Source organism: Salvelinus namaycush, unplaced genomic scaffold, assembly GCF_016432855.1.
Source record: "Salvelinus namaycush isolate Seneca unplaced genomic scaffold, SaNama_1.0 Scaffold5, whole genome shotgun sequence".
Taxonomy (NCBI): Eukaryota; Metazoa; Chordata; class Actinopteri; order Salmoniformes; family Salmonidae; genus Salvelinus; species Salvelinus namaycush.
The window spans coordinates 297,625-358,572 of NW_024061197.1; the positions used below are offsets into that span (position 1 = coordinate 297,625).

The 60,948-nt window shown below is 43.8% G+C and overlaps 4 protein-coding genes and 1 non-coding gene across 7 annotated transcripts in view; 1 reads left to right on the forward strand and 4 right to left on the reverse strand.

The window, feature by feature from the left end:
- Positions 1-3,309, reverse strand: part of LOC120041656 (N-alpha-acetyltransferase 60) — a 19,439-nt gene extending 16,130 nt beyond the window's left edge. Inside the window, exons 1-3 of the mRNA XM_038986522.1 lie at positions 3,116-3,309; positions 1,855-1,970; positions 1,102-1,231 (exon numbers count right to left, since the gene is read on the reverse strand). Coding sequence (XP_038842450.1) covers positions 1,102-1,231; positions 1,855-1,964 — 240 coding nt within the window. The 5' untranslated portion in view covers positions 1,965-1,970; positions 3,116-3,309. The remainder of the gene's footprint in view (positions 1-1,101; positions 1,232-1,854; positions 1,971-3,115) is intronic.
- A 13,388-nt stretch (positions 3,310-16,697) lies between these two features.
- LOC120041658 (deoxyribonuclease-1-like) lies at positions 16,698-33,295 on the forward strand. Its single transcript, XM_038986527.1, has 8 exons — positions 16,698-16,844; positions 19,331-19,419; positions 19,663-19,749; positions 22,661-22,776; positions 24,511-24,623; positions 28,579-28,733; positions 29,151-29,244; positions 33,090-33,295. The coding sequence occupies exons 1-8, from the start codon at positions 16,704-16,706 to the stop codon at positions 33,153-33,155; spliced, it is 861 nt and encodes a 286-aa protein (XP_038842455.1). The 5' UTR covers positions 16,698-16,703; the 3' UTR covers positions 33,156-33,295.
- Positions 33,296-33,569: 274 nt separating this feature from the next.
- Positions 33,570-43,024, reverse strand: LOC120041657 (enoyl-CoA delta isomerase 1, mitochondrial-like). 3 transcript variants are annotated; one of them, XM_038986525.1, is made up of 8 exons: positions 42,932-42,974; positions 39,865-39,990; positions 39,326-39,453; positions 38,423-38,569; positions 37,125-37,246; positions 35,401-35,579; positions 34,439-34,639; positions 33,570-34,408 (listed from the first exon to the last, which is right to left on the reverse strand). In XM_038986525.1, exons 1-7 carry the CDS (start codon positions 42,972-42,974, stop codon positions 34,473-34,475), a joined length of 912 nt encoding a protein of 303 aa, XP_038842453.1. In that variant the 3' UTR covers positions 33,570-34,408; positions 34,439-34,472. The 3 variants fall into 3 exon arrangements, with proteins under 3 accessions (XP_038842453.1, XP_038842452.1, XP_038842454.1); XM_038986524.1 differs by having other exon boundaries at positions 33,570-34,639; positions 42,932-43,024; XM_038986526.1 differs by lacking the exons at positions 33,570-34,408; positions 34,439-34,639 and adding an exon at positions 34,648-34,782 and having other exon boundaries at positions 42,932-43,024.
- A 4,567-nt stretch (positions 43,025-47,591) lies between these two features.
- LOC120041669 (UPF0472 protein C16orf72 homolog) lies at positions 47,592-60,204 on the reverse strand. Its single transcript, XM_038986535.1, has 4 exons — positions 59,836-60,204; positions 58,446-58,529; positions 56,587-56,877; positions 47,592-50,053 (listed from the first exon to the last, which is right to left on the reverse strand). The coding sequence occupies exons 1-4, from the start codon at positions 60,029-60,031 to the stop codon at positions 49,791-49,793; spliced, it is 834 nt and encodes a 277-aa protein (XP_038842463.1). The 5' UTR covers positions 60,032-60,204; the 3' UTR covers positions 47,592-49,790.
- Positions 60,205-60,341: 137 nt separating this feature from the next.
- LOC120041671 lies at positions 60,342-60,502 on the reverse strand. Its single transcript, XR_005475917.1, has one exon. It is a non-coding gene; the product is annotated as a small nucleolar RNA SNORA14 (small nucleolar RNA).
- Between the last annotated feature and the right edge of the window lie 446 nt (positions 60,503-60,948).

Consider the following 60,948-nt stretch of genomic DNA (forward strand, 5'->3'; position numbering starts at 1 on the left):
CACCAGTACCTCTCTGTGTACTGTCAGTCAGTCAGGACCATCTCTACCCCAGAACCAGTACCTCTCTGTGTACTGTCAGTCAGTCAGTCAGTCAGGACCATCTCTACCCCAGCACCCGTACCACTCTGTGTACTGTCAGTCAGGACCATCTCTACCCCAGAACCAGTACCTCTCTGTGTACTGTCAGTCAGTCAGTCAGTCAGGACCATCTCTACCCCAGCACCCGTACCTCTCTGTGTACAGTCAGTCAGTCAGTCAGTCAGTCAGTCAGTCAGTCAGTCAGTCAGTCAGTCAGTCAGTCAGTCAGTCAGTCAGGACCATCTCTACCCCAGAACCAGTACCTCTCTGTGTACAGTCAGTAAGTCAGGACCATCTCTACCCCAGAACCAGTACCTCTCTGTGTACTGTCAGTCAGTCAGTCAGTCAGGACCATCTCTACCCCAGCACCCGTACCTCTCTGTGTACTGTCAGTCAGTCAGGACCATCTCTACCCCAGCACCCGAACCACTCTGTGTACAGTCAGTCAGTCAGGACCATCTCTACCCCAGCACCCGTACCTCTCTGTGTACTGTCAGTCAGTCAGGACCATCTCTACCCCAGCACCCGTACCACTCTGTGTACTGTCAGTCAGTCAGTCAGTCAGGACCATCTCTACCCCAGCAGCCGTAACACTCTGTGTACTGTCAGTCAGTCAGTCAGGACCATCTCTACCCCAGCACCCGTACCACTCTGTGTACAGTCAGTCAGTCAGTCAGTCAGGACCATCTCTACCCCAGAACCAGTACCTCTCTGTGTACAGTCAGTCAGTCAGGACCATCTCTACCCCAGCACCCGTACCACTCTGTGTACTGTCAGTCAGTCAGTCAGGACCATCTCTACCCCAGCACCCGTACCACTCTGTGTACTGTCAGTCAGTCAGGACCATCTCTACCCCAGAACCAGTACCTCTCTGTGTACAGTCAGTCAGTCAGGACCATCTCTACCCCAGCACCCGTACCACTCTGTGTACTGTCAGTCAGTCAGGACCATCTCTACCCCAGCACCCGTACCACTCTGTGTACTGTCAGTCAGTCAGGATCATCTCTACCCCAGCAACCGTACCTCTCTGTGTACTTTGGTCCGGCCCTTGATCTCAGCTACGATCATTCCCACGATGCCTCCCTTGAAGATGGCGGCGAGGGAGAAGAACTTCTTGTTGGATGTGATGTCATTATACCATGAGTCTGGGTACCTGTTGGGGGACAGGTGAGGCTCAGAGGTTAGATTCCTGCTGGGGCCACTCATATGGAAAATGCATGTCTAAGTCACTTGGGACAAAAGCGTTCGCTAAATGGCTTATAGGTCTAATAAGCCTTAAGGTAGGTACAGGTGGCAGATAGAATGAGTAGACTTTCAGCTGTATTAAGGTGACAGGGGACAGGTGGTAAATATAATGAGTAGACTTCAGCTGTTTTAAGGTGACAGGGGACAGGTAGCAAACAGAATGAGTAGACTTCAGCTGTATTAAGGTGACAGGGGATAGGTGAGGACAGGTGATGTAGACTTCAGCTGTATTAAGGTGACAGGGTACAGGTGAGGACAGGTTATGTAGACTTCAGCTGTATTAAGGTGACAGGGGACAGGTGAGGACAGGTGATGTAGACTTCAACTGTATTAAGGTGACAGGGTACAGGTGAGGACAGGTGCCCTGGGTTGTGTTCAGTGGGGCTCAACATAGCAAAGCGTTTTGAAACGGAAAGCGAAAATCTGTTCTTATTAGACAAGTTAAAGTACCACTACAGTTTCCCTCAGCTCTCTCTCTAGTGAACACGATACGATCCTGTGTTGCTATTGGCCGCGTGGCGCAGTACTCACTCGATGGGGAACCAATCACCACACAGCAGCTTGACGCTGTCTATGTCATCGTGGCAGAGGAGGCGGAGCTGGACTTCGCTGAGCGCAGTGGGGGACACCACGTCGGTCATTCACACCTAGAAAACGACCAATGCCAGGAGAGATACAGTTATTAACTCCTACAACCCACCAATCACAGATCACACACACCAATCACACTGATCAATCTTCTATAACATTATCTGACATATTTTGTTTATATATTTATACACAACTTTTAAAATGGTTAGTCAGCTGGTTAATAAACTGCCAGGTCAACTGTCCTTGGTCCTTTTAAAATGGTTAGTCAGCTGGTTAATAAACTGCCAGGTCAACTGTCCTTGGTCCTTTTAAAATGGTTAGTCAGCTGGTTAATAAACTGCCAGGTCAACTGTCCTTGGTCCTTTTAAAATGGTTAGTCAGCTGGTTAATACACTGCCAGGTGGACTGTCCTTGGTCCTGGATATGAGAGTTCATCCCAAATGGCACCCTAATACCTTTATAATTCACTACTTTCGACCTGTGCTCTATGGGCCTGGTCAAAAGTAGTGCACTATAAAGGGAATAGGGGGCATTTGGGAGGCACAGGTGGATGGAGAGGGACAGGGAATGATAGCTCGACAGGCAAACAAACTTCTGAAACCTCTCTACTCTGCCCCTGGTGGCAGTAGCAACTGTCATCGGTGAGGACAAAACCAGAGCTTTAAAATGTGGACAGAACTGCTGTGCTCTATGAAGAGAACATGCTTTATGATGCTAACTAGTTAGTTGTTTGACGTTAACTAGCTAGCTAAGTTAAATGCCTAAACAACCTAAACAGCAGCCCCAGTAAGGTGCTATGTTATCAAGCTAGCTAACACTGCTAGCAAACTGACTGTTTGGTTGACATTCCACAGTAAATTCAGCTAAACAAGATGCATTATTAGCCAATTCCTTCCCCCTTTAGCTAGCGTTAGATAGACTTTAGACTTGACTGGTTGTCAAAACAAGAAAGTTAGCTAACCTAGCTAGCTAGCTTTCTAGTTCTGAGGGAGTTCGCTAGCTGACGTAGCGACCTACTTAGCTACGATTCCAGGCAAAATAAGTAAATGAAATATAAGCATAACTGGACAACACTTCGCTAACTATGTCAGCTCAAAAGTTAGTAGAGGATAATGGCTACATTTAGCTGGGTAGCTAGCAAGGTGTCTTGTTAGCTGACCGACAAGCTAGCTAGCTCAAATATTTTGTAACCTAACGTTACCTTGTTTATGCGCTCGAACAAGAGGAACGTGCGGGGGAAAATTCCTTGGGTGTCGTTTGAAGTGTTTCCTACAGTGGAAACACCATGATAAAACCCAAATTTGCTCTCTATTCAGAAAACCACGGACACTGGTCTCCCACCAATACATTAGCTGGCTAGTCAGCTTTGCTAATTTGACAACTAGCCGAGTTGGCTTCTTCCTGTGTATGTCACATTCCGGAAGTCATTCAGCTTTGTGTGCGGAAATGTAGTTTCTCGGGGATATGGTTTTGTAGTTTAATACATTCAGACATAGGCAGTATTTCTGTAACATGTATTTTAAATACGTATTTAACTACTCTTGAGTATGTTTTTTTTACACTGTCCCGAACTACAATCCAATGTATTTTGTAACAAGATACATACAGACCTTTAATTTATATATACAAAATACTTTTCTATACAATTTTTCTATATATACATGTATATATTTATTTTTTTATAGCGGTTCACAATTTTGTCGCCCCCTTTCACACTGCAATGGGATCAGAAGTCTGATGGCACTATGGTGTGATAAGAGTGTCTGCTAAATGACAAAAATGTAAATGAACACTGGGTATTATTCTAATGAGCTCCGCACCCAAAACAAGGCCAATAATAATACCCAGTGTGCTTTGTAATTGATCATTTTTACATTTACATTTTGGTCATTTAGAAGACTTACAGTCAGTGCATTTAACAAAGGTAGATGAACAACCACATATCACAGTCATAGCAACTAAACTGTTTTTTGTTACCATTACTGAGAATGTTGTTGAAGTGAAGGCATGAACTGGCAAATGTATTTAGAATTTTGAAAAGGATGAAAATACAAAATACTTGTATTTTATCTACATACAATACTTTGCAAAAGTATTTTGTATTTTAGTTTGATACCTTGTTTTTTAGAATATCTTGTACTTGTAACAAGATAGATTTGCATGCATCTTTTGCCCATCTCTGTATACATTGATAGCCTATAGTAAAATATGCTCCTTTTGGCTGAGGAAGAAACCCCTAGTAAAGTTGTTTATGCACCCAGGGCTGACTGACTTCCCAACGTCAAATCCCTCGGTATCATTGTTGATACAGTTGACACAACAGTAATAGATGAAAGTCTGACGATCTGCCACTGTCTGTGGCCAAAGCAGGCCAGTACTACCTGTGAGGAGGCACAGGACAATAACATCAGGCCGGTATTACCTTTGAGGAGGTACAGCCCTTGGTGGACAATAACATCAGACCAGTATTACCTGTGAGGAGGTACAGCCCTGGGTGGACAATAACATCAGGCCAGTATTACCTGTGAGGAGGTACAGCCCTGGGTGGACAATAACATCAGACCAGTATTACCTGTGAGGAGGTACAGCCCTGGTGGACAATAACATCAGGCCTGTATTACCTGTGAGGAGGTACAGCCCTGGGTGGACAATAACATCAGACCAGTATTACCTGTGAGGAGGTACAGCCCTGTATTACCTGTGAGGAGGTACAGCCCTGGGTGGACAATAACATCAGACCAGTATTACCTGTGAGGAGGTACAGCCCTGTATTACCTGTGAGGAGGTACAGCCCTGGGTGGACAATAACATCAGACCAGTATTACCTGTGAGGAGGTACAGGACAATAACATCAGACCAGTATTACCTGTGAGGAGGTACAGCCCTGGGTGGACAATAACATCAGGCCAGTATTACCTGTGAGGAGGTACAGCCCTGGGTGGACAATAACATCAGACCAGTATTACCTGTGAGGAGGTACAGCCCTGGGTGGACAATAACATCAGACCAGTATTACCTGTGAGGAGGTACAGCCCTGGGTGGACAATAACATCAGACCAGTATTACCTGTGAGGAGGTACAGCCCTGGGTGGACAATAACATCAGACCAGTATTACCTGTGAGGAGGTACAGCCCTGGGTGGACAATAACATCAGACCAGTATTACCTGTGAGGAGGTACAGCCCTGGGTGGACAATAACATCAGACCAGTATTACCTGTGAGGAGGTACAGCCCTGGGTGGACAATAACATCAGACCAGTATTACCTGTGAGGAGGTACAGCCCAGTATTACCTGTGAGGAGGTACAGCCCTGGGTGGACAATAACATCACAATTTATTACATAATTTATTAATTAACATGTATTATTTATTTTATTTTTTATGAGTTATTACCACTATTTATTAGTATACATAACTAGAATAATAACAATATCCGGTCTGATGCTCTCGCTATCAACACACTATCAACTGCAAGTGCAACTAACTTGCCTCTCAGACAGACAATCAAATGGTGCACCACTTTTGATCAGGGCCCTTACAGGACACCGTACAGTGCCTTCAGAAAGTAATCAGACCCCTTTACTTTTTCCAACATTTTATTGTGTTACAGCCTGAATTCAAAATGGATTAAATGGAGATTTTGTGTCACTGACCTAAACACAATACTCTATAATGTGAGTTAAATAATGTTTTTAGAAATGTTAACAAATGTATTTAAAATGAAAAGCTGAAATGTCTTAAGTCAATAATTATTCAACCCTGTTGTTATGGAAACGCCTAAATAAGTTCAGGAAGTAAACATTTGCTTAACAAGTCACATAATAAGTTGCATGGACTCACTGTGTGCAAATATAGTGTTTAACATGATTTTTGAATGACTACCTCATCTCTGTACCCCACACATACCATTATCTGTAAGGACCCTCAGTCGAGCAGTGAATTTCAAACACAGATTTGTGACAGAAAAGAAGGAAGCCTGTACAGAATACAAATATTCCAAAAACATGCATCCTGTTTGTAAACAAGGCACTAAAGTCAAATGTAGCAAAGCAATTCCCTTTTTTGTGCTGAATACAAAGTGTTATGCTTCGGGCAAATCCAATACAACAGCACCCGATGTCACAGGAAGGCCAACAAAATCATCAAGGACACCATCCACCCGAGTCACTGCCTGTTCCCCCCACTACCATACAGCAGGCGAGGTCAGTACAGGTGTATCAAAGCTGGGACCGAGAGACTGAAAAACAGCTTCTATCTCAAGGCCATCAGACTGTTAAACAGCCATCACTAACACAGAGAGACTGCTGCCTACATACAGACTTGAAATCACTGGCTACTTCAATAAATGGAACACTAGTGACTTTAATAATGGCACATTAATAATGCATTACTCATCTCATATGTATATACTGTATTCTATAATATCTATTGCATCTTAGCCTATGCCGCTCTGTCATTTCTCCTCCATATATATATATTTATATATTCTTATTCCATTCCTTTACTTACATCTGTGTGTACTAGGTTTTTGTTGTGGAATTGTTAGATATTACTTGTTAGATGCACAAGCATTTCGCTACACTCACGAATAACATCTCCTAACCATGTGTATGTGACCAATAACATCTGCTAACCATGTGTATGTGACCAATAACATCTGCTAACCATGTGTATGTGACCAATAACATCTGCTAACCATGTGTATGTGACCAATAACATCTGCTAACCATGTGTATGTGACCAATAACATCTGCTAACCATGTGTATGTGACCAATAACATCTGCTAACCCTGTGTATGTGACCAGTAACATCTGCTAACCATGTGTATGTGAACAATAACATCTGCTAACCATGTGTATGAGACCAATAACATCTGCTAACCATGTGAATGAGACCAATAACATCTGCTAACCATGTGTATGTGAACAATAACATCTGCTAACCATGTGTATGTGACCAATAACATCTGCTAACCATGTGTATGTGACCAATAACATCTGTTAACCATGTGTATGTGACCAATAACATCTGCTAACCATGTGTATGTGAACAATAACATCTGCTAACCATGTGTATGTGACCAATAAAATTTGATTTGAGTTGATTTGACCTTTCAGCCTTGACATAAAATAGCAATTTATTCCCACTTTGTAACACAATAAAATGTGAAAAAAGTCAAGGTGTAACTGATTTCCTCTTCTTCGTCTGAGGAGGAGTAGCAAGGATCGGACCAATGTGCAGCGTGGTAAGTGTCCATAATGAGATATTTAATAAATCCACAGAACACTGAACAAAATAACAAAAAGTACATACAAACAACCGAAACAGTCCCGTATGGTACTAACACAGGAAACAACCACCCACAAAACACAATAGAAAACAGGCTACCTAAATATGGCTCCCAATCAGAGACAACGACTGACACCTGCCTCTGATTGAGAACCATACTAGGCCAAACACATAGAAATAGAACAACAGCACAAAACATAGAAAAACAACATAGAATGCCCACCCCAACTCACGCCCTGACCAACTAAAATAAAGACATAAAAAAGGAACTAAGGTCAGAACGTGACACAAGGGGTGTGAATACTTTCTGAAGGCACTGCACATACCTTAAGCCCAATTCCCATAGCAGGGGTGCCGAGGGTGCTACAGCACCCCCTGATAAATTACATTAAAACTATATATATAATAATAAAAATCACTTTTTCTGGTCAAAAGTAGTGCCAAATCAAATCAAATCAAATTTTATTTTCCATATGCCCCGAATACAACAGGTGTAGACCTTACAGTCAAATGCTTAGTTATAAGCTCTTAACCAACAATGCAGTTTTCAGAAAATAAAAGTAAAAAATAAATGTAAAAAAACACTATGTATGGAATAGGGTCCCAGGTGCCATTTGATAATGTAGATACAGATATGCTGTGTCATCCCTGACACTCACATGGAAAGTTACCCCCCTTCCCCATAATGAAGTTACTGTATATACAGTAGAAGCACCAGTCAAACACGCAGCTCCTTCACTCTACCTAGTTCAGGGTTAATCTTATCACCTCACTGAAGACACCTGGTCCCTTCTCACACACAGGACAAACAATAACACTACAGGACTGCTGAGCTGGGCTGTGAAGCACCTCCCCAACGCTTTATATTTGATAGGCTGCAGCAGAAGTGAACTCCTTTGTCGGTATGTGCACCTGCGTGTGCACGAAATCGTCTGGGAAACAATTTGTGTGCTCGACTTATCTCATCTATAGTATAGCATTAGGCTCTCGAGTGGTGCAGCGGTCTAAGGCACTGCATCTCAGTGCAAGAGGCATCACTACAGTCCCTGGTTTGAATCCAGGCTGTATCACATCTGGCCGTGATTGGGAATCCCGTAGGGTGGTGCACAATTGACCCAGCGTCATCTGGGTTTGGCTGGGGTAGGCTGTCATTGTAAATAAGATTTTGTTCTTAGTTGACTTGCCTAGTTAAATAAAGGTCCAATAAAATAGCAGTCTATATGTGTCCTGTACAGTTCAACTGATCTCACTAGCCTTGGGCCGGGATTCAATCCCATCAACACGTTATCTTCATCTGAACTAGCCTTGGGCCGAGATTCAATCCCATCACCACTCTATCTTCATCTGAACTAGCCTTGGGCCGGGATTCAATCCCATCACCACTCTATCTTCATCTGAACTAGCCTTGGGCCGGGATTCAATCCCATCACCACGTTATCTTCATCTGAACTAGCCTTGGGCCGGGATTCAATCCCATCACCACTCTATCTTCATCTGAACTAGCCTTGGGCCGAGATTCAATCCCATCACCACTTTATCTTCATCTGAACTAGCCTTGGGCCGGGATTCAATCCCATCATCACTCAATCTTCATCTGAACTAGCCTTGGGCCGAGATTCAATCCCATCACCACTTTATCTTCATCTGAACTAGCCTTGGGCCGGGATTCAATCCCATCACCACTCTATCTTCATCTGAACTAGCCTTGGGCCGAGATTCAATCCCATCACCACGTTATCTTCATCTGAACTAGCCTTGGGCCGGGATTCAATCCCATCATCACTTTATCTTCATCTGAACTAGCCTTTGGCCGGGATTCAATCCCATCACGACTCTATCTTCATCTGAACTAGCCTTGGGCCGAGATTCAATCCCATCACCACTTTATCTTCATCTGAACTAGCCTTGGGCCGGGATTCAATCCCATCACCACTTTTCAGCTATGCACCTTTTAAAGGCAATGTTCCTTCCTTACCACCGTCACTCTACATAGTTCAGCCTTGATGCTTTCACTCCCCCCCCCCCGCTACCCTCACCCTCCTCACTCCCCCCTCCTCCTCCTCCCTCCGTGGACCTAACTGGTACAACGTGATGTTTTCCCACAGTCCCAGCCTCCAGCCCAGGTGAATGTAGGCCAGTTGGGGGGGGGGGGGGGGGGGGGGGGGGGCTTCTGTGTCAAAGGTACTACAGTAGACTGTTAGAACGGACACACAGAGAGCTCTGTCCTCTCTATATAATAGCAGGCTTCCTCTCCCTTCAGACCCCACTGAGGCAGCGGACCCACACTATATTGAACCAACCAACACAAGCAGGTAAGTTACTCTTCTTCATGTTTCGTTTACACTATGGTTATGTCCCACATTTGTATTTGTATTTATTAGGGACCAGCATTAGTTCCTGCCAAGGCAGCAGCTACTCTTCCTGGGGTTTATTATGGATCCCCATTAGTACCTGCCAAGACAGCAGCTACTCTTCCTGGGATTTATTATGGATCCCCAATAGTACCTGCCAAGACAGCAGCTACTCTTCTTGGGGTTTATTATGGATCCCCATTAGTTCCTGCCAAGGCAGCAGCTACTCTTCCTGGGGTTTATTATGGATCCCCATTAGTACCTGCCAAGACAGCAGCTACTCTTCCTGGTGTTTATTATGGATCCCCATTAGTACCTGCCAAGACAGCAGCTACTCTTCCTGGGGTTTATTATGGATCCCCATTAGTTCCTGCCAAGGCAGCAGCTACTCTTCCTGGGGTTTATTATGGATCCCCATTAGTTCCTGCCAAGGCAGCAGCTACTCTTCCTGGGGTTTATTATGGATCCCCATTAGTTCCTGCCAAGGCAGCAGCTACTCTTCCTGGGGTTTATTATGGATCCCCATTAGTACCTGCCAAGACAGCAGCTACTCTTCCTGGGGTTTATTATGGATCCCCATTAGTTCCTGCCAAGGCAGCAGCTACTCTTCCTGGGGTTTATTATGGATCCCCATTAGTACCTGCCAAGACAGCAGCTACTCTTCCTGGTGTTTATTATGGATCCCCATTAGTACCTGCCAAGACAGCAGCTACTCTTCCTGGGGTTTATTATGGATCCCCATTAGTTCCTGCCAAGGCAGCAGCTACTCTTCCTGGGGTTTATTATGGATCCCCATTAGTTCCTGCCAAGGCAGCAGCTACTCTTCCTGGGGTTTATTATGGATCCCCATTAGTACCTGCCAAGACAGCAGCTACTCTTCCTGGTGTTTATTATGGATCCCCATTAGTTCCTGCCAAGGCAGCAGCTACTCTTCCTGTTTTTTTTTTTATAGATCCCATTAGTTCCTGTCAAGGCAGCAGTTACTCTTCCTGGGGTTTATTATGGATCCCCATTAGTTCCTGTCAAGACAGCAGCTACTCTTCCTGGGGTTTATTATGGATCCCCATTAGTTCCTGCCAAGGCAGCAGCTACTCTTCCTGGGGTTTATTATGGATCCCCATTAGTTCCTGCCAAGGCAGCAGCTACTCTTCCTGGGGTTTATTATGGATCCCCATTAGTTCCTGTCAAGGCAGCAGCTACTCTTCCTGGGGTTTATTATGGATCCCCATTAGTTCCTGCCAAGGCAGCAGCTACTCTTCCTGGGGTTTATTATGGATCCCCATTAGTTCCTGCCAAGACAGCAGCTACTCTTCCTGGTGTTTATTATGGATCCCCATTAGTTCCTGCCAAGGCAGCAGCTACTCTTCCTGGGGTTTATTATGGATCCCCATTAGTTCCTGCCAAGGCAGCAGCTACTCTTCCTGGGGTTTATTATGGATCCCCATTAGTTCCTGCCAAGGCAGCAGCTACTCTTCCTGGGGTTTTTTATAGATCCCATTAGTTCCTGTCAAGGCAGCAGTTACTCTTCCTGGGGTTTATTATGGATCCCCATTAGTTCCTGCCAAGGCAGCAGCTACTCTTCCTGGGGTTTATTATGGATCCCCATTAGTTCCTGCCAAGGCAGCAGCTACTCTTCCTGGGGTTAATTATGGATCCCCATTAGTTCCTGCCAAGGCAGCAGTTACTCTTCCTGGGGTTTATTATGGATCCCCATTAGTTCCTGTCAAGGCAGCAGTTACTCTTCCTGGGGTTTATTATGGATCCCCATTAGTACCTGCCAAGACAGCAGCTACTCTTCCTGGTGTTTATTATGGATCCCCATTAGTTCCTGCCAAGGCAGCAGCTACTCTTCCTGGGGTTTATTATGGATCCCCATTAGTTCCTGCCAAGGCAGCAGTTACTCTTCCTGGGGTTTATTATGGATCCCCATTAGTTCCTGTCAAGGCAGCAGCTACTCTTCCTGGGGTTTATTATAGATCCCATTAGTTCCAGTCAAGGCAGCAGTTACTCTTCCTGGGGTTTATTATGGATCCCCATTAGTTCCTGCCAAGGCAGCAGCTACTCTTCATGGGGTTTATTATGGATCCCCATTAGTTCCTGCCAAGGCAGCTGCTACTCTTCCTGGGGTTAATTATGGATCCCCATTAGTTCCTGCCAAGGCAGCAGTTACTCTTCCTGGGGTTTATTATGGATCCCCATTAGTTCCTGTCAAGGCAGCAGCTACTCTTCCTGGGGTTTATTATGGATCCCCATTAGTTCCTGCCAAGGCAGCAGCTACTCTTCCTGGGGTTTATTATAGATCCCATTAGTTCCTGTCAAGGCAGCAGCTACTCTTCCTGGAGTTTATTATGGATCCCCATTAGTTCCTGCCAAGGCAGCAGCTACTCTTCCTGGGGTTAATTATGGATCCCCATTAGTTCCTGCCAAGGCAGCAGTTACTCTTCCTGGGGTTTATTATGGATCCCCATTAGTTCCTGTCAAGGCAGCAGCTACTCTTCCTGGGGTTTATTATGGATCCCCATTAGTTCCTGCCAAGGCAGCAGCTACTCTTCCTGGGGTTTATTATAGATCCCATTAGTTCCTGTCAAGGCAGCAGCTACACTTCCTGACGTTAAAACACATTAAGACACTTACATTACATAAAAAACAACAGATAAAACAGTACATTATATAACATTATTACACCACTACATATCTACAATACAACATGTATAATACCACCATACAACAATATTACAATGAACGTGTGTCTTCGGACAAAAACGAGTAGCGAGGAAGTCAATCTCTTCTCCACTTTGAGCCATTTGCAATTTTCTTAAGTCCCTCATTGTGGCACCTGACCACACGACTGAACAGGAGTCCAGGTGCAACCAAACTAGGGCCTGTAGGACCTGCTTTGTTGATAGTGTTGTTAAAAATGCAGAGCAGCGCTTAATTATGGACATACTTCTCCCCATCTTAGCTAATGTCGTATCAACATGTTTTGATCATGACAGTTTACAGTCCAGGGTTACTCCAAGCAGTTTAGTTACCTCAACTTGCTCAATTTCCACATTATTTATTACAAGATTTAGTTTAGGGTTTAGTGAATTATTTGTCCATAATACAAAGGCACCCTATTCCCTATATAGTTCACTACTTTTGACCAGTGCCATCTATTTTCCTAGCAGGCTTCTCTAACACCACTATCTATTTTACTAGCAGGCTTCTCTAACACCACTATCTATTTTACTAGCAGGCTTCTCTAACACCACTATCTATTTTACTAGCAGGCTTCTCTAACACCATGTTACGCATGCCTCTAAAAAGAGGGAACGCAACTCCCTGCTGCAACTCAACTCTCCGTGAAGCGAAAGAGGTATGGACTGTAGGTGCGAGTAAGGATGACAAAGGCAGAATTTACCGTTTACTAGGATTTATTTCCTACACGGTAATATGGGGAAAAGGGGCTGGACGGAACCAAAGGAAAGAAAGTAAATATCAAAGCTCCCCCTCTCCTATCTAACCTGCCTACACACTTAACTTACCTAACTTAGCACCACCTGGTGCCCTAACCAAAATACAGGGGGTGGTCCGCCCAGGTCTTACCTAGTGTGCCTAGACAGTGAATATACTACGGGTATATGTATGCCCTCGGGCCTCTTGCCTGAGCACTCCCTAAGTGCCTTCCCCTTTCCCCCTGGGAACAAATGAAACAGAATAATTATTAACAATTTCAAACACTTTACAACAAAACTGAGTAAACTAACTCAGGCCACTAAAGAAGCTTTGAACAAGCAACAAACACAGAACATAGCCAAGCTGCTACCAACAACAACTAACACAGTGCATACTCACAACCAACATGCTATAACCCCTCAGCCATAAACCTCTCTCTCAGCAATGATCTATCCAACATTCAATCTCAGCCTATAATGATATATATCTCTCTCTATCTCTCTCAGGATCTCTCTTCTGAACAGAACACTGGCATTTATCTTCAGGTGGCAATAGTAATTAGAGTCAGCTGCTTCTTGACGAGGGGGCGGGGTCAGCTCTCCAATCATCAATCAGCCATTGAGTCGACCAATCAGCTGGTTGGGGAGAACTCAGGAAGCCATCTCCTGAAACACACAAACACACAAAAGCTAATACAAAAGCTACAACACAGAAACTGGGGAACGTAACACACCACTATCTATTTTACTAGCAGGCTTCTCTAACACCACTATCTATTTTACTAGCAGGCTTCTCTAACACCACTATCTATTTTACTAGCAGGCTTCTCTTACACCACCATCTATTTAACTAGCAGGCTTCTTTAAAAAATCTGGCATGCTAACTGTCAGTGATCAAACTGCTAAAGCAGGGTTGTCCAAGTGTGATGACCTGCAGTACATGGGCAAAGTCTTCTTGAATAGCGAGTTGGTCCCAATCACACACTCGCTGTGCGGTAAATGAACAACCGTTTCTTTTTGAAGGGATAGACTTTATTATTTAACTTAATTATTAACGGTATAATCAAATAGATCTATTATGTTATACCGTTAATAATAATAATAATAAATAATAATAATCATAATAATAAATAATAAAAAGTTGACCAATGTTGAGTCTGTTGATAGCGGAAATATGCTCCATTGCTGGTGTCAAATCACTTACCACCCTCATGGTAATCCTGTTGAGCGATGCAATAGGACTTTATTGGACATGTTAGGCACACGAGACAAGAGAAAAGAAGAGCGGAGGCATTATGTGACCGTGTTTGTGACCGTGTTCGGAGCTACTGTTTTAGTCATATGGAACTATGTTACAAAGGCGAATTGTGGCATTTTATTTGGGGGGGTTCCTTTCCTATGGCCATAGGTTAATTAATGAATGGTTGTATTTAATTGTTTACTTGAGATTACTGTTTATCTGAATTCTTTAAAAAATAATAACAATTTAGCAGTAATACATTTGTCTCTGAAAATACTGTTGCATATTCATTTCTGGATAAGCACCCAGCTATATTTGATTATATACATAAATCTACATTTACAATGGCATGGTATGCTTCTAATCCTTTATACTATAGCCTCCATGTTCTAGGGTTCTATGTTGTTATGTGTCTAGTATGCACCATTCATCACCACACATCAAGTTCCCTCCCAGGAAATAAGAAGTTATTTAAATTCACCCTGAGTGTTTGTGTTACCCAGGGTCATAGTTCATAAAAGAGTGGGCGTGGTTGTAGACAGCAGGTATTCTGTTTATCAGCAGGTCCCAAATCACTCTCTACCCCTACCCCTTGGCCATAACCCCTCAATGTTAACAAATCTGTATGGTCTGGATAAGTAGAGTATAAGCAATGTACTTGTGGAACTTTCACCATACAGATCTACAGGAACAGCTCTAGCCCTCAAAATTCACATTTTCTGCAGTTCTACATATTTTGCTATGGGGCGGAGAGAATATTTTTCAATTTTATTAAAATGTTCATGCAATTCTACTCATTTAGCCATGGGGCAGAGAGGGGGCAGAGTTTTACAGCTAATTTCCTGCAATTCTACCCATTTTGCCTTGACTTATGCCATGTTAATGATATCTGAGTGAGAGTAACTAACAAAATCAATGTGGGCCCCTAGAGGTCAGGGCCCCTGGAGGTCAGGGCCTCCTGGAGGTCAGGGCCCCCTGGAGGTCAGGGCCTCTGGAGGTCAGGGCCTCTGGAGGTCAGGGCCCCCTGGAGGTCAGGGCCTCCTGGAGGTCAGGGCCCCCTGGAGGTCAGGGCCCCTGGGCACTGCCCTACGTGCTCGGTCGGTATTCGGCCATGATTACTACAAGTTTAGATAACTGGTTAGAGTAACTTACAACTAGTTAGCTGACAGGGCAAATTGAGGGATTGTCAGTGACTGACATTACAAGAGAAAAACAGTTTGTGTAGAACCACATGGTGAACTGGCACCTTGTGTGTTCTACTATTCTAACTCTCAACAGTACTGTCAGTTGAGACCCAGACTGAGTTCCTGTAGAGAACTGGGTTCATTTGTTGTTGGTAGGGGGCCCCTTAGTGTCCAGAGGAGGTCAGATATTGACCTCTACAGAGGTCAGATATTGACCTCTGACCTCTATATCTCATAGCATCATAGTCTATAACATATCTCCTAACATCAGAGTCTATAACATATCTCATAACATCATAGTCTATATTTGGGACCTTAGTGTCCGGGGACCCTAAGGGACCGCTTATGGCGCGTATGCCTGGAGCCAGGCCTGAACCAAGGGCTAGGGACAAGGGTGAAGGGTAGGGAGTGACTTGGCACCAGCTAGAATCTCCTTGAATTGTGACATGGAGAGATGTTACTGGGTTAATTTGTCAGTAGCGGGAGAGTAGAAAACTAAAGTTCTCTCCACAGACAGACGAGGAGAACACAGCTGCCTGGATATCAGTCTGTGCTGTTTCAATGTATCTTTAAATTGTTCCTATAACCTCTGACCTCCAGGATGCGTGTGGTCAGTGCATTATGGCTGTTCCTATTGGCCCTGGTGAAGTTTACCTCTGATCTCTAACCCCTGATCTCTAACCTCTAATCCCTGACCTCCAGGATGCGTGTGGCCTGTAATAGCTGACCTCTAACCCCTGACCTCTAACCCTGGACCTCCTGGATGTGTGTGGCCTGTAATATCTGACCTCTAACCCCTGTACTTCAGGATGCGTGTGGCCTGTAATATCTGACCTCTAACCTCTGACATCTAACCCCTGAACTCCAGAATGTGTGTGGCCTGTAATATCTGACCTCTAACCTCTGACCTCTAACCCCTGACATCCAGAATGCTTGTGGCCTGTAATATCTGACCTCTAACCTCAAATCCTGGACCTCCAGGATGTGTGTGGCCTGTAATATCTGACCTCTAATCCCTGACCTCCAGGATGTGTGTGGCCTGTAATATCTGACCTCTAACCTCTGACCTCTAATCCCTGACCTCCAGGATGTGTGTGGCCTGTAATATCTGACCTCTAACCTCTGACCTCCAGGATGTGTGTGGCCTGTAATATCTGACCTCTAATCCCTGACCTCCAGGATGTGTGTGGCCTGTAATATCTGACCTCTAACCTCTGACCTCTAATCCCTGACCTCCAGGATGTGTGTGGCCTGTAATATCTGACCTCTAACCCCTGACCTCCAGAATGCGTGTGGCCTGTCTGTCAGTGCTGTTCCTATTGACCCTGGTGCAGCTGGGAGGCTGTCTGCTGCTAGGAGCCTTCAACATCAAGACATTCGGAGACAAGAAGTCCTCCAACTCAACCCTCATGGACATCATCACTCAGGTAGAGCTTTATCTCATAACATCATAATGTAACGCTTTATCACTGCACCTATCCGGTGTGTGACAATAAAACATACATATATTTTTAAAGCTTTATCTCATAACATGAAATGGTCTTTGAAACTATGTCTCATAACATCATAGTCTATAACATATGTCATAGCATCATAGTCTATAACATATCTCATAGCATCATAGTTGTCGTGTCTTTGCTATCGTTAAATTGAAGACTTATAGTTTTTATCAAAGATTCCTGTAATTAGGGATTACGCGATCACTTGAGTAATAACGTAACTAATTAACTATGAATTCGAGGGCACCAGGGAAAGTTATTAGATTACAAAGTTATAATTTCCCAATATAACCTTTCAGATATTTTCATATCTGATCAATAGTCCTCTAATTAATTAATTATTTACTTTACCTCACGTTAGTCTCATTCCAAACGTCGTAAATTGTTGATTATCTGCACGAACCCAGTCTTCACTATGAGTCATCCATACATCAATTGTCTTAAATCATTTATTTATTACTAACTAATTAATTCACAGAAATGCATAAACAAACAAACAAACTTAAAAATAGTTACATGAAATGATGGGAGAAATATGCCCTAGTGGGCTGAACCGGCATTGCGGCTTGTTAGACAAAGGGAAAGTTGCGTTCGACTAAGAATTCACTACAGAGTCCATAATTATAACAATTGACATGCTAATCCTTACACATGAACGCTCACTCATTCGGGAACAATTGCAATCAATATATATATAGTTACGCTCGGTGTGTGTCGTCTTGATCGTTGGAGAGAAGTTCGTTTTGGTTGGAGTTCCTTCTGTCTCGGTTATTGTGGATAGTTCAGAGTGACATTCGTTATAGAATGGATGTTTCGGCGGTTGTCTTTCTTCGCGTTCAGTGATACCGAATTCCTAGCTGCAGACTAGTAGTCAATATCAAAACTTGTTATTATTCGTATAAGAGTTTAACCATGTGGTATGGTTAAAGATTCAGCAATGTTACCTTAACCTTCGTTCTCCCCATGGAGAGAAAACATGGTCTAATGGTAATTTCTCAGAGTCGACTTTTATTCAGATAGCAGGAAGGGGCTGTCCTTGGACGTCTGACCCAACTGGCTCAGGGGCGGGTCCTCGGGTTTAGTTCAAATCAAAAATTAATTAAACAGTCCAAAATCATATTACACAATTATACAAACAGTATCATACTCACTCATTCATTTTATACAACAAACAGATGTAAACCTCATATCTGAGGTTATTATATAAACAGCGGTATTGTAATGTAGTCCCACAGTCTCACATGAGTTTCCCACGTGGTGACAAATGGACCGGTTCATAACTGGACTCTCCACCGATCTTTTATACTTTTGCAGGAACATGAAATATGTTCGTACCTCAAGTTCTGTGAGGTGGGAGAAAATTCCTTTGTCCTGAAAGTTTACCCTCTCTCTTAATACTGTTTGGCCATGAGGAGATTCTCAGGAATTTACGACGTCTCTGTGATCACCGCATGGGTTGTGGTGGAAAGGGAGAGGCAGGGAGAGGGGGATGGGGTTTGCAATACCCAAGCAGGCAACATCATGACATAGTCTATAACATATCTCATAACATCATAGTCTATAACATATCTCATAACATCATAGTCTATAACATATCTCATAACATCATAGTCTATAACATATCTCATAGCATCATAGTCTATAACATATCTCATAGCATCATAGTCTATAACATATCTCATAGCATCATAGTCTATAACATATCTCATAGCATCATAGTCTATAACATATCTCATAACATCATAGTCTATAACATATCTCATAACATCATAGTCTATAACATATCTCATAACATCATAGTCTATAACATATCTCATAGCATCATAGTCTATAACATATCTCATAGCATCATAGTCTATAACATATCTCATAGCATCATAGTCTATAACATATCTCATAGCATCATAGTCTATAACATATCTCATAACATCATAGTCTATAACATATCTCATAACATCATAGTCTATAACATATCTCATAACATCATAGTCTATAACATATCTCATAGCATCATACTCTATAACTCATAACATCAGATGGTCTTATTAAACACCAGTCCTGGGTCTCATCCTGGGTCTCGTCCTGGGCCTCGTCCTGGGCCTCGTCCTGAGCCTCGTCCTGGGCCTCGTCCTGGGCCTCGTCCTGAGCCTCGTCCTGGGCCTCGTCCTGGGCCTCGTCCTTGGCCTCGTCCTGGGCCTCGTCCTTGGCCTCGTCCTGGGCCTCGTCCTGAGCCTCGTCCTGGGCCTCGTCCTGGGCCTCGTCCTTGGCCTCGTTCTGGGCCTCGTCCTGGGCCTAGTCCTGGGACTAAAAGTGTTTGTAGATTCTCCATTGGAAAGTACTTCTTAGTTCAAGACCAGGCTGTGTCCGGGAACCTTAGTTGTTATTCATTTATATTATGATTTTTTATGTATTAGATAGTGCATCGTTATGATATCGTGTTGATCCAGGAAGTGAGAGACACTGACCTATCAGCAACCAACAAACTGATGCAGCACGTCAACAAGTAAGACCAATCACAGCCCTGAAACAATATTACATCCACTGACCAATGACAGCCCCTCTGATATAAAGACTTTGTAATGTGTGTTGTCTAATAACTATATAATGATATTGTAATGTGTGTTGTCTAATAACTATATAATGATATGGTAATGTGTGTTGTCTAATAACTATATAATGATATTGTAATGTGTGTTGTCTAATAACTATATAATGATATTGTAATGTGTGTTTTGTTTGTTGTCAGAGGTTTGTCTCCCTATAGGTACCGTCACATTGTCAGTGAGGAACTGGGCCGCAGTACCTACACAGAGAGATACCTCTACCTGTACAGGTAATATACAGAGAGATACCTCTACCTGTACAGGTAATATACAGAGAAAAAACCCTACCTATACAGGTAATATACAGAGAGATACCTCTACCTGTACAGGTAATATACAGAGAGAAACCCCTACCTACACAGGTAATATACAGAGAGATACTTCTACCTGTACAGGTAATATACAGAGAGATACATCCACCTGTACAGGTAATATACAGAGAGATACCTCTACCTATACAGGTAATATACAGAGAGATACCTCTACCTATACAGGTAATATACAGAGAGATACCTCTACCTATACAGGTAATATACAGAGAGATACCTCTACCTATACAGGTAATATACAGAGAGATACCTCTACCTATACAGGTAATATACAGAGAGATACCTCTACCTATACAGGTAATATACAGAGAGATACCTCTACCTATACAGGTAATATACAGAGAGATACCTCCACCTATACAGGTAATATACAGAGAGATACCTCCACCTGTACAGGTAATATACAGAGAGATACCTCCACCTGTACAGGTAATATACAGAGAGATACCTCTACCTATACAGGTAATATACAGAGAGATACCTCCACCTATACAGGTAATATACAGAGAGATACCTCCACCTATACAGGTAATATACAGAGAGATACCTCTACCTATACAGGTAATATACAGAGAGATACCTCTACCTATACAGGTAATATACAGAGAGATACCTCTACCTATACAGGTAATATACAGAGAGATACCTCCACCTGTACAGGTTCTGTTCTGCTCTGTTCTGCTCGGTACTGTGCCGTTCTGTGCTGCACTAAACACTGAACCCATCTCCTAAAGCGTGTGTTTGTCCTGTTATATGATAGAGAGGAGACGGTCTCTGTGCTCCACTAAACACTGAACCCATCTCCTAAAGCGTGTGTTTGTCCTGTTATATGATAGAGAGGAGACGGTCTCTGTGCTGCACTAAACACTGAACCCGTCTCCTAAAGCGTGTGTTTGTCCTGCTATATGATAGAGAGGAGACGGTCTCTGTGCTGCACTAAACACTGAACCCATCTCCTAAAGCGTGTGTTTGTCCTGTTATATGATAGAGAGGAGACGGTCTCTGTGCTGCACTAAACACTGAACCCGTCTCCTAAAGCGTGTGTTTGTCCTGCTATATGATAGAGAGGAGACGGTCTCTGTGCTGCACTAAACACTGAACCCGTCTCCTAAAGCGTGTGTTTGTCCTGCTATATGATAGAGAGGAGACGGTCTCTGTGCTGCACTAAACACTGAACCCATCTCCTAAAGCGTGTGTTTGTCCTGTTATATGATAGAGAGGAGACGGTCTCTGTGCTCCACTAAACACTAAACCCGTCTCCTAAAGCGTGTGTTTGTCCTGCTATATGATAGAGAGGAGACGGTCTCTGTGCTGCACTAAACACTGAACCCGTCTCCTAAAGCGTGTGTTTGTCCTGCTATATGATAGAGAGGAGACGGTCTCTGTGCTGCACTAAACACTGAACCCATCTCCTAAAGCGTGTGTTTGTCCTGCTATATGATAGAGAGGAGACGGTCTCTGTGCTGCACTAAACACTGAACCCGTCTCCTAAAGCGTGTGTTTGTCCTGCTATATGATAGAGAGGAGACGGTCTCTGTGCTGCACTAAACACTGAACCCATCTCCTAAAGCGTGTGTTTGTCCTGTTATATGATAGAGAGGAGACGGTCTCTGTGCTGCACTAAACACTGAACCCATCTCCTAAAGCGTGTGTTTGTCCTGCTGTATGATAGAGAGGAGACGGTCTCTGTGCTCCACTAAACACTGAACCCATCTCCTAAAGCGTGTGTTTGTCCTGTTATATGATAGAGAGGAGACGGTCTCTGTGCTGCACTAAACACTGAACCCGTCTCCTAAAGCGTGTGTTTGTCCTGCTATATGATAGAGAGGAGACGGTCTCTGTGCTGCACTAAACACTGAACCCATCTCCTAAAGCGTGTGTTTGTCCTGTTATATGATAGAGAGGAGACGGTCTCTGTGCTGCACTAAACACTGAACCCGTCTCCTAAAGCGTGTGTTTGTCCTGTTATATGATAGAGAGGAGACGGTCTCTGTGCTCCACTAAACACTGAACCCGTCTCCTAAAGCGTGTGTTTGTCCTGTTATATGATAGAGAGGAGACGGTCTCTGTGCTGCACTAAACACTGAACCCGTCTCCTAAAGCGTGTGTTTGTCCTGCTATATGATAGAGAGGAGACGGTCTCTGTGCTGCACTAAACACTGAACCCGTCTCCTAAAGCGAGTGTTTGTCCTGTTATATGATAGAGAGGAGACGGTCTCTGTGCTGCACTAAACACTGAACCCATCTCCTAAAGCGTGTGTTTGTCCTGCTATATGATAGAGAGGAGACGGTCTCTGTGCTGCACTAAACACTGAACCCATCTCCTAAAGCGTGTGTTTGTCCTGTTATATGATAGAGAGGAGACGGTCTCTGTGCTGCACTAAACACTGAACCCATCTCCTAAAGCGTGTGTTTGTCCTGCTATATGATAGAGAGGAGACGGTCTCTGTGCTGCACTAAACACTGAACCCATCTCCTAAAGCGTGTGTTTGTCCTGTTATATGATAGAGAGGAGACGGTCTCTGTGCTGCACTAAACACTGAACCCGTCTCCTAAAGCGTGTGTTTGTCCTGTTATATGATAGAGAGGAGACGGTCTCTGTGCTGCACTAAACACTGAACCCATCTCCTAAAGCGTGTGTTTGTCCTGCTATATGATAGAGAGGAGACGGTCTCTGTGCTGCACTAAACACTGAACCCATCTCCTAAAGCGTGTGTTTGTCCTGCTATATGATAGAGAGGAGACGGTCTCTGTGCTGCACTAAACACTGAACCCGTCTCCTAAAGCGTCTGTTTGTCCTGTTATATGATAGAGAGGAGACGGTCTCTGTGGCTAAGAACTACACGTACGATGACGGCTGTGAGCCCTGCGGTACAGATACCTTCATCAGAGAACCCTTCATTGTCATGTTCTCCTCGAACTACACAGGTAGAAAGGGGGGGGGGGGGGGGGTGATGGGGAGTGGTGGGAGGGGGAGGGAGATGGTGATGGGGGAGAGATCAGGCAAGTTTTCAAGATATTAGACTTTCAAGAAGCAAAGTGTCATGAAGCATTTTGCATCATACAGCTGCACCATCGAGAGCATCCTGACCGGTTGCATCACCGCCTGGTATGGCAACTGTTCGGCATCCGATCGTAAGGCGCTACAGAGGGTAGTGCGTACGGCCCAGGACATCACTGGGGCCAAGCTTCCTGCCATCCAGGACCTATATACTAGGCAGTGACAGAGGAATGCCCAAAAAATTGTCAAAGACTCCAGTCACCCAAGTCATAGACTGTTTTCTCTGCTACCGCATGGCAAGCTGTACCGGAGTGCCAAGTCTAGGACCAAAAGGCTCCCTAACAGCTTCTATCCCCAAGCCATAAGACCGCTGAACAATTAATCAAATGGCCACCAGACTATTTACATTCGTTTTTTTTAGGTGCCTTTTGGTAAACTCCAAGTGGGCTGTCATGTGCTTTTTACTGAGGAGTGGCTTTCATCTGGCTACTCTACCATAAAGGCCTGATTGGTGGAGTGCTGTCAGAGTGACCATCAGGTTGTTGGTCACCACGCTGACCTAGGTTCTTCTCCCCCGGATGCTCGGCTTGGCTGGGTGGCCAGCTCTAGGAAGTGTTTTGGTGGATCCAAACTTCTTCCAATTGAATGATGGAGGCCACTATGTTCTTGGATACCTTCAATGCTGCAGAAATGTTTTGGTACCCTTCTCTAGATCTGTGCCTTGACACAATCCTGTCTCAGAGCTCTACGGACAATTCCTTCAACCTCATGGCTTGGTTTTTGCTCTGACATGCACTACCAACTGTGGGACCTTATATAGACAGGTGTGTGCCTTTACAAATCATGTCCATCAATTATATTTACCACAGGTGGACTCCAATCAAGTTGTAGAAACATCTCAAGGATGATCAATGGAAACAGGATGCACCTGAGCTCAATTTCGAGTCTCATAGCAAAGGATCTGAATACTTATGTAAATACATTTTTTTTGTCAATTTATTTTTAAATGGCCAAAAATGTATACAAACCTGTTTTTGCTTAGTCAGTATGGGGTGCTGTGTGTAGATTGATGATGATTTCAATTTTTTTTTGAATAAGGCTGTAATGTAACAAAATGTGGAAAAAGTCAAGGGGTCTTAATACTTTCCAAATGCACTGTATGTTACAAATTACAATTTGTATTATATGTTACGAATTTGCTAAATGTACAATATGTTGCTCATTTGCAAAACATACAATATGTTACGAATCTGCAAAATGTATGATATGTTACGAATTCTAGCTAGGTGGCTAACGTTACACCTGCCTCCATCGTTATGCACACCTGCCACCATCGTTACGCACATCTGCCACTATCGTTACGCGCACTTGCGCTTCATGAGACACACCTGGACTTCATCAATTTCCTGTATACCTTCCCTATATACAGTTGAAGTCGGAAGTTTACATACACCTTAGCCAAATACAATTCCTGACATTTAATCCTAGTAAAAATTCCCTGTCTTAGGTCAGTTAGGATCACCACTTTATTTTAAGAATGTGAAATGTCAGAATAATAGTAGAGAGAATTCCTCCCTCTCTCCCCACCTCCCTGCCTCCCCCCTCCCTCCCTCTCTCCCTCCCTGCCCACCTCCCTGCCTCCCTCCCACCCTCTCTTCTAGCTGTGAGGAACTTTGTTTTGATACCACAACACACGTCTCCAGACTCGGCAGTGAAGGAGGTTGACGCTCTGTACGATGTGGCCACTGACGTCAGAGCTCGCTGGAACACCAATGTGACTATACAGCACACACACACAGGCACACAGGCACACAGACACACACAGGCACAAACACACACAGACACACACACACTCCTCCTCTGTAGTAGTTCTGCTAGGGGACTTCAATACTGGCTTTTATTTTATTTTCTCTCTATGGACTCTACACACACACACTGACACACACTGACACACACACACTGACACACACACACACTGACACACACTGACACACACACTGACACACACACACACACACACACACACACACTGACACATGTATACTGACTCCACACACGGACATATAATCATCATTTACACTGAGTGTACAAAACATTAAGAACACCTTCCTACTATTGAATTGGAGTTTAAATGTGTTCCGTGTTGAGTTATGGAGTTTAAATGTGTTCCATGTTGAATTATGGAGTTTAAATGTATTCCATGTTGAGTTATGGAGTTTAAATGTGTTCCATGTTGAGTTATGGAGTTTAAATGTGTTCCATGTTGAGTTATGGAGTTTAAATGTGTTCCATGTTGAGTTATGGAGTTTAAATGTATTCCATGTTGAGTTGTGGAGTTTAACTGTGTTCCATGTTGAGTTATGGAGTTTAAATGTGTTCCATGTTGAGTTATGGAGTTTAAATGTGTTCCATGTTGAGTTATGGAGTTTAAATGTGTTCCATGTTGAGTTATGGAGTTTAAATGTGTTCCATGTTGAGTTATGGAGTTTAAATGTGTTCCATGTTGAGTTATGGAGTTTAAATGTATTCCATGTTGAGTTATGGAGTTTAAATGTATTCCATGTTGAGTTATGGAGTTTAAATGTGTTCCATGTTGAGTTGTGGAGTTTAAATGTGTTCCATGTTGAGTTGTGGAGTTTAAATGTGTTCCATGTTGAGTTGTGGAGTTTAAATGTATTCCATGTTGAGTTATGGAGTTTAAATGTATTCCATGTTGAGTTATGGAGTTTAAATATTATCCATGTTGAGTTATGGAGTTTAAATATATTCCATGTTGAGTTATGGAGTTTAAATGTGTTCCATGTTGAGTTATGGAGTTTAAATGTGTTCCATGTTGAGTTATGGAGTTTAAATGTGTTCCATGTTGAGTTATGGAGTTTAAATGTATTCCATGTTGAGTTATGGAGTTTAAATGTGTTCCATGTTGAGTTATGGAGTTTAAATGTGTTCCATGTTGAGTTATGGAGTTTAAATGTATTCCATGTTGAGTTATGGAGTTTAAATGTATTCCATGTTGAGTTATGGAGTTTAAATGTGTTCCATGTTGAGTTATGGAGTTTAAATGTGTTCCATGTTGAGTTATGGAGTTTAAATGTATTCCATGTTGAGTTATGGAGTTTAAATGTATTCCATGTTGAGTTATGGAGTTAAATGTATTCCATGTTGAGTTATGGAGTTTAAATGTGTTCCATGTTGAGTTATGGAGTTTAAATGTATTCCATGTTGAGTTATGGAGTTTAAATGTGTTCCATGTTGAGTTATGGAGTTTAAATGTGTTCCATGTTGAGTTATGGAGTTTAAATGTATTCCATGTTGAGTTATGGAGTTTAAATGTGTTCCATGTTGAGTTATGGAGTTTAAATGTATTCCATGTTGAGTTATGGAGTTTAAATGTATTCCATGTTGAGTTTGAATCCCAATATTACACTTTATATTCATCACAGAAGACTGAAATAAGACCAGATTTCCATCATTAAAAATTATGCATCTTTATTCATTATGAAAAAATATGAATAAATAAATAAAATATGACTGTATTTAATCATATTAATATTAATATTACTACCCATGAGGCCAAATAGGGAGATGTTGGTCTTTGACTACAGGAAAGGGCTTTCCCTGTCTCCACCTCTTCATCGACACTGATTGAAGTAGATTTAACTAAGTGACATCAATAAGGGATCATAGCTTTAACCCGGATTCACCTGGTCAGTCTGTCGTGGAAATGTATCGTACAATCACTGCTGCTACTCTTGTTTATCCTATATCCTGATGTCACCTCACTCCCTTTACATACAGTATCTAACTCTATCACTCCAGTATCCCTGCTACTGTTGTTTATCATATATCCTGATGTCACCTCACCCCCTTTACATACAGTATCTAACTTTATCACTCCAGTATCCCTGCTACTCTTGTTTATGATATGTCCTGATGCCTAGTCACCTCACCCCCTTTACATACAGTATCTAACTCTATCACTCCAGTATCCCTGCACATTGTAAATATGGTATTGGAACTGACCCTGTATATATACTGTACACTGAACAAAAATATAAACACAAAATGGAACAATTTCAACGATTTTAAAGAGTTAGAGTTCATTTAAGGAAATCAGACTGAACAAAAATAGGAACGTAACATGTAAAGTGTTGGTTCTGTGTTTCATGAGCTGAAATAAAAGATCCCCTGAAATGTTCCATTCGCACAAAAAGCTTATTTCTCTCAAATGCACAAATGTGTTTCCATCCCTGTCAGTGAGCATTTCTCCTTTGTCAAGATAATCCATCCGCCTGACAGGTGTGGCATATCAAGAACCTGATTAAACAGCATGATCATTACACCTTGTGCTGGGAACATTAAAAGGCCACTCTAAAATGTGCAGTTTTGTCACACAATTCCACAGATGTCTCAAGTTTTGAGAGACCGTGCAATTGGCATGCTGGCTGCAGGAATGTCCACCAGAAATGTTGCCAGATAATTCAATTTGAATTTCTCTACCAAAAGCCCCCTCCAACGTTGTTTTAGACATTGGAGTAGTACGTCCAACCGGCCGCAAAAAAACGCAGACCACGTGTAACCACACCAGCCAAGGACCTCCACATCCGGCTTCTTCACCTGCAGGATCGTCTGAGAGCAGCCACCCGGACAGCTGATGAAACTGTGGGTTTGCACAACAGAAGAATTTCTGCACCAACTGTCAGAAACCGTCTCAGAGAAGCTCAGGGAATCCTCACCAGGGTCTTGACCTGACTGCAGTTTGCCGTCGTAACAGACTTCAGTGGGCAAATGCTCACCTTCGATGGCCACTGGCACTCTGGAGAAGTGTGCTCTTCATGGATGAATCCAGATTTCAACTGTACCGGGCAGATGGCAGACATTGTGTGGGTGAGCGGTTTGCTGATGTCAACGTTGTGAACAGAGTGCCCCATGGTGGTGGTGGGGTTATGGTATGGGCAGCCATAAGATACAGACAATGAACACAATTGCATTTTATCGATGGCAATTTGAATGCACAGAGATACAGTAATGAGATCCTGAGGCCCATTATCGTACCATTCATTCACCTCATGTTTCTGCATGATAATGCACGGCCCCATGTCACAAGGATCTGGACACAATTCCTGGAAGCTGTAAATGTCCCAGTTCCTCCATGGCCTGAGTACTCACTAGACATGTCACCTATTGAGCATGTTTGGGATGCTCTGGATAGACCTGTACGACAGCGTGTTCCAGTTCCCACCAATATCCAACAACTTTGAACAGCCATTGAAGAGGAGTGGGACAACATTCCACACCACAATCAACAGCCTGATCAACTCTATGTGAAGGAGATGTGTCGCCCTGCATGAGGCAAATGATGGTCACACCAGATACTGACTGGTTTTCTGATCCACGCCTCTACCTTTTTTTTAAGGTATCTGACAAACAGATGCATATCTGTATTCCCAGTCATGTGAAATTCATAGTTGAGGGCCTAATGAATTTATTTAAATTGACTAATTTCCTTATACGAAATGAAACTCAGTAAAATCTTTGAAATTGTTGCATGTTGGGTTTATATTTTTGTTCAGTGTTGTACTACATTGATATTGATTATTGCATTGTTGGGTTTTAGAGTTTACAAGAGAAAGGCATTTCACTGTTCTTGTGCACATAACATTAAAACATGAAACTTGACTTGCACACAAAGGTTTGATCGATTGATTAATTGATGAATTGATTGTCAGGACATAGTGCTGCTGGGGGACTTGAACGCAGGCTGTCGCTACGTGAGTGGACCAGACTGGCAGCGGATACGCCTCTTCACAGACCACAGATACCACTGGCTGATACCTGACCACGCTGACACCACCGTCTCTAACACCGACTGTCCCTACGACAGGTCAGAGACACCCACACACACACATGCACATTTACACACACAATTACAAACACACACATTTACACACACACATTTACACACACATTTTCAACACACACACACCAACTGCCCCCACGACAGGTCAAACCTAGCACACACAGTCACTCAGTCACAGTCACACACAGTCACTCACTCACTCAGTCACACAGTCACTCAGTCACACACACTCACACACACACACACACACACACACACACACACACACACACACACACACACACACACACACACACACACACACTCACACACACACAAACACACTCACACACACACACACACACACACACACACACACACACACACACACACACACACACACACACACACAAACTCACACACACACTCACTCACAGACTAACTGTTGGTCTGGTTGTGAAGGGTGGTGGCCACCACTGAGATGATGAGAGGAGTGGTCCCTGGGTCGGCTGAGGTGTTCGACTACATGACACAACTGAAGCTCAGCCACAGCATGGTAACAACTCTTAACCCTTAAAGGTGGACTCAGCCACAGCATGGTAACAACTCTTACCCCTTAAAGGTGGACTCAGCCATATGATGTTGCATGAACGAAGTAAACACAATATCGGGTCAATTTCCACAACTGATAGCATTGAAGCGCGAGGCTAAACTTTCAATATGTATATTTTATTGTCACATACACCGGATAGGTGCAGTGAAATGTGTTGTTTTACATGGTCAGTCATAGTAGTATGATAGGTGCAGTGAAATGTGTTGTTTTACAGGGTCAGTCATAGTAGTATGATAGGTGCAGTGTAATGTGTTGTTTTACAGGGTCAGCCATAGTAGTATGATAGGTGCAGTGTAATGTGTTGTTGTACAGGGTCAGTCATAGTAGTATGATAGGTGCAGTGTAATGTGTTGTTGTACAGGGTCAGTCATAGTAGTATGATAGGTGTTGTTTTACAGGGTCAGTCATAGTAGTATGATAGGTGTTGTTTTACAGGGTCAGTCATAGTAGTATGATAGGTGCAGTGAAATGTGTTGTTTTACAGGGTCAGTCATAGTACTATTATAGGTGCAGTGAAATGTGTTGTTTTACAGGGTCAGTCATAGTACTATTATAGGTGCAGTGAAATGTGTTGTTTTACAGGGTCAGTCATAGTAGTATGATAGGTGCAGTGAAATGTGTTGTTTTACAGGGTCAGTCATAGTACTATTATAGGTGCAGTGAAATGTGTTGTTTTACAGGGTCAGCCATAGTAGTACTTCACCCCTGGAGCAAATTAGGGTGAAGTGCCTTGCTCAAGGCCACATGGACAGGTTTTTCAACTTGTCGGCTCGGGTATTCGAACCGGCAACATTTGGGTTACTGACACCAACACTCTAACCCAGTGGTCACCAACTTTTGGTCGTGGAAGCTGTAGGAACGGTGATTTGAGATATCTGATTGGCCAGCGCAGTATTCGAACTCGGTTAAGCCACAGATCTCCCGGTTCGCCGGGTTGGCGGAGTTTGTCTTTTCAGACAAATGATTTGGTTCAAAATGGGAACCCTTTGCCTACCCGGTGCGCAGGGCTTCTGAATCAAGTGCACCAACCACCAACAGGGCTTCTGAATCAAGTGCACCAACCACCAACAGGTCTTCTGAATCAAGTGCACCTATCGCCAACAGGTCTTCTGAATCAAGTGCACCAACCACCAACAGGGCTTCTGAATCAAGTGCACCTATCGCCAACAGGGCTTCTGAATCAAGTGCACCAACCACCAACAGGGCTTCTGAATCAAGTGCACCAACCATCAACAGGGCAACACGAATACATAAAAAAAGTAAAGCAAGCCTTTATCATTGGCTTTCCTACAGAAATGTTTGGTGATCGACTAGGAATGTCTTGAAGATCGACCAATAGGCTACCTGCCCTAAACTTCTCCTCTGCTTTGTTCCCGTAGCTACCACGTTGTAGCAGCGTGAAGCACACCTGTGCACATGTGCAGATACTTTTTGGGACTCAGAGCAAAGTCTCAGCAAGGGCTCATTTCAAAATATGTGGTGATGCTCATTGCAACGTCATCTCACTGAGTCTACCTTAAACCTTTAAGTGTGAAATTTTGGGTTGTTGAAGATTTATTTCTTAGCAGTTTATATAGTACAAGGATTCTCTACACTTGCTTGTTTTGTCACATACAATGAAATTAGGGGAACTATTAGAATTTTAGCAACCAGGAAATGTAGGAGCCATTTCTGCATATTGCACCTTAAACTCAAGCCAGGCTTCCCCTCAACAGTAAATACACTCTTAACTCTAGTCTGAGTGTGCATTTCTACACAATTTAAAAACTCTCAGCAATAGGGGACTGAACATTCACCTCAGTCAATAGGAGACTGAACATTCACCTCAGTCAATAGGAGACTTAACATTCACCTCAGTCAATAGAGGACTTAACATTCACCTCAGTCAATAGGAGACTGAACATTCACCTCAGTCAATAGGAGACTGAACATTTACCTCAGTCAATAGGAGACTGAACATTCACCTCAGTCAATAGGAGACTTAACATTCACCTCAGTCAATAGGAGACTTAACATTCACCTCAGTCAATAGAGGACTTAACATTCACCTCAGTCAATAGGAGACTTAACATTCACCTCAGTCAATAAGAGGACTGAACATTCACCTCAGTCAATAGGAGACTTAACATTCACCTCAGTCAATAGGAGACTTAACATTCACCTCAGTCAATAGAGGACTTAACATTCACCTCAGTCAATAGAGGACTTAACATTCACCTCAGTCAATAGAATACTTAACATTCACCTCAGTCAATAGGAGGACTGAACATTCACCTCAGTCAATAGGAGACTTAACATTCACCTCAGTCAGTAGGAGACTGAACATTCACCTCAGTCAATAGGAGACTTAACATTCACCTCAGTCAATAGGAGACTTAACATTCACCTCAGTCAATAGGAGGACTGAACATTCACCTCAGTCAATAGAGGACTGAACATTCACCTCAGTCAATAGGAGACGTAACATTCACCTCAGTCAATAGGAGACGTAACATTCACCTCAGTCAATAGGAGACTTAACATTCACCTCAGTCAATAGGAGACTGAACATTCACCTCAGTCAATAGGAGACTTAACATTCACCTCAGTCAATAGAGGACGTAACATTCACCTCAGTCAATAGGAGGACTGAACATTCACCTCAGTCAATAGGAGACTTAACATTCACCTCAGTCAATAGGAGACTGAACATTCACCTCAGTCAATAGGAGACTTAACATTCACCTCAGTCAATAGGAGACTTAACATTCACCTCAGTCAATAGAGGACTTAACATTCACCTCAGTCAATAGGAGACTGAACATTCACCTTAGTCAATAGGAGACTTAACATTCACCTCAGTCAATAGGAGACTTAACATTCACCTCTGTCAATAGGAGACTGAACATTCACCTCAGTCAATAGGAGACTTAACATTCACCTCAGTCAATAGGAGACTGAACATTCACCTCAGTCAATAGGAGACTGAACATTCACCTCAGTCAATAGGAGACTGAACATTCACCTCAGTCAATAGGAGACTGAACATTCACCTCAGTCAATAGGAGACTTAACATTCACCTCAGTCAATAGGAGACTTAACATTCACCTCAGTCAGTAGGAGACTGAACATTCACCTCAGTCAATAGGAGACTTAACATTCACCTCAGTCAATAGGAGACTTAACATTCACCTCAGTCAATAGGAGACTTAACATTCACCTCAGTCAATAGGAGACTTAACATTCACCTCAGTCAATAGGAGACTTAACATTCACCTCAGTCAGTAGGAGACTGAACATTCACCTCAGTCAATAGGAGACTTAACATTCACCTCAGTCAATAGGAGACTTAACATTCACCTCAGTCAATAGGAGACTTAACATTCACCTCAGTCAATAGGAGACTGAACATTCACCTCAGTCAGTAGGAGACTGAACATTCACCTCAGTCAATAGGAGACTTAACATTCACCTCAGTCAATAGGAGACTGGACATTCACCTCAGTCAATAGGAGACTGAACATTCACCTCAGTCAATAGGAGACTGAACATTCACCTCAGTCAATAGGAGACTGAACATTCACCTCAGTCAATAGGAGACTGAACATTCACCTCAGTCAGTAGGAGACTGAACATTCACCTCAGTCAATAGGAGACTGAACATTCACCTCAGTCAATAGGAGACAGCTACTTGTATTTGCCTTCTAATCAGGAATGATTTTATTAGCCCATTTTAAATGGTTGGTGTTGAGCTAGGTAGAGTAATAGTGTCTTACTGGTACAGCTCTTATCTCTCTCCCCCTCTCAGGCATTGGCTGTCAGCGACCACTACCCTGTTGAGGTGAAGCTGATTGGTCACGCCCCTGCTGCATGAGCCCGCCTCCAGGAAGTGTTCAGACACTCTCAAATTGGACCCTATTCGCTTTGTGGTGCACTACTTTGGACCAGAGCCTTCTATAGGGAATAGGGTGCCAGTTGAGTGTCATCACCATGACATGTTTCAATAAAACTCAGTCAAACTGTGCTCCTGTTATTGTTTGTGTCCAACATTCAAGCTGAAACAAGTGCCTTATAAGAGATGGAGGAGCACATATGAATTTTATATTCATTTTGGAGTTTGGTTCTGTAAGCCCCTCAGTCACAGCTCAGACACCAGTGGAATGACGTCCAATCCAACCAGACCTATTAAACACGTATGGCTACTGTTTGATCAATTAAAGGACAGGACAGAATTCAGGAAACCCTGCCCTAAACTAGTGACATCAAAGAACATGAAACTCAACACACATTCAATGGAAGGTATTTTAAAGATGTTTACTTGCAAACCAACAGTACAGGAGAAGATCATACGAAGAAAAAACAAAACATTATGTTCACAGACAAAGGCAAGATGACATACTGTACAATCAGCTACATCGTAACAGTGCTCTGTGTTTCAGTCCAGACAGTCAAACATTGTGGCAGGGGGAAATAAGGCCGGGGGTGTGTTCATTAGGATCCAAACGGGACAAAACAGGGAGTGAACTACCTCATTTTGTCCAATAAGAAACGCTAGTTTCAAAAAACCATATATGACAGGGTAGCGTCTCAACTGGCACCCCTATTCCCTATATAGTGCACTACTTTTGACCAGGGCCTATAGGGGTAGTGCACTACATAGAGAATTAGGGTGCTATTTGAGATGTAACCAGTGGGTGTCTCTCAATAAGTGAAAGGAGACAAGCAGAGGGAGGCAGACTATTGAGACTCACCCCCAGGTTACTTTCACATGTGTGCCTGGGCATCAGAAGACATCCTCTTCAAGGATGGCTGCGTTCCAATAATCTCTCCTTTACTCCTGAAGGGTGCACTCGTTCCCCACAAAAATGTCCTTTCAAATCCGTGAAGGGAAGAGAACAAGTTCACACAGGAGAAAGGAGAGATAATTGGGACGTAGCCCCCTATTCCCTATATCGTGCACTACTTTTGACCAGGGCCCTTTTAGGGACCGGGGAGCCGTTAGAAGCCCTAAAGGGGACCGGGGAGCCGTTAGAAGCCCTAAACGGGACCGGGGAGCCGTTAGAAGCCCTAAACGGGACCGGGGAGCCGTTAGAAGCCCTAAAGGGGACCGGGGAGCCGTTAGAAGCCCTAAACGGGACCGGGGAGCCGTTAGAAGCCCTAAAGGGGACCGGGGAGCCGTTCGGGCCCCAGACTAGGCCTTTCTACTCTTGAGCATCTCCAGGTACATGCGGAGGGACTTCTGGATGGAGTCTTTAGTGATGAAGCTCACAAAGTTGGTGATGTCAGCTTCCCTGTTGGACAGCAGCTTGTCAATGGTCGGTTTCCTCATCATGGACTTGGTGATCTGTCTGGCATGGTCTGGAGGGAGAGGAGAGGTGTTTATATACACACAGATATAACACACTGATCTATCTGTCTGGCATGGTCTGGAGGGAGAGGAGAGGTGTTTATGTAATATATACACACAGATATAACACACTGATCTATCTGTCTGGCATGGTCTGGAGGGAGAGAAGAGGTGTTTAGTGTTCATATACAGTACCAGTCAATAGTTTGGACACCTACTCATTCAAGGGTTTGTCTTTATTTTTACTAGAGTGGCTACTTTGAAGAATCGAAAACTCTGACGAAGGCCGTGAGGCCAATACATATAGCTTATTAAATAGCAGTGACACCAGCCAGAGAGGGTATTTTGACCTGGTACAGCCAGAGAGAGAGAGAGAGAGAGCGAGAGAGCGAGAGAGCGAGAGAGCGAGAGAGAGAGAGAGAGAGAGAGAGAGAGAGAGAGAGAGAGTATTCTGACCTGGTACAGCCAGAGAGAGAGAGAGTATTCTGACCTGGTACAGCCAGAGAGAGAGAGAGTATTCTGACCTGGTACAGCCAGAGAGAGAGAGTATTCTGACCTGGTACAGCCAGAGAGAGTATTCTGACCTGGTACAGCCAGAGAGAGAGAGAGAGAGAGAGAGAGTATTCTGACCTGGTACAGCCAGAGAGAGAGAGAGAGAGAGAGAGAGTATTCTGACCTGGTACAGCCAGAGAGAGTATTCTGACCTGGTACAGCCAGAGAGAGAGAGAGTATTCTGACCTGGTACAGAGAGAGAGAGAGAGAGTATTCTGACCTGGTACAGCCAGCCACTTGGACATGGTGTCCTGTGCAGTGGAGAGGACCTGGTCCTCAGGTACTAACTGGTCCACCAGGCCGATCTTCAGGGCATCAGGAGCGCTGTACAACAGACCCAGCTCCAACGACAGCTCTGCTGCCCGGTTACCAACCGTGTTCACCAGCGTGTCCTTAAACCTGGACCGCAACATGACCGCAACATGACCACAACCACATTCAGCACCACACACACTACAGAGACCATGACCACAACATGACCACAACCACATTCAGCACCACACACACTACAGAGACCATGACCACAACATGACCACAACATGACCACAACCACATTCAGCACCACACACACTACAGAGACCATGACCACAACATGACCACAACATGACCACAACATGACCACAACCACATTCAGCACCACACACACTACAGAGACCATGAACACAACATGACCACAACATGACCACAACCACATTCAGCACCTCACACACTACAGAGACCATGAACACAACATGACCACAACATGACCACAACCACATTCAGCACCTCACACACTACAGAGACCATGACCACAACATGACCACAACATGACCACAACCACATTCAGCACCACACACACTACAGAGACCATGAACACAACATGACCACAACATGACCACAACATGAATACAACCACATTCAGCACCACACACACTAGAGACCATGACCACAACATGACCACAACCACATTCAGCACCTCACACACTACAGTGACCATAAACACAGTGTGTGTGTATTAGTGTGTGTGTGTATATTAGTGTGTGTGTATAAGTTTGTGTATATTAGTGTGTGTATATTAGTGTGTGTGTGTATTAGTGTGTGTGTATAAGTTTGTGTATATTAGTGTGTGTGTATTAGTGTGTGTGTATAAGTTTGTGTATATTAGTGTGTGTGTATAAGTTTGTGTATATTAGTGTGTGTGTGTGTATAAGTTTGTGTATATTAGTGTGTGTGTATTAGTGTGTGTGTGTATGTATATTAGTGTGTGTGTATTAGTGTGTGTGTATATTAGTGTGTGTGTATTAGTGTGTGTGTATTAGTGTGTGTATATTAGTGTGTGTATAAGTTTGTGTATAAGTTTGTGTATATTAGTGTGTGTGTATTAGTGTGTGTGTATTAGTGTGTGTGTGTGTGTATGTATATTAGTGTGTGTGTATTAGTGTGTGTGTATAAGTTTGTGTATATTAGTGTGTGTGTATAAGTTTGTGTATAAGTTTGTGTATATTAGTGTGTGTGTGTATTAGTGTGTGTGTGTATTAGTGTGTGTGTATTAGTGTGTGTGTATAAGTTTGTGTGTATAAGTTTGTGTGTATAAGTTTGTGTGTATAAGTTTGTGTATATAAGTGTGTGTATATTAGTGTGTGTATATTAGTGTGTGTGTATTAGTGTGTGTGTATTAGTGTGTGTGTATAAGTTTGTGTATATTAGTGTGTGTGTGTATTAGTGTGTGTATATTAGTGTGTGTGTATTAGTGTGTGTGTATTAGTGTGTGTGTGTATTAGTGTGTGTGTGTATTAGTGTGTGTGTGTATTAGTGTGTGTGTGTATTAGTGTGTGTGTGTATTAGTGTGTGTGTGTATTAGTGTGTGTGTATTAGTGTGTGTGTATTAGTGTGTGTGTATTAGTGTGTGTGTATTAGTGTGTGTGTATTAGTGTGTGTGTGTATTAGTGTGTGTGTGTGTCTCACCAGAAGGGAGCTACGATGCCGAGCTGAGTCTCGTTGAGTCCGATGCTGTAGCGAGGGTTATCAGCCATGATCCTATAGTCACATCCAAGAGACATGAGACAGCCACCTGCTGGACTAGAACCCTATAGACAGAGAGACAGAGGTGGTTATCAGCCATGATCCTATAGTCACATCCAATAGACAGTCGCCTGCTGGACTAGAACTCTATAGACAGAGAGACAGAGGTGGTTATCAGCCATGATCCTATAGTCACATCCAATAGACATGAGACCTGCTGGACTAGAGCCCTATAGACAGAGGTGGTTATCAGCCATGATCCTATAGTCACATCCAATAGACCTGCTGGACTAGAGCCCTATAGACAGAGGTGGTTATCAGCCATGATCCTATAGTCACATCCAATAGACCTGCTGGACTAGAACCCTATAGACAGAGGTGGTTATCAGCCATGATCCTATAGTCACATCCAATAGACATGAGACCTGCTGGACTAGAACCCTATAGACAGAGACAGAGGTGGTTATCAGCCATGATCCTATAGTCACATCCAAGAGACATGAGACAGCCGCCTGCTGGACTAGAACCCTATAGACAGAGAGACAGAGGTGGTTATCAGCCATGATCCTATAGTCACATCCAATAGACATGAGACCTGCTGGACTAGAGCCATATAGACAGAGAGACAGAGGTGGTTATCAGCCATGATCCTATAGTCACATCCAATAGACATGAGACCTGCTGGACTAGAGCCCTATAGACAGAGACGGTTATCAGCCATGATCCTATAGTCACATCCAATAGACATGAGACCTGCTGGACTAGAACCCTATAGACAGAGACAGAGGTGGTTATCAGCCATGATCCTATAGTCACATCCAATAGTCATGAGACCTGCTGGACTAGAGCCCTATAGACAGAGAGACAGAGGTGGTTATCAGCCATGATCCTATAGTCACATCCAATAGACATGAGACCTGCTGGACTAGAGCCATATAGACAGAGAGACAGAGGTGGTTATCAGCCATGATCCTATAGTCACATCCAATAGACATGAGACCTGCTGGACTAGAGCCCTATAGACAGAGAGACAGAGGTGGTTATCAGCCATGATCCTATAGTCACATCCAATAGACCTGCTGGACTAGAACCCTATAGACAGATAAACACATGGGACAGACAGACAGAGACAGACAGACAGAGACAGAGACAGACAGAGACAGACAGAGACAGACAGAGACAGACAGAGACAGACAGAGACAGACAGAGACAGACAGAGACGACTGGGTGTGCTGACTCACGTTGATGGCAGCCATGGTAACCATGTTGGATCCGTAGAGTTTGAGCCACATCTCCTGAACAGCCTTCCAGAACTCTCCACAGCGCTCCGGACTTTTCCCATACATCTCCATGATGTCTAGCCCTGCAGAGAACACCTTGGAGAGGGTCTGGGACACCAAACACACACACAGGGAGAGTTATGATGTCTAGTCCTGCAGAGAACACCTTGGAGAGGGTCTGGGACACCAAACACACACACAGGGGGAGTTATGATGTCTAGTCCTGCAGAGAACACCTTGGAGAGGGTCTGGGACACCAAACACACACACAGGGAGAGTTATGATGTCTAGCCCTGCAGAGAACACCTTGGAGAGGGTCTGGGACACCAAACAAACACACAGGGAGAGTTATGATGTCTAGTCCTGCAGAGAACACCTTGGAGAGGGTCTGGGACACCAAACACACACACAGGGAGAGTTATGATGTCTAGTCCTGCAGAGAACACCTTGGAGAGGGTCTGGGACACCAAACACACACACAGGGAGAGTTATGATGTCTAGTCCTGCAGAGAACACCTTGGAGAGGGTCTGGGACACCAAACACACACACAGGGAGAGTTATGATGTCTAGTCCTGCAGAGAACACCTTGGAGAGGGTCTGGGACACCAAACACACACACAGGGAGAGTTATGATGTCTAGTCCTGCAGAGAACACCTTGGAGAGGGTCTGGGACACCAAACACACACACACAGGGAGAGTTATAGCGTGTATCATGGTTTTGTGACAGGACACGTACGTGTGTGTGTGTGTGTGTGTGTGTGTGTGTGTGTGTGTGTGTGTGTGTGTGTGTGTGTGTGTGTGTGTGTGTGTGTGTGTGTGTGTGTGTGTGTGTGTGTGTGTGTGTGTGTGTGTGTGTACTGACCGAGGTGATGATCAGACCTCTACAACTCCTGTCCATCTCTAGTTTCTCCAGGTTGATACAGAACTCAGTGAGGAAGTCCAGACTCAGACTGTTGACAGGGGGACTCTGCATCCTCAACACTGCTACACCTGGAGAGGGAGGAGGAGGGGGGAGAGGGATGAGAGGGGGAGAGGGAGGAGGGATGAGTACCTGTGGGTTGTCTACCCTGATGTAAACAGTACCTGATACCTCCAGGACCAGGGCTGTCTACTCTGATGTAAACAGTACCTGTGGTCTCCAGGACCAGGGCTGTCTACCCTGATGTAAACAGTACCTGATACCTCCAGGACCAGGGCTGTCTACCCTGATGTAAACAGTACCTGATTCCTCCAGGACCAGGGCTGTCTACCCTGATGTAAACAGTACCTGATACCTCCAGGACCAGGGCTGTCTACCCTGATGTAAACAGTACCTGTGGTCTCCAGGACCAGGGCTGTCTACCCTGATGTAGGGGACAGGGTGCCATTTGGGACAGGTAAAGAAGCTGTGCAGGGGTGTACCTGTACTGCTGTCCAGGTCCACCTTGATCTTAGGTGAGGTAGAGTTGTTCCTCTGCTGCAGAGAGAAGCACGGCGACACACACTCTCTCCCATGTCTACTGTGGATGGACAACTGGGACAACACACCTGCCAAAGAACATCAACAATATAATAATAAAACAAAACAATAACAAAATAATAATATAACACGTGAACTTAATAATATAACAATATAATAACATTATACTGTGTGTTATAGGGAAATAATGCCCACTCTAGAACTCCCTTCAAGCCAATCAGAAAGGAGTATTCAAAAATGCCATGGTATAAAATAATATCAACAAAATATAAACACACCACACCATGTTTACTGTGTATAGACACAGACCACATTTTAGATAATTTTTCGGCTTTAAAAAAAACTAAAATTGACGTCTGTTCAATTATTTGAATTCCATTTTCGTTCCGTCATTGCGCTGCAGTTTCTCTAGAGATAAATCTGATCATGCTTGAACTGTGCGATATAGTAGGGACTTTAGTTTCCAACATACCAATGTTCTACATAGTTTACCACAGAAAAAGGTGATAATTAACTACAATGACCATAATCCATTGCGTGGCTACTTGTCCTGTCTGTTTCTTTTATGCCTGCTACATAAGAGAAGAATGCGTGATCAAGAGGGGAAACAGAAGTTGCTTGGCGAGGTATTGGTTTTCAGCAGTCATAAAAGCCATATTTACTGTGAAGAACTACTAAAATAGTGAAGTTGACAGGCAGCAGCTCTATAGAGATGAGATGACTTGGAATGAGATAATAACAATGTCATTAAATAAAACTAATGTAATATACAAACAACTGAAATATTGTATTAAAGTAAAGTGAATAAGTGATGGTTAATAAGTGATAAGCAGTAATGGGCAGTCACTACCATCATGGGACTTTTATTAAATCGCTTTATTCTGTGTTGTTACAGCATTCAACCCACAATGCATTTCATGTTATAAAAAAAAAAAAAAAAATGTACTAATGAAACTGAAAATAGCAATTATTTTCTTTTATCATCGAAACCGAACTGACCTCATAAAGCCCTAATCGCTCAGCACTAGTCAGGAGGCAGAAAACAGCCACCTTCTGTAAATCTGCAGACCATCTTCATTGTAATCAGAGGGCTGATATTAATACTATGCATGTCAGTCTCTCGGCTAGGAGTTGAGGAAAGACTGACTGTGTCACTTATTGTTATATGAAACATTAAGGTGTTGAAAATCCCAAATTGTTTGCATAGTCAACTTACACACAGCTCTGACACACACACTGATCCCACCAGACATGCTACCAGGGGTCTTTTCAGAGTCCCCAAATCCAGAACAAATTCAAGAAAACGTACAGTATTATATAGAGCCATGAGTGCATGGAACTTCCTACCATCTCATATTGCTCAAATTAACAGCAAACCTGGTTTCTACAAACAGATAAAGCAACACCTCACGGCACAAGGCCTCTCCCCTATTTGACCTAGATAGTTTGTGTCTGTATTGATATGTAGGCTACGTGTGCCTTTAAAAAAAATGTATGTAGTTCTGTCCTTGAGCTGTTCTTGTCTAGTGATGTTCTGTATTATGTCATTCTGCATTATGGATCCCAGGAGGAGTAGCTGCTGCTTTTACAACAGCTAATGGAGATCCTAATAAAATACAAAGAAATCTTATGCCCTGCAGGTGTATTCTTGGGGAAGAGGAGTCAGGAACCTTTTCTCTTTATAACAAAAGGAAAGTTGTGCCAACAGCGCAAGGACAATTAAACACAGTTTGTGAACAATGTTTGTCCAGTAAACTCAGGCGGCAAAACTCTTTCCATTTGCAGTAAACGGTTTTCATTGGAAAAGGTTTTGGAATAACGATTCCACCCCTGATAGTTGACATTGTCACTGAAACGATGTGACCCTGTATTATAAGATGATGGCTGTGTCTGAAATGGAACCATATTCACCATATACAGTGAGCTCCAAAAGTACTGGGACAGTGACATGTTTTGGCTCTGTACTTCAGCACTTTGAAATGGTACAATGACTATGAGGTTAAAGTGCAGACTGTTGGCTTTAATTTGAGGGTATTTTCATACATATCGGGTGAACTGTTAAGAAATTACTGCACTTCGTGTACATAGTCCTCCCATTTTAGGGGACCAAAAGTATTGGGACAAATTCACTTATGTCAATTAAAGAAGTAAAAAGTTAAGTATTTGGTCCCATATTCATAGCATGCAATGACTACATCAAGCTTGCGACTACAAATTGGTTGGATGCATTTGCTGTTTGTTTCAGATTATTTTGTACCCAATAGAAATGAAAGGTAAATAATGTATTGAGTCACTTTTATTGTACATTTACATTTAAGTCATTTAGCAGACGCTCTTATCCAGAGCGACTTACAAATTGGTGCATTCACCTTATGATATCCAGTGGAACAGCCACTTTACAATAGTGCATCTAACTCTTTTAAGGGGGGGGGGGGGGGGTTAGAAGGATTACTTTATCCTATCCTAGGTATTCCTTAAAGAGGTGGGGTTTCAGGTGTGGTTGTAAATAAAAATAGATAGTTTCTGAACACTTCTACATTAATGTGGATGCTACCGTGATAATGATGAATGAATCGTGAATAAATGATGAGTGAGAAAGTTAGACACACAAATATCACACCCCCAAGACATACTCTCACAATTACAATAACAGGGTAGGTTAGCATTTTTTGTGGGGGTATGATATGTGTTTAGTTATTTTAGAGATGTTCTTATATGACAACAACTCGCTACGATATATTAGCTAGTTGATATAGTTAGCTACTTGATAGCCCACGCAAACTGACAATGTGACATTACGCGACATAAGGACAGACACAAGCGTTCTGTGAACTTTGCTCTAGTTTCTGAAAGTATCGACTAGTGAAGGGGAGGCTAGCTAGCTAGGTAACTACTTAGCCATGCAATCTAACCACTGATATTCTTGTTTGTTGGGCCATCGAAACTCATGAGAAATAGCCATTAAACTCTTCCTGCTGTTCTTACTCAATGTCAGGTAAGTTCACATACCTGAAAACCCGAATTTAGCGGAATTTCTCAACACATTTGCCATCTCGACTCGTCAAGTTGACACAAACCGGGCGCACACACTGCGGATGGGCTGCTCTGCGCTGGAGGAGGAAATTACAAAGGAGGCGGGGCCAACATATCAGTATTGGCATCTGATTGGATCTGAACGCCGTGACTGTATGTGTATTGTGGGTGTTGAAAACGTGATTCCCCCTATCAGACTGCCGGACTATCAACCACACTGGAAATGTTCGTTTAACAAGGCCCGGTGCCCAGGGTGCGGAGTTTCGTTTTTTAAACCATCCCATTGTTCTTTAAAAATCTTTACCAACCCGGGGCATCGGGCCATGCAAAACGAACTCACCCACTGACAAAGTGGGGGTTGCTTGACAGGGATTGGCTACAGGTTACTTCGAGGGTCAAGGACTGATGACTTGAAGTTGTATGTTTTACGGTCAGTCGACGTACATAGTTAGATACTAATGTATGTTTTACTATTGGTTAAACTCTCGTACCTCATCAGAACCCCAAATATAAGCTTGTTATACTCAAATGTTTGTAAACAAAGTAAATGTAAACAAACACTGTATATATCCTAAAATCATAGTTAAAACTATCATTTTGATATCATGGATGGTCAGTCCTTGCATACACATCTCTTGCTTTGAATTTAAGTTTAAAATTTAAAATATAAATAAACATTTTAAGTTAAAATTTTAAAATGTAAGAATTTAAGCTTTGAGTGGTTACATTTCTCCAGGCCCATCCCTCAGCTTTTTACCAAAACACAGGTGGGGTGCCCGCTTAGTTATTGTTGCAATTAAGGATTCCAGCTTTAAAGGGGAGATACAATGAAACCAACCATGGAAGTATATTGTTGTGAATTCGGTGGGTAGCCCCAACCAAGACTCGAACCCAGGTTTAACAACTGTCAAGCCAACACCTTAACTGTTACGCCAAGTTCGGGATCAAGGCTAAAGCTTATGGTGAGCAGTGGAGGGAATCTTCCTCTTAACGGACCATAAACCTAATCAATCGATCAGATGACTCTATCCTTGTTCCTCTGCAGCAGAGGTCCGCCCAGTCTATTGATCGATCAATCAATCAACCGATGGATCAGATGCCTCCATCTCCATGTTTCTCTGTAAAAGAGGTCCTCCCGGTCCAGGGCTGCTGCTCTGACCCCATCTGGTGGCGTGAAGTGGTGTTGCAACAAGATAAGTACAGTAATGCAGACCGGACAGAACCTATTGGTCCCAGATGACACCCTATTCCTGACATAGTGGAACTACATGCCCTGGTCAAAGGTAGTGCACTATGTAGGGAATTCATTAGGGTTGGAACTAGTGCACTATGTAGGGAATTCATTAGGGTTGGAACTAGGGCACTATGTAGGGAATTCATTAGGGTTGGAACTAGGGCACTAGGTAGGGAATTCATTAGGGTTGGAACTAGGGCACTATGTAGGGAATTCATTAGGGTTGGAACTAGGGCACTGTGTAGGGAATTCATTAGGGTTGGAACTAAGGCACTATGTAGGGAATTCATTAGGGTTGGAACTAGGGCACTAGGTAGGGAATTCATTAGGGTTGGAACTAAGGCACTATGTAGGGAATTAATTAGGGTGGTATTTGGATTGGAACTAGGGCACTACGTAGGGAATTCACTAGGGTTGGAACTAGGGCACTGTGTAGGGAATTCATTAGGGTGGTATTTGCCTTGATGACAGCTTTGCACACTCAAGTGCAGTCGTGAAAACCATCAAGCGTTATGATGAAACTGGCTCTCATGAGGACCACCACAGGAAAGACCCATAGTTACCTCTGCTGCAGTGGATACGTTTATTAGAGTTAACTGCACCTCAGACTGCAGCGCAAATAAATGCTTCACAGAGTTCAAGTAACAGACACATCTCAACATCAACTGTTCAGAGGAGACTGCGTGAATCAGGCCTTCATGGTCGAATTGCTGCAAAGAAACCACTACTAAAAGACACCAATAAGAAGAAGAGACTTGCTTGGGCCAAGAACCCTCTTCCTTGGAGATCTACCGTCCTGTGGGTTTTCAGTCCAACCCTCTTCCTGGAGATCTACCGTCCTGTGGGTTTTCAGTCCAACCCTCTTCCTGGAGATCTACCGTCCTGTGGGTTTTCAGTCCAACCCTCTTCCTGGAGATTTACCGTCCTGTGGGTTTTCAGTCCAACCCTCTTCCTGGAGATCTACCGTCCTGTGGGTTTTCAGTCCAACCCTCTTCCTGGAGATCTACCGTCCTGTGGGTTTTCAGTCCAACCCTCTTCCTGGAGATCTACCGTCCTGTGGGTTTTCAGTCCAACCCTCTTCCTGGAGATCTACCGTCCTGTGGGTTTTCAGTCCAACCCTCTTCCTGGAGATCTACCGTCATGTGGGTTTTCAGTCCAACCCTCTTCCTGGAGATCTGCCGTCCTGTGGGTTTTCAGTCCAACCCTCTTCCTAGAGATCTACCGTCCTGTGGGTTTTCAGTCCAACCCTCTTCCTGGAGATCTACCGTCCTGTGGGTTTTCAGTCCAACCCTCTTCCTGGAGATCTACCGTCCTGTGGGTTTTCAATCCAACCCTCTTCCTGGAGATCTACCGTCCTGCGGGTTTTCAGTCCAACCCTCTTCCTGGAGATCTACCGTCCTGTGGGTTTTCAGTCCAACCCTCTTCCTGGAGATCTACCGTCCTGTGGGTTTTCAGTCCAACCCTCTTCCTGGAGATCTACCGTCCTGTGGGTTTTCAGTCCAACCCTCTTCCTGGAGATCTACCGTCCTGTGGGTTTTCAGTCCAACCCTCTTCCTGGAGATCTACCATCCTGTGGGTTTTCAGTCCAACCCTAATTTAACACATCTGATTCTACTAATTAGCTGCTCAACAAGACCTTAACTAGCTGAATCAGATATGCTAAATTAGGGTTGGACTGAAAACCTACAGGACAGTAGATCTCCAGGAAGAGGGTTGGACAGCCCTGGGTTAGAGTGTTTCCCGTCACCGAACACACCTCTAAACACTTGTGTAGAGCAGAAGGGATTGGATAGGTGTAAGCAATATGCTGAAAATGTTGACCTATCACATTCTTTCAGCTCTACAATAAGTGCCTCTGGGAATAAGATCTGTTCTGGACTCTGACCTGTCTATATTCTAAATGTCAGAGATCTACTCAGTGGGCTGAACACGGCAGAAAGAAATGGAATGTACAGAGCCATCCAGAAGGACATGGAACGTACAGAGCCGTCCAGAAGGACATGGAACGTACAGAGCCTCCAGAAGGACATGGAACGTACAGAGCCGTCCAGAAGGACATGGAACGTACAGAGCCGTCCAGAAGGACATGGAACGTACAGAGCCGTCCAGAAGGACATGGAACGTACAGAGCCGTCCAGAAGGACATGTAACGTACAGAGCCTCCAGAAGGACATGGAACGTACAGAGCCGTCCAGAAGGACATGGAACGTACAGAGCCGTCCAGAAGGACATGGAACGTACAGAGCCTCCAGAAGGACATTCTTAATTGCATTTCCTTGATTCCTCATCCAATGGGGTTTGAAAAGGCGACGAGGAGAGAGAATACGAAGAATGAAGGAAAAGCAATTGAGATTCTTCCCATGGCTGTCCCATTTATCTCTCCTTCCTCCCAGTGTGCACTTGTTCACTTCCTGTCACTGGTTTGAAAGGAAATGACTGGAAATAGAAACATGGTGGGAAACTCCGCCTACGTCTCCACCAATACAATGCTTTTAGATTTGTGTGAAGTAGTGAACGAGTGTACACTTCAAGAGTAAGGAGCTATTATTGGGGCGCAGCCACCCCGTACCTACGTCCTAAATGTTCTACAAACATATCTACCTCCCCATGTGCCCTGGACAGAAGTACTGCACCATGTAGAGAATAGGGTACCCATTTGGCCCTAAGAACTGATCTCTGATCAGGTCTCATATTCACAACGTGTCTCAGAGTATGACCCCTCCCCACTGTCTGTCTATATGATGGTACTCGTTATGATCTGAAAGGTCAAACTGATCCTAGATCAGCACTCCTACTGGGATCAGCTTTGTGAATACGGGTCCTGCTTTCTGACCTCCTATTGGTTAAACCAGGGCTCTATGCTGACTTTAAATGTATTTCTTTTTTAATTTACAAGTTGAAAAATGTAGTCGAACACATAGAAATTTAGGAGGACAATCTACATTATTGTAGGTAATGAAGCTAGAATCCTTAATTGTTCTAGGCTCACTGGTGCTCCTACATAAACAAGTCCAGGAGGCACAGCAACATATTTAGGTGCGTACGAGAGTAAAATGGTGGCACTGTAGAGCTCTGTATCAGGGTTAAAACGGGTTCATGTTAGCTGATCCTAGATCAGAGATTAGGAACAACGGGGGTGTACCGGGGTGTGGCTTGAAACAACGAGTGACGTATTTAAAGGGCAGCGGGAGAATTATTTACTCCCACAACCCAAACCGTCCCTGTTTATTTACCCCCACAACCCAAACCCTCCCTCTTTATTTACCCCCACAACCCTCCCTGTTTAGCACCAATGACTTTTTCTTTGGTACTAAACGCAGCACATGTAAACAAAAACCAAAGCATAGATTGCTGTATTCCATGTCCATACAGGGTAAGAAAACCAACGGCATTTTCTAATAATTCAGGTAAACTATCCCTTTCAGCTTTAATAGTCAGGCAACTGCATCTTTTCACATCAACACAAGTCAATAATGAACACCCATTAGAAGACAGGCTACTTCACAATATCACTTAGTATGGAGCGATGCACTGGATTGGCCATTCATACGGCATACTAAACAGTAGTGTGGACATCGGGATGTAGACCCCTCGCTCACTAAAATAACAATTCTGTCAGTTTGTTTCTGGGGCCTCCACTTTAGCTCCTACCACATCTCTTAATCTGGGGTGGTGTTCAGTATGGCACAGCAGAGCAAAACGTTTTGCAACGGAAAACAAACAAACAGGAGTTTCTCTTCTGGTTTGGGGCATGTTCATTACAGCACAACGTAGCAAAACATTTCAGTCTTTCTCTTCTGGTTTGGGGCATGTTCATTACAGCACAGAGTAGCAAAACATTTCAGTTTGTTTCTCTTCCGTTTAGTGGCAGGTGAACCCCCCCAGTTCCAGAGGGTGGGGAGGTGAAGGTGGTGTCTGGTTGAATACCTCAGGTGGAGGATGGACTGCCTGGTTGGTTCCGGTGGAAGATCAACTTGCATGACTTTAGATGTGAAAAAGAGGCTTAAGTGCAAAAATCCTTATTCCAACTCAGGTAATATGGTGAACACACAACCACACTGAACAGAATACTCAGAAAACATCAACATACTCAGAAGAAAAAGGGGGGCAGAGGTGTAGTGGAGTCGAAACACAGGGTATTTTGCGGGAGCGTTTACCTGTCCCATCTTTTACATACAAAAAAATGCATTGAAAGTTTAGGGAGCATTACATTTACTCACTGTGAACGGCGATCATAGTTTTTACCTTCCTATCCGTCTCCACACTACATCACTGACTGGAGGGTCAGTCTGGCAACAGTCAGATAGCATCCCGGCATTAAGTAACACGGATCATTCCTCAACTGTGAAATACCCCTCAACAGAAAAAGCAAGGCGGTGTATAAATGAACCAACTGCAGCAGAGGTATATGAACCTGAACACTGGGGTTAGTGCAGCAAATAGCACCCTATTCCCTACATAGTGTACTACTTTGACCAGAGTGACCTAAAGGCAAAAAGTTGTTCACTTTATCTAGGGAATAGGGTGGGATTTTGGGACGCTGACCCTGCGGGGCCACTAACATGGCTGCTGAAGCACAGTTGTCAGACAGAAAGGAAGCCTATACAATCAAACATCAACAGCCCTCAGACCCCACAGCCATCAAACTAGACACAGGAGACAGCAGGGCTGCTCCCAAACACCCTGTATAGTGCAACACTTTAGAAAAGGGCCCTATGCTGTAATATATATAGTAGGGTGCTGTGTAGGGACTAGGGTGCTGTGTAGGGACTAGGGTGCTGTGTAGGGACTAGGGTGCTGTGTAGGGACTAGGGTGTAGGGACTAGGGTGCCATTTGGGACACAGTCAGGAAATCTCAAGTGAGGGATGTCCTCCTCTTCATCATCACAGACTGCATCAATGTCCACTGAGCAGGATGACTAACACAAAGCAATAAGTTCTAGCAAAGAAGGCATCTCTCCAACAGAACCACTTCTGGCATCAATCATTATCTAGTTCACTGAGTAACACGTTTTCCACAGCCCTCGTTTCCTTAGGAAGGGAGGAGGGGTGAGGAGAGAGAGAGGTGGGGGCGACAAGTGTAGAGGATCAAGTGGCTTCTTTTTTATTTCAAATCAGCACAGTGCATTTCTCCTCTGAAAGGGGGCTGCATCCAAACCTCCTTGATTTGATGCCTTTCTGTCCTCGCTTCCGTTCCTCATAGTCACAAGCACTGATCAATAAGGCTGCATTTACAAACACAGCCCAATTCTGTTCTGTTGCCCAATTATTGGGAAAAGAACTGATCTGATTGGTCAAAAGTCCCAATTAGTGGAAAAAGATCTGAATTAGGCTACCTGTGTAGATGCAGCCTAACGGGTTTAGGAAGGATTGATGACAGGTTTCCAACAAGCATGCTTTCAGTTTAGACAAGTGCTCTCAACTAGGAAAGGAGACAAGGACAGGAGGACACCACCCACTCAACTAAATGGAAGGCCTCCTTACTCCTCAACGCCGGTTCACTCCACAGCCATACAGCCTTCAGTCTGTCTGTTTGAAGAACCCCCCCCCCCCCCCCCCTCCCACAAAGGTCTCTTAACCCTCCCTGGAGTGCCAGCCCAATCAGATCATCCGGTTGCGTTTATGGGTGGGGGAGTCTGTTATGACGTCATTGCACTGGGCGGAGCTGCGTTTCCTGGGGTTAGCGTCCAGGTGCAGGGCCATCTCCTCGGAGATGAAAGTGTTCAGGTCCACATCATGGAGACCGTTACGCCGACGCCCCACCGGAGTCGACCCACCCCCACCGCCAGCAGCACCCCCCACATGGGTGGGAGAGCCTGGGGTACCGGAACGAACACTGATGCTGGCCATAGCCCCACTTAGACCTGGAGAGAGGAGGAGAGGACAGATTGGGGGGGGGGGGTAAGGTAGGGAGGGGAGAAGGAAAGAAAAACACAAGGTGAAACTCAGTCAACGAACCCTGACTCAGTGAAGACATGAAATACCAAGGAAGTCTGTCTAGGATGCATTTAGGCCCTGGGGCACAATGGTACATCCCCAAATGGCATATTCCCTATAGAAGCACCACTTTGGAGCAGGGTCCATAGGGCTCTGGTCAACAAGGTAGTGAGCTATGAAGGGCAGGGATGGGGAACTGGCGGCCCGCGGGCAGGGATGGGGAACTGGCGGCCCGCGGGCAGGGATGGGGAACTGGCGGCCCGCGGGCAGGGATGGGGAACTGGCGGCCCGCGGGCCACATGAGGTCCTCGGATCAAGTGTTATTTTTTTATTAAACTTTTGGAACTCAGTCGTGGTCTCAACTTAGAATAGTAGAATACACAAGGTGCAATTTCAAAATGTGATTGTGCCTCAGCCGTCTCTCTCCTTATGCAAGTCACTGATAGTAATAGCCGATGTCAACAAAACATCTTTTGGGATTGCAAAGCTAGTTTTGCGGCCTGCTACCTAAACTTGTCATCATGGTCGAATTACTCATATATAATGAAAACCACATGGCAAAATGTGTAGAATGACTGTAAACTTGATTTAAAAACAGCAACATTTTCTCTACACCCCATGGTAAAGACTAGAATTGTACAAAATGAACTCTAAAATGTAAACATTGTCTGCTGTCAAGAGCGGGGCCCACAAATGTTTTCCTCTCGTGACTAGTTCAGATTCGTTTTGGCCCCCACCCCATCGAAGTTGCCCCTCCCTGATGTAGGGAATAGGGTGCAGTGTAGGACCCTGCCTCTGAATGACCAACGCTGATCCTCCAGAGATGTTCAATTTGGTTCAAGTCCAGGCTCTGGCTAGGCCACTCAAGGACACTGACACTTTTCCCAAAGCCACTCCTGCGTTGGCTGTGTGCTTACGGTTGTTGTCCTGTTGGAAGGTGAACCGTCGCCCCAGTCGGAGGTCCTGAGCGCTCTGGAGCAAGTTTTCATTCTCTGAACTTTGCTTTGTTCATCTTTCCCTCGATCCTGACTAGTCTCCCAGTCCCTGCCGATGAAAAACATTCCCCCCAGCATGATGCTGCCACCACGCTTCACCGTGGGGATGGTGCCAGGTTTTCCCCCCCAGACGGGACGCTTGTCATAAAGGCCAAAGATTTCAATCTGGGTTTTAGCAGACCAGAGAATCTTGTTTCTCATGGTCAGAGTCTTTAGGTACCTTTTTGGCAAACTCCAAGCAGTTTTACTGAGGAGTGGCTTCTGTCTGACCACTCTACCATAAAGGCCTAATTGGAAGAGTGCTGCAGAGATGGTTCTCCTTCTGGAAGGTTCTCCCATCTCCACAGAGGAACTCTGTCAGACTGACCAGCAGATTCTTGGTTACCTCCCAGACCAAGGCCCTTCTCCCCCGAATGCTCAGTTTGGCCGGGCGGCCAGCTCTAGGAAGAGAGTCTTGGTGTTTCCAAAATGGAATAAGTTAAGAGCCCACTGTGTTCTTGGGGACCTTCAATGCTGCAGACATTTTTTTGGTACCCATAACCAGATCTGTGCCTTGACACAATCCTGTCTTGGAGCTCGAAGGTCAATTCCTTCAACCTCATGGCTTGGTTTTTGCTCTGACATGCACTGTCAACTGTAGGACCTTATATAGACAGGTGTGTGCCTTTACAAATCATGTCCATCAATTGAATTTACCACAAATGGACTCCAATCAAGTTGTAGAAACATCTCACGGATGATCAATGGAAACAGAATTCACCTGAGCTCAATTTCGAGTCGCATATGGTATGGTAGAGTGGCCTTGTTTTTTTAAATTAAAGTAACATTTTTTAAAAACAGTTTTTTTCTTTGTCATTATGGGGTATTGTGACATCATTATGAGGTATTGTGTAGATTAATGAGGACATATTATTTAATAGATTTTAGAAGGCTGTAACATAAAATGTGGAGGGGGGGAAAAAAATCAGGGGGTCTGAATACTTTATGAAGGCACTGTATCTGTATTTACTGTGCAGTGCCATGTCCCCTCTGACCCTGACCATTAGAACTAGATATCTGTGTATTTACTGTGCAGTGCTATGTCCCCTCTGACCCTAACCATTAGAACTAGATATCTGTGTATTTACTGTGCAGTGCTATGTCCCCTCTGACCCTAACCATTAGAACTAGATATCTGTGTATTTACTGTGCAGTGCTATGTCCCCTCTGACCCTAACCATTAGAACTAGATATGTGTATTTACTGTGCAGTGCTATGTCCCCTCTGACCCTAACCATTAGAACTAGATATCTGTGTATTTACTGTGCAGTGCTATGTCCCCTCTGACCCTAACCATTAGAACTAGATATCTGTGTATTTACTGTGCAGTGGTGTGTCCCCTCTGACCCTAACCATTAGAACTAGATATCTGTGTATTTACTGTGCAGTGCCATGTCCCCTCTGACCCTAACCATTAGAACTAGATATCTGTGTATTTACTGTGCAGTGCCATGTCCCCTCTGACCCTAACCATTAGAACTAGATATCTGTGTATTTACTGTGCAGTGCTATGTCCCCTCTGACCCTAACCATTAGAAATAGATATCTGTGTATTTACTGTGCAGTGCTATGTCCCCTCTGACCCTGACCATTAGAAATAGATATATCTGTGTATTTACTGTGCAGTGCTATGTCCCCTCTGACCCTGACCATTAGAACTAGATATCTGTGTATTTACTGTGCAGTGCTATGTCCCCTCTGACCCTGACCATTAGAACTAGATATCTGTGTATTTACTGTGCAGTGCTGTGTCCCCTCTGACCCTAACCATTAGAACTAGATATCTGTGTATTTACTGTGCAGTGCTATGTCCCCTCTGACCCTAACCATTAGAACTAGATATCTGTGTATTTACTGTGCAGTGCTGTGTCCCCTCTGACCCTAACCATTAGAACTAGATATCTGTGTATTTACTGTGCAGTGCTGTGTCCCCTCTGACCCTGACCATTAGAACTAGATATCTGTGTATTTACTGTGCAGTGCTATGTCCCCTCTGACCCTGACCATTAGAACTAGATATCTGTGTATTTACTGTGCAGTGCTATGTCCCCTCTGACCCTAACAATTAGAAGTAGATATATCTGTGTATTTACTGTGCAGCGAGCTGCCCAGTGGCACGAGCCTACCAGACGAGCTACATGCCTTCTATGCTTGCGTCGAGGAAAGCAACAATGAACCATGCATGAGAGCACCAGCTGTTCCGGACTCAGAGTATGCACTGACCAGCTGGCAAATGTCTCCACTAACATTTTCAACCTCTCCCTGACCCAGTCTGTAATACCTACATACGTTTCAAGCAGACCAACATAATCCTTGAGCCCAAGAATGCCAAGGTAACCGGTCTAAATGACTATCTCGTCGCCTCATCACTATGCTAAGGACCCTAGGACTAAATACCTCCCTCTGCAAATGGGATCCTGGACTTCCTGATGGGCCGTCCCCAGGTGGTAAGTGTAGCCAACACCATCTGCCATGCTGACCCTCAACATGGGGGCCCCTCAGGAGTGCGTGCTTAGTCCTCTCCTGTACTCCCTGTTCACCCACGACTGCGTGGCCTGGCACAACTCCAAAGCCATCATTAAGTTTGCCAACAACAGGACAGTGGTCCCTCAGGAGGCTGAAAAGATTTGGAATGGGCCCTCAGATCCTCAAACGCTTCTACAGCTGCACCATTGAGAGCATCTTGACTGGCTGCATCAACACTTGGTATGGCAACTGCTTGGCAACCGACTGCAAGGCGCTACAGAGGGTAGCGCGTACAGCCCAGTACGTCACTGGAGCCGAGCTCCCTGCCATCCAGGACCTCTACACCAGGCGGTGTCAGAAGAAGGCCCTAAATATTGTTAAAGGCTCCAGCCACCCAAGCCATACTGTTCTCTCTGCTACTCCATGGCAAACGGTACCGATGCACCAAGTCTAGAACGAACAGGACCCTGAACAGCTTCTATCCCCAGGCCATAAGGCTGCTAAATAGTTAACCAATAGCTACCCGGACTATCTGCATTGACCCTATTTGACTCATCACATACGTTGCTGATACTGTTTATTATCTGTCACTTTATTCCTAATTATATGTACATCTCTACCTCAATTACCTCGTACCCCTGCATGTCGACTCTGTACTGGTGCCCAGTATACAAAGACAATGTATCGTTCGTCATTGCCAGGGATGCGGGTTCGATTCCCACAGGGACCAGAACCAAATAGTTTCAAATGTAAATCGCTGTGGATAAGAACATCTGCTAAATGACGAAAAAAGTCACTTGTGTATTTATTATTACATATTTTCTTTTTCTATTATTTCTCCATTTTCTTTCTCTCTGCATTGTTGGGGAAGGGCTCGTAAGTCAACATTTCACTGTTAGTCTACACCGGTTGTTGACCAATAAAATTGTATTTGACTTGGAGCCAAGTTTCAGACCAAGCACATGTCAAAATCCACAAAGAAATCATTGATTGGCCACAGCATCTACATTTTGTAATGGCCATCTCAGTCAACGGACATGAAACACATTGAAAACCTGTGGTTTGGATTGAAGAGGGCATTCCATAATAGCAGACGAAAAATATCAAGGATCTGGAAAGATTCTGTATGGAGGAATGGTCCAACGGTTTCTCCAACACAAAACATATCAGAAAAAGGCTCAGTGTCATTACCCTTGCAAGACGAGGTATTGAAAACAGGGGCATCAACCATTTTGATCCCCGAGAGAAAACAGTTACTTGTTGAACCAAATCTCTTTCTCGGCTCAATTATATTAGAATAAAATGATACACACTACCTGTCAAAAGTTTTAGAACACCTACTCATTTCAAGGGTTTTTCTTTATTTTTTTTACCATGTTCTACATTGTAGAATAGTGAAGACATCAAAACTATGAAATAACACATGGAATCATGTAGTAACCAAAAGTTTTATACAAATCAAAACATATTTTATATTTGAGATTTTTCAAATAGCCACCCTTTGCCTTGATGACAGCTTTTGCACACACTTGGCAATATCTCAACCAGCTTCACCCGGAATGCTTTTCCAACAGTCTTGAAGGAGTTCCCACACATGCTGAGCATTTGTTGGCTGCTTTTCCTTCACTCTGCGGTCCGACTCCTCCCAAACCATCTCAATTGGGTTGATGTCGGGGGATTGTGGAGGTCAGGTCATCTGATGCAGCACTCCATCGCTCTCTTCCTTGGTCAAATAGCCCTTACACAGCCTGGAGGTGTGTTGGGTCATTGTCCTGTTGAAAAACAAATGATAGTCCTACTAAGCGCAAACCAGATGGGATGGCGTATCGCTGCAGAATGCTGTGGTTGCCATGCTGATTAAGTGTGCCTTGAATTCTAAATAAAATCACAGACAATGTCACCAGCAAAGCACCCCCACACCATCTCCATGCTTTACGGTTGGAAATACACATACGGAGATCATCCGTTCACCCACACAGCAAACACAAAGACATGGCGGTTGGAACCAAAAATCTCCAATTTGGACTCCAGACCAAAGGACAAATTTCCACTAGTCTACTGTCCATTGCTCGTGTTTCTTTGCCCGAGCAAGCCTCTTCTTATTGCTGCCCTTTAGTAGTGGTTTCTTTGCAGCAATTTGACAATGGAAGCTGATTCACAGTCTCCTCTGAACAGTTGATGTTGAGATGCGTCTGTTATTTGGACTCTGTGAAGCATTAATTTGGGCTGCAATGTCTGAGGCTGGTAACTCTAATGAACTTATCCTCTGCAGCAGAGGTAACTCTGGGTCTTCCTTTCCTGTGGCGGTCCTCATGAGAGCCAGTTTCATCATAGAGCTTGATGGTTTTTGCAAATGCACTTGAAGAAACTTTCAAAGTTATTGACATTTCCCATATTGACTGACCTTCATGTCTTAAAGTAATGGACTGTTGTTTCTCTTTGCTTATTTGAGCTGTTCTTGACATAATATGGACTTGGTCTTTTACCAAATATCTTCTGTATACCACCACTACCTTGTCACAAAACAAATGATTGGCTCAAATGAATTAAGGGAAGAAATTCCACAAATGTACTTGTAAGGCACACCTGATAATTGAAATGCATTCCAGGTGACTACCTCATGAAGCTGGTTGAGAGAATGCCAAGAGTGTGTAAAGCTGTCATCAAGGCAAAGGGTGGCTATTTCAAGAACCTCAAATATATTTTGATTTGTTTAACACTTAATTCCTTAATGTGTTATTTCATAGTTTTGATGTCTTCACTATTATTCTACAATGTAGAAAATAGTAAAAATAGAGAAAAACCCTTGAAATATTGCCCGTTCTAAAACTTTTGACCGGTAGTGTAACTTCCCCATTTTTTTTAACCATAAAATATAGCTCAATACTCAAATTGTTGATTTTATACAGTCATTTTTGCCCACCTTTAACAAGGCTGTCACTGTATATCTGTGTATTTACCATGCAGTGCGATGGCCTCTCTGAAGGGCTGGAGGTCAGCCTCCACAGAGGAGTCAGTCTCAGGGGCCGGGGGAGGCCGGTTAGGGGAGACCATGGTCAGTCTGTGTCCTGGGGTGAGGGTGGCTCTGGAGCTCCGGGGGGGTGGGGCCCGACCACACAGGAAGCTGATGAGGTCCTCTCGCCGGATGGTTCTCCTCCTTTTCTTCACCCAGGCCAGCACATCCTTGTTGCGACGCTGGTGGCCGATCTGTATACCTAGGTCGTAGCTACGCTGGTGGGCCTCCACAGACTCTGTGGGGGGGGGGGGGGGGGCAGAAAGAGAGAAAGGAATGTGTGTGACATTGAGTGAGAAAGTGTGAGAGAAAGTGTGTGCGTGTGTGAGAAAGAGAGAATGTGTGATGAGACTTGGTTGAAGATTCCTTTGTGTAGCCTGAGTGAAACGTGTGACTAACAGTTGACAGTTCACTATAGAAGTATAGGCAGCCCCCCCCCTTCCAGAGGTTGCCAGTCAGACAGCACAGATGCTGGAATCATGATCCTGGAGAGCCACAGGGTATGGAGGCTTTTGTCCTAGTCTAGCACTAACACACATGATTCAACTATTCTCAGGGACTCTTGATGATCAGCTGAATCAGATGTGTTAGTGCTGGACTGGACTTAGCCGTTGAACATGACTCTTCCAATACACATTAGTTATTGGACCAAGGCGTCTTCTGTAGGGGGGAGTTTTGATAAGAGCCTCGGCGCTCAGTCTGAACATTAACATGCATCACTTGAGGTAAGGTCTGTATGCTTCCAAAACTATATATATATCTTTCATATCAGCAAGAAATCATTTTCAAAAAACAAAAAAGGTAAAATTGATACACACCTTTATAGGGTTCCCACAGTGCCATATCTCCATGTTACAGAGGCCATCACCTGTGCTAATTAGCTATGTGCTCCGAACACCTGTGTAAGCATCTCGGGAAGCGCAGCACAAGTGTAGTTTCATTTGATCAGGCGCCCATAGCTGTGTGGATCTGTAACTGCTACAGTAAGTGTATCATTTTTTTCTCTCTCTCACTGATGAAAGATAAGGGCCATATGTTTCGACAGCCGTATCCAAGCGATGATTATTGACTTTTCTAAACCTTAAAAATACAGTGTCGAGATTGTAGTTCACACGAGCCAGTCGTTGGCGAAGGTGGTGGCTGAAAACTGTAGGGAGAACTAATAACTAACTGAATGCCGACTAGAGTTTGAGAGTCAGGCTGCTCTCCAGGACCAGAACTTGAGAGAACGGCTATAAATGGCGAGCTGGTCAATATTCAGCTGACTAGAAGAGGCTTGTTTACAAGTTTCTATCTATCTACTAATCAATACATGTCCTGTTTACACCAGAATGACAAAGGATTTAAATTGTTATTTATTTAACTAGGCAAGTCAGTTAAGAACAAATTCTTATTTTCAATGATGGCCTAGGAACAGTGGAACTGCCTTGTTCAGGGGCAGAACGACATATTTGTACCTTGTCAGCTCAGGGATTCGAACTTGCAACCTTTCGGGTACTAGCCCAACGCTCTAACCACTAGGCTACCCTGCCACCTATGGACTTTTATGATGAGCCTTTGGTCCTAAACTTTTTTTGGCTACTGTACATTTAGCTCTGTCCCGACTACCCTTTACTGAGTCTTCTGAAGTAACCTACCCCTGTGGTAGGCCAAGTATCGTGACAACTACTGTGCAAATCAATACATGCTTAGACTACAGCAGAACGATAATGAAAAGCCTATGGACTGTTATGATGATCCTATACTGTCGTGAAAGCAAGTTAGAAGACAAGAAACTGAAAACACTTGAGTGTCCCTGACACCTACCTTTGTACAGGTTGGTCACGGCTGTGGCAGCGTTCTGAAAGGGCACCCACAAAGAAAGCCCGCCCTGTTGGTGACATACTCGGTCTGTCGAGACAACACACCAACAAAAACATTACAGGTTTGTTGGATTTTCCTACTAAGATAGATAGCCTGGTTGACAACAGTTTACATAAATAGCCTGGTTGACAACAGTTTACATAAATAGCAAGTTAGGCCCCAATTATTGTACAGTAATCCCACTTTAGTAGTACATGATACAAAGGCAACACATGAGACTGAAAGCGTCTTGATTACAGGAGACAGTTTTTATTCGCCATTTTGTCTTGCATCTAGAGTTGCAGGCGGCCTTTGGAATAAAAATAACTGTCAGCCAGCACTAGATGGCCAACTCGACAGTTTATGAGCACGAGTGCATAACGCACCAACTAAAGTTGCCCTTTCAGCAGGAAAGTTGCAGTCGTAAATTATAAATACTTGATACCTTAGTAACTAAATAATTTATGGTTACGATAGTTCAGTATATCTATGAGAAGTATTACAGTAGCAGATAAGAATTCTCAATAACCCCAAAGCCAATAGTAAATCTTCGCCATTTTGTTTAATTTTCAGTATGCATTGATAAAACTCGGGTTATTCGTTGATTGTAGACTTAAACCAAAACGGATAATATAACTTACATGTATATCTATGGTAAGTAATATTAGCCCCACACACCTAACAAAAAGGCAACACTGAAAGATGCAATCTGTCACAAGGGAATGTCGCGTAGCGATGATTGTTGTTTCCATCGCCATTTTGTTTCTCTAATACATGCACTCAACAGCGTTTAACGTTAGCTACTTGTTCACTGACATTGTCGGACTCGCAGTTTCTCTAACCAGATGGTTAACTCAGTAACAGTATAAACCATATTAGTTTAAAGACTGGATTAGATAGCTATTCAACTAACTTATCTACCAAAAGTGTGTTGGCTGGTCATGTTGCTTGGCAGTTATCGTTAACTAGTTATTAGACGATAACGTTGGCGAACAACAGCCAGATCAAACTACTAACGTGTAAGGAATTGTTTAGTTTCATAAAGATACATTTGGGTGTTCTGTTTTACTAACACAAAAAAACGAGCAAACTATAATTACGGGATGTCTTGACTTAAGACGGCAGACAGTTGCTACAGTACAGTAGCTAGCTAACCAGCTGATCAGCTGAGCTGGTAAACTAGCTAGTTGGCTACTAGCTAGGTAGCTAGTTGGCTACTAGCTAGGTTGCTACCATTAGCTAGTTCCCACCGCCACTAACAGTGACTGAGTAGCATAGCAAGCTCAGTAACAAGGCACAGGAGTGGCAGCCGACTAACGTAAGTTAGTTAGCTAGTTCTGGTCTTGTCTCGGACCTTTGTAGAGCTGAGCCACAGCAGTGGCGGAATTCTGGAAGAGATGCCATAATTTATCCTGGTCGTTATCGGCCTCCTCCTCGTTTGACTCCCTTTGCTCCGCTTCGGCCAAACACTGCCGCTCCCATTTTGAGAACCAATGTTCGGGTCCGTGTTCCTGAATCTCCGGGTCTCCGTCTTTCTTCTTCTCCTCCATTTACCACGCTAAAACCTCAGGTAGATTACAACTTTAGTATGTCGATTAATAAATTAATTGGCGATGCGAATAAATGTCCGTTAGTAAATTCATAAATTTTGTTATTACTTAATAGCTGTTTCTCAAACCGACTACTCCGGTCTGAAAATACTCTTCAACTAGTTTGGACGTTGCAGACGTCCGCCTATATAAAAGTCATACTACCGTGTTGTCGTTTCTACTCCGCCTCTATTTCAAGCAGTGATTGGCTAGTATGGCTCTGGGTCGTGGCTTCAGGTTTGTGCTGAAGATTTCAGTGGACCACAGAAACATCTGTCATAGAAATGACATAAAGGAACGCCACGAAAATTCTTAGCTACTTAAGCTTGTGTGAGAAGCAAAAAGCTATGCTTTTAGGTTTCCACTAGAATTTATAGCCATTCAAAATTTATGGAAGCCCATTCCCGCCACCAAAAACATTTTGAAATGTTAATACTATCGAAACATTTAGAGCTACTAGCTACATTTTTTTTAATGCTATCTCAAAATGTAAAGACACTAAGTCAACATTTCGAAATAGTAAGTCAACATTTGGAGATGCTAACTAAAACTTTTGAAATACGTAAGTCAACGTTTCAAGATACTAACTCAAAATTGTGAGATACTAACTCGACATTTAGAGAAAATTGAACATACAAATAGGATATGTTTCTTAATTTGTAGCATAATGTGGCGGTTTCCATCTACCCACATTGCAAAGATCAGCACAGCAGGGCCGCTGGCAAATGTGTAGTGAGCTGGCATTTGCCCCAAAATTTGGGCTAAAAATATTAACAAAAAAGTGTTGAAAAGAGGGACTAAGTACTGTTGTTTAGACTGATTTGCCTCATGATTTGTCAACTCGTGCACAATAAATCTGAGCTTCTGTCTGATCTACT

Excerpts from the sequence above, each read along its gene's own strand:
- LOC120041658 (XM_038986527.1), top strand. The coding sequence starts at position 16,704 with ATGCGTGTGGCCTGTCTGTCAGTGCTGTTCCTATTGACCCTGGTGCAG. Across the intron at positions 19,420-19,662 it reads CTGATGCAGCACGTCAACAA|AGGTTTGTCTCCCTATAGGT; the intron begins GTAAGACCAATC and ends GTTTGTTGTCAG. Across the intron at positions 24,624-28,578 it reads GAGCTCGCTGGAACACCAAT|GACATAGTGCTGCTGGGGGA; the intron begins GTGACTATACAG and ends ATTGATTGTCAG.
- LOC120041669 (XM_038986535.1), bottom strand. The coding sequence starts at position 60,031 with ATGGAGGAGAAGAAGAAAGACGGAGACCCGGAGATTCAGGAACACGGA. Across the intron at positions 56,878-58,445 it reads CGTGACCAACCTGTACAAAG|AGTCTGTGGAGGCCCACCAG; the intron begins GTAGGTGTCAGG and ends CCCCCCCCACAG. Across the intron at positions 50,054-56,586 it reads AGAGGCCATCGCACTGCATG|GTCTAAGTGGGGCTATGGCC; the intron begins GTAAATACACAG and ends TCCTCTCTCCAG.
- LOC120041657 (XM_038986524.1), bottom strand. The coding sequence starts at position 42,974 with ATGGCAAATGTGTTGAGAAATTCCGCTAAATTCGGGTTTTCAG. Across the intron at positions 38,570-39,325 it reads GAGGTCTGATCATCACCTCG|ACCCTCTCCAAGGTGTTCTC; the intron begins GTCAGTACACAC and ends TTGGTGTCCCAG. Across the intron at positions 34,640-35,400 it reads CAAGTGGCTGGCTGTACCAG|ACCATGCCAGACAGATCACC; the intron begins GTCAGAATACTC and ends CTCTCCCTCCAG.